Source organism: Melanostigma gelatinosum, assembly GCF_949748355.1.
Source record: "Melanostigma gelatinosum genome assembly, chromosome: 7".
Classification (NCBI taxonomy): domain Eukaryota; kingdom Metazoa; phylum Chordata; class Actinopteri; order Perciformes; family Zoarcidae; genus Melanostigma; species Melanostigma gelatinosum.
In genome coordinates this window covers 14,471,072-14,530,994 of record NC_136640.1, presented here as the reverse complement: position 1 = coordinate 14,530,994, position 59,923 = coordinate 14,471,072, and the positions used below count along the sequence as shown (strand labels likewise).

At 43.6% G+C, this 59,923-nt stretch overlaps 2 protein-coding genes across 3 annotated transcripts; one reads left to right on the top strand and one right to left on the bottom strand.

The window, feature by feature from the left end:
* The first annotated feature begins 1,255 nt into the window (after window positions 1-1,255).
* On the top strand, window positions 1,256-21,016 carry dhx36 (DEAH (Asp-Glu-Ala-His) box polypeptide 36). Its single transcript, XM_079272358.1, has 26 exons — window positions 1,256-1,746; window positions 2,519-2,667; window positions 2,777-2,890; window positions 3,040-3,250; window positions 3,935-3,973; window positions 4,105-4,275; window positions 4,455-4,534; window positions 5,186-5,260; window positions 6,459-6,625; window positions 6,711-6,792; window positions 6,921-7,061; window positions 7,942-8,047; window positions 11,422-11,509; window positions 12,125-12,180; window positions 12,277-12,341; window positions 13,054-13,197; window positions 13,587-13,704; window positions 14,654-14,752; window positions 15,172-15,345; window positions 15,471-15,557; window positions 15,647-15,730; window positions 15,879-15,978; window positions 16,139-16,229; window positions 17,193-17,313; window positions 18,429-18,581; window positions 18,652-21,016. Exons 1-26 carry the CDS (start codon window positions 1,510-1,512, stop codon window positions 18,874-18,876), a joined length of 3,177 nt encoding a protein of 1,058 aa, XP_079128484.1. The 5' UTR covers window positions 1,256-1,509; the 3' UTR covers window positions 18,877-21,016.
* Window positions 21,017-21,024: 8 nt separating this feature from the next.
* Window positions 21,025-45,558, bottom strand: LOC306780136 (rho guanine nucleotide exchange factor 26-like). Of its 2 annotated transcripts, none has more exons than XM_079272360.1 (15): window positions 45,443-45,558; window positions 43,341-44,899; window positions 42,260-42,311; window positions 41,975-42,117; window positions 40,276-40,332; window positions 39,555-39,715; window positions 36,351-36,503; window positions 36,039-36,168; window positions 34,174-34,248; window positions 33,720-33,809; window positions 31,986-32,140; window positions 27,772-27,981; window positions 21,799-21,869; window positions 21,517-21,621; window positions 21,025-21,170 (listed from the first exon to the last, which is right to left on the bottom strand). In XM_079272360.1, the coding sequence occupies exons 2-15, from the start codon at window positions 44,802-44,804 to the stop codon at window positions 21,028-21,030; spliced, it is 3,009 nt and encodes a 1,002-aa protein (XP_079128486.1). In that variant the 5' UTR covers window positions 44,805-44,899; window positions 45,443-45,558; the 3' UTR covers window positions 21,025-21,027. The 2 variants fall into 2 exon arrangements, with proteins under 2 accessions (XP_079128486.1, XP_079128485.1); XM_079272359.1 differs by having other exon boundaries at window positions 45,403-45,548.
* Between the last annotated feature and the right edge of the window lie 14,365 nt (window positions 45,559-59,923).

The following is a 59,923-nucleotide window of genomic DNA, read 5'->3' as shown; positions in this document are numbered from 1 at the left end:
ATTTTTGTTTTAGAAACGTGAGGTTAATGCTTTAGTAGTCTAGCAGTCATGGCAGATCTTTTTCATTTGGCTGTAACCTTTAAGGCTCCGATAACATGTCATTCCCTGATGTTCCGTTGAGCTGTGGTAGCAGGATTAGCCCGTTACAGCAGTTACATTGAGCAGCATATACTCCCATGGTATGGATTTTTAGAGCCTCAGGACCTTGTTCATAAAGTCACATCAAATGCTTTTTTTCCCAATCCTTGATCCTTCAGTGACTCAAAACGTACTTATGTCTGGCTATTGGCCATAGAGATAAGAATGATTAGGTTTCCTTGGTAAACAGGAATGTCAGGGCTTTGGGTCTGGGGATTAAATAGCCAAATATTTCATTTTTTGTTGTATGGTATGTACATAAGTCAAACAGGGACCACAATACAGTGGGATACTAAAATACACCAGAGGAAAATGCCTGATAAAAAATCCATGTTAAACAAAAAGAAAAGAAAATATGGAATAAATTGGGTATACTGGGAACTAATCAAAATAAATGTATTCTCAATCACTTCAAATGCATATTTTAATAAAAAGTATTTGAGAGAAACTCCTTATTGTTCACAAGATACTCAAGATTCTTTCCTGCATAAAGACTAAATAATGTTGTTTTTTGTTTGCAGAAACAAAAGATGTCCAGAAAAAAAGAAAAGCAAAACTGAAGATCGAGCCAAAAAAATGTCACCAAAGGGACACTATCAGCAAAAGAGATATGTGATCAATGACAAACCGCTGATGAATGGAGTCAGTCGTCTACATCAGGATTCGTTTCAACTCTTAAAATGGAGATTCTTTTTTTGGAAGAAAATACAATAACAGACGCTATAGGCTCTTATTTTGATGATGTCACACATAGTCTTTTTAAGGGAGTCGTTCAACAATCACAGCAGGGATCTTGTTATTACCCTGCCATCACGGTTGTAGTTACATGTGTTAGTAAAAGAGCCTAAGATTAAAATAGCCTTCAACATCTGAAGCAAATGAGTTATTGCAATATCTGTTTATGGATTGAGGAGAAGTTAACATAACAGTTGCCTGACGAAATAAAAACATGGTACCACCACATCCACCAACCACAATTCCAACAACCAATCACAGAGCGCTGCCACGAGCATATCATGCAGCTGGAAATGATTTCTGACGTCATTTCTGTGCGACATGCCGATGGAATCGAACAAGCACCAAACGAAAGTGTTGCATGTTCACAGCATCATCTGAATCTTAACAATATGTTATGCTGTAATGTTAGCTCTCAATGAATGAACTATCGGCAGCTACGTATGTTTAACTTCAGTCTCTGACCCACAAGTCCATTCAACACATCCAGCTAACGTTAAGCATTGACGCTTAGCAACGTTAGCATTAGCGAGTAGATTCCAGTGTACATTACAGTACACCGTAACGTTACCTAACTTGAATTACCGGTTAACGGTACAGCGGTTACAGCGTTTTAGCTTTTCCCCTGACGGCGGTATGAGTTCTGGTTATGGTGGTCGAGGAGGGAGAAGAGGCAGAAGAGGAGGTGGAGGGTCCAGAGATGGAAGCAGAGAAAGACGGGACAGAGGAGGTTCGAGTGGGCACAGTTCCGACTTTGACCAGGGCGAAGGTGGACAAAGGGACCGTCCTCCTCCACACCTGAAGGGACGTGAGATCGGTATGTGGTACGCAAGATACGGAGCCGTGAGGAGGAAGCAGGGTGACCGGAGATCGGTATGTATTGTGTTTGGTGGCGTGCTCTTGCACATTGTGTTGAGCAGGGCAGGTTGTCACTCCATTAGAAACAGAGATCAGGACCTTAAGCACAGATCTGAGTCTGAGGCACTCTGAGGGTGACAGTTCCCTCCTAACTGATGTATTAACCCCTGTAGTAGACACTTAATGCAAAGTGTGGGGCATATGCTGATTTAATTGAAAAATGGTTAGAAGCACAAAGTCTATGTGCAGAAATTTGCACCCTAATCGGTGGGCAACATCCTGCAGATAGGTGGTAGTCACCCAGATCCTGACACATCTTATTCTAGCTTGATCAATTCAGTGAATAGAGACACCTTCCCTGACTGTTTTTTTTAAAACTTTGAGTCATAAAACTGCATTACGTTGTTTGATGTTATCAGAGCCGAAGAGACATGTGTTGATTTAATTTACTGGGTTGTGTGAATGGGCGTCTAAAGTCTGAGGGTGATAGAATTGGTTTCAACCCTTAAAGCAAGCCAATCGTATTCATGGTACATGGCAGAGAAGTTACAATAGAAGTTGCATCGTGCTAAAAGTGCAAGTAATCATTCAGCTATCACTGAAATGCAAAAATAATGTAACGATGTGCATCGCTGTTACATATATTTCACATTTCAGAGGGATTCAGTTGGATTTTTCAATAATTCACTCATAACATTGCTTCAAACAGAACGCTGGTGTCACATTTGTGAAGGTTAACTGCAATGTTACGACTGAACATGTTTCCCCTTTTCATGTCCATGTACAGCGGGCGGTGGTCCAGATGGATGCGGCCAGAGAACAGCATATTACCAAGCTGCTCAGCTCTGTCCAAAATGATCACCCTGGTTCGTGGAGAGATGCGAGAGCCTCTACGTCTAACAGCTTGCAGACAGCTGCAAATAGCAGCAGCCATTGGTAAGAACAGCTTGTATAACTATTCTGTTCAAGACTTGCACAGTGTCATTTTGTTATTTTTTTCAGCTGCGAGCGCTGTTAAAAATGTCACTCTAATTTGTGCATGCAGTTACTTCGATGGGGATATGGCTGAGGAGGAAAAACTGAAGATTGAGCTCAAATCTGAGGACGAGGAGGAAGAAGTTACTCCAGGCCAGAAGAAAGCGACTCACAAATCGCAACGGTAACTTTGCAAGCAAATACGATGCATTGCTCCAAAAAATATAGTTCAATATTTGATGGTGTTCCGTGCCACAATCACAGAACAACCAATATTGTCCGGTGATCCACCGTATTGTGGTTATTTACGCACTTTCTTGTTTTTCCGCTCAGTTACTTCTCCCATGCAGTTGTGAAAGATGAGCCTCCAGACACGTGGGATGATGAAGAGGAGAAGGAGAAGGAGGAGAAAGAGACGCTGAGAAGGAAAGACAAGGACCTGGAGTTCTTAATCCAGGAAGTAACCAGAGACAGTTCACTTGATGACCGCTTAAAGAGAGACCTGCAGACCAAGAAATCAGATACAAAGTACAAAGAAATGCTGGTGAGCATACAGATTAGTGTCAAGTTCATGATGTTGAATGTAACGATTTTATCATATGTTTGCAAATATTAAGATGTCCACTGCACCAGACTTTTATTGTTGGTTTGATGCCCAACATCATTTATATTTTTTTAGATAGGATGCACACCATCCAATTAAAAATGTTGCTTGATTATTTCTGTGGGGAAGATTGTTTTACTAAAGAAATGAAGAGTGGAGTAAAAATAACCAAAGCTCAAACACAGCATATGTTTCTTAATAATTAGTAAAAACCTGCCCGTTCATTGTAATTTGATTCTTTGGCTTGTTTTGTACTCTGAGATTTTGTACTCTGAGATTTACTTTATGGATCTGAATAGTTTAGTGTAATACAGAGTAAGGATGGGGAATTAATATCTCACAGGAATATAATATCCCACATGTAAAATATTGGTAAAAAAAAATGAATTTACAGATCCGATTAGTTACATTATCACAACATTGTAATGTCACTGAGTGAATATTGAGGAATTACTGATTTATTGTCAACCTACTGTTTAGAATCTGGTTTGTAAGATTAGAATAAGAGATATTTTGGTATTTAAAAACTGTACTCATCATCAAGTTATAAAGAAAGAACGTCTGCTCTTCATTTTATTGATTTTCTTCAGTCTTAAGAAATGTTTCAAATTTCTTTGCCCTCAGAAATTCAGGGAAAGACTACCATCTTATGGCAAAAAAGAGGTAAGTTTTTGATTCCACGAACTCCTAAGAGCAAACACTCTTCCGCATCATTGTGTATTCTGCTAAATGAAATCTTATCCTCTTCATCTCATGACCTTTCCTCTCATTTGCTTCCACTTTTCTGTGCTCAGGAGCTGGTTGAGCTTATCAACTCGAACCATGTCCTGGTGGTGAGTGGGGAAACAGGGTGTGGAAAGACCACCCAGGTTACCCAGTTCATCCTCGATGACTACATCAATAGAGGTGTGGGCTCAATGTGTCGTGTGGTCTGCACGCAGCCTCGCCGCATCAGTGCCATCTCGGTATGTACTTTTTTCGTTTTCTAGCTCTGTGTTGAATTGCATGTTGCTTTGTGCGGTTGTGTGATATTATGTTTATGGGCTGTATACGTCATTTCCTGCATCTGTCATGTAACTTAGATGGATATTCTTCACTAATGCTGATCGTGTTCTGACATCGTTTTGTGCGTCCTCTCTCTCAGGTAGCAGAGCGTGTAGCATCAGAGAGGGCAGAAAGTGTAGGAAATGGAAATTCTTGTGGTTACCAAATCCGCCTGCAGAGGTAAGGAAGTCATGTTGGCTAAAGTGTTGTTGATGCTTTTATTCGATTAGATTGTTTGTTAGCCACACAACCAAAGCCAGTGGAATTTGTTCGTGGTCCAGTATTTTGTTGTCTTTAGCAAAAATACATAAATGGACAAGATCAATATGTAAACAGACGCATGTAAACACAAAGTCCAATATCGTACAATAAGCCATTAATGTAATTATTGTGACAGGCCTACATGTAACATATTACAAAATAAATTTGTGATAAATCAAAAAACCATGCAGCAAACCTGCTGGCAGTAATGCAGTATTGAAAAACTGTACACATTGCAGAGACCAATTACATTACTTATTAGAAAGCATTTTCTTTATCGACAACATTTTTGAGCAACATCAATCTCAGCTTCATGTGAACTTCTGTGTACAGACTGAGCATCAATATGTCGCTGCTTTGAAATAATCTGTGTGTGTGTGGGGGGGTGTGTGTGGAATCCTGAACTGGAAAACGAAGATGTGTGAAAGACAATATTGTCTTTTACAGTCGCATTCACAAGTGTGGACTGAAGGACCTTCATTCTGGCTTTGTCTTCACATTCTACTCGTCTTAATTAGTGTCCTTTGGGAAATGTTAAGTCTTTTTTTTTTTTCTGCTTCTATTCCTCAGCCGGTTACCACGGAGACAAGGTTCGGTCCTGTACTGTACAACAGGCATTATTCTTCAGTGGCTTCGCACTGACTCGTAAGTCTCCCCCCCCAGCCCTGCTTCCTCATCCTCATCACATCTTCTCTGCTTCTCCTCTTTGTGTCTTTGTTGCAACTGTCCTTCCTCCAGTCTCTTATTCCATCTGCGTCACTCTGTTTTATTCCCATTGGTTTGTGGTTGACTGTCTGTCGTCTGTGGAAGGTGCATTGGTATGGATCCTCATCCTCAAAGGCAGAGAAATGAAGACACACACACACACACACACACACACAGAGAGCTTCTGTTGACTCATCCTTGCATTCTGAGTGTCTTCAGAAAAAAAGCCACAGAGACTAAGTGAGAGTGCCAGCTTCTCTTGTTGTCTTGCTTCATGGTCTTTTCCGAGTTGGCACAGCTCTACCGAGTCATTTTAGGACTACAGTCGTCTGGCAAAATGCTGCAACTCTTTGGCATTAAGCTGTATTTAAGCAGCTTGCTTTCAAGCTGCAGCTATGGACTGCAGCTATGTTTACACTTGTCAGTTTTTTGTCTCCAGCCATCAAGTGATGGAATTTATATTTGAAGTCCCACAGAGCCTTTTGATTCGTCATTAAACTACTGCCATACAGATAAGCACAGCACCCAATTCTAGTTGCAAAGATCACATATCTAAATATGTAGTGTACCATTTTTAGATGGCAAAAGATTAGATGCAGCATTTGAAAAGTGAGTAAAAACTGGCATCTAATTATAGCTACTGAATGTAAAAATAAGAGAAATCATGCAGCACATTATGAAAAAAGAGAAACATTTTGAAAATAAAAAGGATCTTCTTGGCAGAATTATTAAATACAGACATACTAGACATAAACATTGCCGAATGAGGACACTGCATTCCAAATCGCATACTTTTAGTTTTTTTTACTTTTAGTACATACTGCAGCTGCCCTTACTAAGTGTGTTTTGTTGCATGCCGTATGCCTTAAATTGGGACATACTACTTCGTCATAACAATGCACCTTGAACTATGACCCTGTTGCTCATATATCCGCTGATTGTGGGTCAGAATAGCCAGAAAAGCATGCTGGCTTGCATACTGCAAAATGCAACTCATACTATGTATTGGGACATACTAAATCTTATTTCTGGCATACTAAACGGTATCGTCGTATGGGTATTGGAATGCACACAGCGACCCGACCTAAAAACCACCACCGACTAAAACATTTTCCTTTATTCCTTGTGTATGTGTCAGATTGTTGTCCAGCATCAGCCACCTGGTGTTGGACGAGATCCACGAGAGGAACCTGCAATCTGACGTTTTGCTCGTCATTGTGAAGAACATACTCGCCCTTCGAGATGACCTCAAGATCATCCTCATGAGTGCCACGCTCAACGCAGAGAAGTTCTCTCGATATTTTGGTATGATCAGCACCCGTCTTGCAGGTTGGTTGTTTTGGATTGTTCCTCCCTCTCATCTACCCGTTTCCCTGCGTCAAACCTTTAGACAACTGTCCGATGATCCACATCCCTGGTTTGACGTTCCCGGTTGAGGAGTTCCTCCTTGAGGACGTTGTGGAGATGACCAGGTAGAACGACACTGCTCCCAGACGCACTCATGCAAAGACAGTCGCACACAAATGCAAAGATACAAACGGAACCACGCCCCTTTTAGTTTGAACGAGGTCTCATATGAAGTGGTTGGTGTGTCTTCCAGGTATCGTCCCCAGAATAAGGACCGTCGCCCCTCAAGGAAGAGAAACTTTTGGCAGGGGCACCCGTCCAGGCCTGAGAAGGAGGAGAAAGAGGCTGAATACAAGGAGAGTTGGCCCACGTATGCACGCACACTGCAGGGCAGGTGAGTTGGTGAGAACAGCTGGGTGGTTAGATTGTTAGAGAAGCTGCCAGGTTGATAGATGTGTTGTGTAGGTGGCGAAATTAAATAATCAAAATAAAATGAATATCTCCTTTTCTTTGTGAATTTGAACTTTTAAGTTCACCTTAGTGTTTAAAAGCTGAATGAAGAGCAGGGCAAGGGCTTTGGAACACTCGACCCTTTGATCGATTTGTTAGGTAAACACTCAATTTATACATCTGCATTACAGTGTTGTACCTCCCGATGTAACTGAATGCGTCGGTAACATGGGCTATACACACACTGCACCAACTGTGATCTACTGAATCTTCGTGGTGTGGTTTTCTATCCTGCAACTGCTTGAGGGGAGAAGCTCAACTCCTCAATAAAACTCTTCTTGAATTATTACAGCTATTTTGCAGTGCAGTCCTTTTTCTTTGTCACCGTTATTACTGCAGTCAGTTAGACAAATCAAGTTTGTTCAAGATACAAGAGATGCATTTGCACCTTTTTTTAAAGGTACAGTGGAATTATTTGAGCAATGCTCACTGAGTCAGTTGAAAAGGAAAAGAGGTAATAAAAGGCACATAGGTAATACAATGAATTAAAATGGCAGCATTTATAAGTAAACAATAAATACATATATACACCCTTCATCAACATGGTAAATATCAAGTGTAACAAAGTGTGCACACTATATACAGAAGTCCAAAGTGAGAAATATTGCACAGTCCACATGATAGGTTGAGTTTGGTATCTCCAAAGTTAGTATTTTTACTACAAACCCCTATTTGTGCTATTTTGCTGAATTCCAGTGCAATGTTAAGGCAGCGGAGATGGAGGGTTGTCAGTGGATTCATTGTCTGTGTCCCATGTTTTACAGATACTCTGACCCCACCATTGAGACAGTGGAGATGTTGGACGATGACGACAGGATTGACCTGGAGCTGATCGTGGCACTGATTCGCCATATTGTGCTCAATCAGGAGGTGAGTTTGTATGTCTGGTGTCAGGGCAGCCGGATATGAAAGTGGCTAAATTCTAGTGTCTTTAATTGGATTTCTTTAATGGAGTACATTGTACTAAATGGGATTCCAGGGAGATTGCTATGTGGGTCGGAACCGCCTAAAAGCCCTGAGTGCTTGTGTGTGCTCACGGACACTTGACCTGTAGATTTTAAGGATTATTTTTTCTTGGACTTGAAAAGCTCCAAATATTCTGATCGTAGACAAAGCAGTGCTCCACTGGCAACATGGTTTCAGATCAAATAAAAGTGAATACCGTAGTTGACAGGTACAGAAACGCATAGACGCACATCACATTCCAAGGTAGAGCAGATGGAAGGAGCAGGAGGGCTAGCTTCCAGACACGGAGCGACATTAGATCAGAGGAAATCACACCGATTCTGGCAGCAGATCTGTGCTAATGAGTGATCGAACAGATGCTCCTCTCATGCACATCCATTTCCTCATTTTTATTCCATATCAGTGTTCAGTTAAGACTTTGGTTTTGTGCAGTATAATGTCAACTAAGTCAGATCAGACGTTCTTTTTTCTTTGTGTGAATGTTTTAGACTGTAGCTTGTTGTGGTTGATGAGCCGCTTCCTTGACTTTACCTCGCGGCCGGCTCAGTGACTGTTCTCTATCTGACTCGTGGTGAGACGCCACAGGATCCCACTATTAGCAACTCAGTAACGGACACCCACAGAACACAAGAGAGATTGGATTGTCTTCAGTTCACTATGATTTATTTGCATCACAACGTATACAAGTAAAGAGCTGTCCGGAGTCAACTCTCTTCACTATAGCATTGTTCATTACTTTATACCTCCATTCTACCCTAAGTCTTCTCCCCTCTTCGGCGATGTCCTCTTCCTCCTCTGAACTTTCACCTCGGACAAGTCATAACATTGTCTTTTCCCTCGGTTAGAAATCTTGCCCTACTTGTTTATCTACCTCATCCCCCCCTCTATCTTCACCTGGACTCCAAGGCCGCGATACAAGACTCTGTCTCGGTGACGTGAATAACATATGACACTGATGCAGGCCAATATCACAGTATGAATGTGAATATACATGGATACGTTTCAAATGATGGATATGATTGATTTTACACAAATATATTTCTAGACACATACATTTTTCTCCCACAAGCTATATCAGGAGTTGCATATGCAGGCGAAATGAAGGCAGGGCAACACATTTGAAAAACTGTGGCTATTTCAGTAACTGTTCAAATTGTATTTGCAGCATGTTTCTTATGTTTTTCATCTGTGGCTATAGAGTCACGTGGGTCAGTGTCAACATGTGTGATAACAAAGCTGCACAATGAAACTGATTTATCACACGCAACACCATTCAGTGTGGGCTTTTGTCCCTATTAAAAGGGAGAAAACAACTCTGAGGACAACTTAGGAAATGGAGCGCCTGAGTGGAAGGAAAACAATCGATGCTGCTCTCACTTTTCCTGTATTTTTTCCAGATGCAGTGAAGCTAGTTGAACGTATTTTGTTAGTTTGTGGTGTACAGGGAGAGAGAAACAGGAGAAAGAGACAGGCCCAGAATGAGATGTGACGAACGCGGTCAGACAGAATAATTATCCCTTCCCCTATGAAGCCATATCTCTATCAGTCACGGCCACCCTGAGCCAGTCGACCAGCTGATTCGCCGTGGCACTGTCCCGCGCTCGACAGGGAACCGCTTGATTCTCCGTGACGGCGTTCTGAGCCGAGGATGAGCCGAGGATACGGGCCGTCTGCCAGGCTTTCCACTGTGATGATTGGTTAATTATGTTGCAGGAGTCCGTGATTAGACACCTAGGGGGTTGACACAGGCATTAATGAACGCCTGCTGGGTACAACTGTGTGTGTGTGTGTGTGTGTGTGTGTGTGTGTGTGTGTGTGTATGTGTGTGTTAAGTAGTAGCACTACACTACAGAGCTTGCTGTGCCATTACTTGATTTTTTGTTGGAATCAGAGGCGTTTTCTGTACTGCATGTGTGTGAACATGTGTTTCTGTCAGGTTGTAACTAGGCACACCACCTGCAACTCTCTCCTCCTTTATCTTTCACACACACACACACACATGCACGGACGTTAACGCACACAAATCTAGTCCCAAGTGGGTGCCAGTGAGTGAGCACTGGTGATAATAATTAGCTTTAATTAAAAGGCAGAGCTTCTCAGGACCCAGAAGCTATATTCTGTTCTTCATCTCTCCTTCCTCTCAGGAAATGAAAAGTCCTTGTTAAAGACTGGGTTATTTTTGTATCAGCTTAATATCATCCTGACTATCATTTGTGTTTAATTTTAGGTCTTTAATGTAGCAAAGTAGCATTTCCAGAAACGTTTCCCTTTTTGATATTACATAAAAGTTGGATTTTGCTCTGGTTTCCAAAGAGCTTCTGACATTATCATTTGTCTTTAGTTCAAATCTAAAAAACATGAATCGACTCATTGTTTTTTTTTCTTTAAAAGCTGCTGATGATGAGAGTCGTTAATGATTCCAAAGCCAGGTATCAAAGCGCACTACTGTTTGTGTATTGACTGAAATGTGTTTGTAGCAACTGGCATGACAATCCTGGTTCGGTTGTGTTTAGTTATTCTTTGGTCAGATATTTCCCGTCTTGAATCAGGAAACTCTGCTAACATTAGACAGTGTTTGTGGTCACATGACATTAAACACTGATGCATTGAGATATTTGGCATTTTGTTTCAGAGAAAACATTTTATTGTAATCTGTAAATCTCTTTTAGCTGTTCTGCATTATTCTTTGTGTCCTATTTATTTTGCTGCTACAATAATGCGATTGCTGCTCATCAATCATTCAAGGTATCTTCATCCCTTGTATCATTATGTGATGTTGTTTTTAATGTTTGAGGAGCTGACGCCTAATTCACGTGAAGTGGTCATCCATTCCATTGTCAGACAGCTGAATTTTCTCGCGCTGGAATACTTCCGACTTTATTCGCCTCCGTCATCTGTTTATCCTGCTGATGTTTTCTCAGCTTGCATTTGTGTGCCTCTATATTTTCCAGGTGACTAATTGGTTTTCTTTTCTTCTTTTTTCTTTGAGATCCCTGTGCCTGTGGTAATGTGAAGCAGAGGCTGCCCTGTAGCAGAGGCTGCCCTGTAGTGGGAAGATGTTGTTGTCATTATGATGTTGGCAGGCAATGTCGGGGCCTATTGTGTGGAGGCTTGGAGCTCAGGGCGAGTCGGCTCCATCTACCCCGGCTCAGCTCCTCGCTCACTTGGCTCGGTTGTTGCTGAGGCTCCTCCGGCTAACGGCAGTTTGTTTCTCGGTGTATTGTTTTTACTGTGTGGCTTTCAGCTGCTAAGTGTTGTGTCATGTCTTTGTCTGACAGGATGGAGCAATCTTGGTCTTCCTTCCTGGCTGGGACAACATCAGTGGTCTCAATGACCTGCTCACGGCTCAGCAGATGTTCCGATCAGGTACAAGCGTGGAAATACGTTCGAGCATGATTATGTTACGAGTCTGGTCTCTGGTCCGATATAACTTACAGAGGTGTGTCGAGCTGAAACAATGAATCCATTGGAAATGAATTGTTTTTTAGAAAATCGATTAATCAGGAACATATTCTTCTGATTCACTGATAATAGAAATAGTTGTTAGTTGCAGCCCTATTGTGATATGAAAACCTATTGAGAATGGACTTTTCAGTGAAGTAGAAGACATCTTGTATTCTGTTGTTAAAAGTTTTTGAAATGTGTATACATACATACGAGTAGATACTGTATACATTTAAGCAGTTTTAACTGATAAAAAAAAAAAACATTTTTTAAAAGTCATAAAACAATACTGAGGGGGATTTTTAAATATACTGGATTAAATACATTGTGTTTTTCTGTCCATATTTAATAACAATATAAGTTTTGTTACCAAAGATGAACAAATGGTGATGGATTGTTGCATTCTTGATATTAGCCTGGAATTTCAAGGTTATATTTTTAGACATAATTGTTGAGCCTCACACACCAGCAGTATTGTCTTATGTTGTCAAATGGTTCTTTGTTTGAGCTGTTCTTCTGTGTCCTGTTGGGTTTCAGACCGGTTTGTCATCATCCCTTTGCACTCCCTCATGCCGACCGTGAATCAGACGCAGGTTAGCCTTCTCCTGTTTCTCTCTGTGCTCGTCTCTCCAGCTGTCTCATCAATATCACAAAAGTCTCATCTCATATTTCCCCCATCCTCTTCTCAGGTGTTCAAAAGGCCTCCTCCTGGAGTTAGAAAGATTGTGATCGCTACCAATATAGCTGAGACCAGGTATGTGTATGTGTGTGTGTGTGTGTGTGTGTGTGTGTGTGTGTGTGTGTGTGTGTGTGTGTGTGTGTGTGTGTGTGTGTGTGTGTGTGTGTGTGTGTGTGTGTGTGTGTGTGTGTGTGTGTGTGTGTGTGTGTGTGTGAGAGAGTGTGTATTTGTTTGGGTTGTGCAGCTTTTGTACTAGCTTTTGGCTGTTACTTTTGGTACGTGGGAGAAAATGGGAAGATTCTTGTGTGTGCCAGTGTAATGCAGTAGGTCCAAGTTATTAATAGAAACAGCAGATTTGGGGCTAATTAGCATACATATCCTGGAGTGATTGTGGACACTGTCATATTGGGTTGGACGGAGCGCACAAAGTCTCTGTCTGGCAATTTGTTAATGCATTCACCGAGCATTGTGCAAGCTGCCTGCACTCCCCTCACATCAGTCTCCTAAATATAGACTCTAAACCTACCAGAGGGCTATGTTTTAGTTTTCTTTACTTCTGAATGATTGCGTGCGAGTCTTAGCTAATAATTCTTCACAGGCTGCTTTGAAGATTTGGTCTTTATTCCAGCCTCCTTTTTTTTTTTTTTCTGTCTTTTTATTATTATTTTTTTTAAAGATTTTATTTGTACAGGGACAGTTCACATTAATCGACAGCACACATTAATAAAAACATGACTGTAAATGTGACAGTCTCTCCCTCTTCTTCTGTCGCTACTCTTCCTCACAGCATCACCATAGATGACGTTGTTTACGTGATAGACGGAGGCAAGATAAAGGAGACTAACTTCGACACCAGCAACAACATCAGCACCATGACGGCAGAGTGGGTCAGCCTGGCCAATGCCAAGCAGAGGAAAGGACGTGCTGGCAGGTATGTGTGTGGATACAGCGAGGGCATGCTGCATGTCAGTGCCTCTGGGTATGCAGCGCTTATCTGGAGGCATTATTTTCCCTTCCGTTTGTCATCTCAGCTTTCTGTCAGTCTTTCCCATCAGCCCACTCCTTCCTGCCTTCCCATCTGTAAACACTGAGAGAGGCAAGGCGTAGTCACTCTCAGGTTGTTTCCAGTCTGTGACTCGAGATGTCTGTTCTGTTAGCGAGCTCTGACATCAAAGTGGAGCAAGGCCCAATTAGCAGGAGCTGCTTACCGAGGGAAGTTTCATCCTGTTGATTTCAAATGAAGCTCTTGTCACAGGACTGATGTAACACGCAACCTCTTTCTTTTTTCTCTCCCCTCTCTTCTTCTGTGCATATATCCAGAGTGTGTCCAGGGAAGTGCTATCATCTGTACAATGGTCTCAGGGCCAGCCTGCTGGATGCTTATCAACTACCCGAAATCATGAGGACACCACTGGAGGAGCTCTGTCTGCAGATCAAGGTTGTCTATGTGGAGAAACAGACTGACGGCGAGAGAGAGACAAATAGGCGTTGTCTGGGGAGTTGAGATGAGGACGTGAATGAGTTTAGTGAGTGCAGAGAAGGGGAACGAGGACAGCGCTGCTGTTTTTGATCTTGCGTTAAATTCCAGCCTCTTTCCTGCCTAATGAGAACGAGGGATGAACATTCTGGGCTGACTCATTGCCCCTTTTGCTCTCGAGCTCTTTTCGCTCCATCTTTGCCAAAAACATAATCGCTCCTCTTCTGAGCCTCGTTCCCGTACATGAACGGGCGCTTTCTTCTTTGGTTGCTTGCTATTTATTTTTTCCCCTTCTCTTATTTTAACTCCTCATACTCCACACAGACATATTTCAACCCATGCTAATGGAACATTAAGCCAAAGTTCACTCAGAACTAGTGCTCTCACCAGTATTTTTTCATTGGATATGCATTTGAGTGTGTGTGTCTTCCACTACTTCAGTTGGATGTTTTTGAAGCTAGTGGCTGAGAGGAGCACTAATGCATCAGTGCGTCCTCAAAGTGAGAGAACATGAGAACATGCTAACCCTGAGCAGACGTTCCAATGCACAAGCACTCCAACACCAACCTATGAGTCAGACATGGAAGTGTGGTCGCTTCCTTACTCCTCGGTTTCTCACAGGTAGATGTTTGGTGTATTTAAAAAAATCTCTTATTTGATATGAAGGTGAATACATATTTAGAGTATCACCGTTTGTCATCATTATATTAATTATGCCGTAATGATGGAGCTAATGGTAACATGGTTAACTCAATAGTGGCAAACCATGAGAAGACGCGCATAAACATAGCTGTATACTGTACTGCCCACAATTCAGTGCTACAAATGACAAGCAGTTAGACAAAGAGAAGGGAATTTAATACAAAAAGAGTTTTGCTGATAACTGTGTCATGTGATGTGTGCTGCCTAGATTTTGAAGCTTGGGTCAATAGCTGAATTCCTGGAGAAATCCCTGGACCCTCCCACGACAAACGCCATCAGCCTCGCCATCAAGAACCTCGTAGACCTGGTAGGAAAGAGTGAAGATCCTTCCTTTATTTTTAAAGACTAATCAGAAACAACAAGCAGCTGCAACTAACCAATTCATCTGACTGAGTACCAAGGATGCTTGTCCTCTAGTGGAGGAGGCAGGTTGGAAAAGAAATGAGGACTAAATCAGTACTCATTAAAAGGCTTTAAGAAGATAAAGCACGGTAATTGATTCATGCGCACAAGGTTAAAACAAATGGAAGAAAGAGGTATGTGACGGTAGCAAAAGTCAAAGCAGATGCTCCTGAGAGCCTTAATAAGCCTTAATTAATACATCTTTTCTGCCTGCTTTATATTTTGGGATATTATTTCCCTCTCTTGTGGATATGTTTTAAAAACAACCCGTGTCGAGCTGTAGATGACTAAAGATGTGTGCTTTTCTTCTGTGTTGTGTGTTAGAACGCCCTGGACCGCTCAGAGAATCTGACATCGCTGGGTTTCCACCTGGCTCGCCTGCCTGTGGAACCTCACATTGGCAAACTCATTCTGTTTGGAGCTCTGTTGGGCTGCCTCGACCCCGTACTCACCATTGCTGCTTCACTCAGCTTCAAAGACCCTTTCTTCATACCCCTGGTAGGGCACCGAGCTCACAGACATGAAAGCTTGCGTCAGCAGCGAAACACGAGCACACTGCCGCCTTCTTCTTCTTCTTTCATTGCAAAGTAGGTCTTAATGTTAAATGCATGCGTCTGTCTCAGGGTAAAGAGAAGATGGCAGACATGAGGAGAAGGACCCTGTCTAGAAACTCCAAGAGTGACCACCTCACTATTGTCAATGCCTTCCAGGTAAGACAGCCCACATGTGTCACATCGGTCTTTCATCTCCGTCTGCTGTAGACGCTGATTCCGTTTTATTTTATCCTGTGATTGACCAGGGCTGGGAGGAAGCCAAACACAGTGGTGCCAGGTATGAGCGGGAGTACTGCTGGGACAACTTCCTGTCTGCCAATACACTCCAGGTGAGCCAGTCTGGTTAGTGGTGTTGTGCTGAGCTCTATACTGATGTGCTCTTGAAAAGAAAACCACATTACATGTTTATGTTGACTCCTGCCTGTGCAGACAAGGACATGCAGCCTTTTTAGAAGCAATTTGCCTTTTGTCATTCAGATGCTGCACAACATGAAGGGTCAGTTTGCTGAGCATCTAATGCATACAGGCTTTGTCAGCAGCAGGGACCCCAAAGACCCCAAATCCAACGTCAACTCGGGTAACTAAAAATCAACTATTCATCGACTGGTTGCGATTCAACTGTCCGAAAATGCTCGTTCTTATGAGTCTTAAAACCAGACCGTGGAGCAGTAATGAAATCTCATATGCAACATGCTCATTTTTTATTTGATTTCTCGAACTCTCACTTCCTTCATCAGACAATGAGAAGTTGATCAAGGCGGTGATTGTAGCTGGTCTGTACCCGAAGGTGGCAACGATCAAACCATCTCACAGCAAGAAGAGGCCCGGGTGAGTCTGCCAATTCAATGAGAGGAGCAAAGACAGACAATAGAGAAGTGCACAATCATTCTTATTGAACTTTTGATCGAAGAAATGGCGACGATATCTCATCAGACCTCTCAGGTGAGAGTTTTGTAACGGTCCTGTGACAATTGCCTGCGGCTATGCAGAGACCATGTCAGAAAAAGAGGCGCTTTTGCAGCTGAAGATCAATGCAGTCATCATAAAACTGGCCTCAGGCAGCTGTCATCGTCTGTGACCACTTCAGACACACACACTCTCACAGTAGGCCTGTCACTTCTGTTTGTCTGTCTCAGTGACGGCTTTAGACCCAGTTGGACAGTGAAAATTGCCAGGGTCATTTCCTCTGCATAAGTAGTTCTCAGCACTTGTGGTGCTAATCCATTTGGAAAGTCTTCACGTGTCTGCAGTATTTAATGGAGGCCTTGCTCAATGAAGCACTCTCTTGTTTGTTTTGCTGCTAAATCAAAGCGCTGTCTGGTTACAAGCAGCTTTGTTCCCCGCAGTCAAGCGGTTGGGTTTTGTCGCGCTGACACGCAGGAGTTTGAAACGCGGCGTTACTTTCATGTTGGGGAGGATTCGCAGACTGCATCACAACTTGTCTTTGGTACCCGCCGTGCTAAAATGGCAGGAGGTGTTCTTTCTGCCTCGTATCAACAAGCCCTAAAGCAACTGATGGGTCGTTTCTAGAACTACTTATGATCCGTTTTGTGTCAAACCTGTGGAGTTCCTCTTTTAATGACGAGACATCGTGACCATATACTGTAGCGCTCTGTGGCAGTTTCCTACCTACAGCAATGAGAAATGTTTCCCCTTCTGTTACGTTGTCCGTTGTCAAGATAATGATGGTAATAAAACGATAAGAATTTCCTTCATCAATAGTTTTTACCAAATGTACGTCACCCCACCACCCAGACAAACACAGGCACTGTAACGTCTTCTCTTTCTCAGGGTGAAGGTGTACACCCAAGCTGATGGAAAGGTGTGCATCCACCCGAAATCAGTCAATGCTGAAGAGACGGAGTTCAACTACACGTGGCTCATCTACCACCTCAAGATGAGAACGAGCAGTGTGAGTAGGCGAGGGGAATGCAATACGCTGTTTCAACGCGGCTGCATGAATGTTTTCTTTTTACTCTCAAGTGCGTATTGCTCGTGTGTTGTTGATTTTGTATGTGTCCCTCTGAAGGGTGCGAGTGAGTGGAAAGAAGGGCCAGTGGTTTATTCTAGCTTTACTCCGAATGAATATTTGATGATAACGCTGCCTTTCAACTCTCAAAGGCTCTTGTGCTTCAAAGCGTCCAGACACAATGTAAGAGGTGGTGGGGGAAACCGGTCAATGCGGCTCCTGACGGCCATCCTCTCTCCCTTTTATTTTTTGCCCCTTTTTACTCTCCCATTTTCACCTCCCTTCCATCTGTCTGTCTTTGTTCTTTCATGTCCTCTTTCTGCCTGTGCTTTTGTCTCTCACTTTGCTGCCTTGTTCTTTATGAAGAAAAGTATTTTGCTGGATTTCCCCATTAAATTGCCAGCGTTTTTTTCCTGGAAGTAGTTCTGTGCCTATTATAAAAGTACGGTATTCAGAGTCCAAGCTTGTCAGTTGTTTGTTTACTAAGTGACGGAGAAGGAAAAAAAAAAAAGGAAAGTGAGTGATGACGTTAAACTTTATCTCCTCTGACGCACTTGCACCTGGTGGTCTATTACATTACACATTCATGGGGCAAATGCAGTTGTCCCTGCTCGCTCCTTGCTTATTTTTTCTCTTTGTCTCCCACCCACTCCCCATTACATAGAGTATCACTTCTATCTTCTGTCTAAATATTTAAAAATTTATGTGAAACTTATTTCCATCATTTCTTTAAAAAAAACGTTTATTTGGGTATCGATAGTCATGCTACTCTGCATGAGCAGCTGTCTGTTGAGCACAGGAAGGAAAAGAGTGCAACACATGTGTGAAATTCACAGACCGGGCAAGATGACATTTCTCTCAACACTGGAGGCACTGAAACACATTTCAAACTGGCACGGCCTCTCTTCACTAATGGGACATTTTCAGCTCACACCACAGAATAGCTGTCAGGCACGGTGTGTCATAATGATCCCGCTTCCCATCACCGACTGTTAGCGTGTGTTGTTGTCGAGCTCCTGTCGTTTGTGCGTTAGCGACGTCTCTCTGCGTGTCCTCAGATCTTCCTCTACGATTGCACCGAGGTGTCCCCGTTCTCGCTGCTGTTCTTCGGAGGAGACATCACGATCCAGAAAGACGAGGACCAGGAGACCATCGCCGTGGACCAGTGGATTGTCTTCAGATCCCCGGCACGCATAGCGCACCTGGTCAAAGTAAGCACAGGACACTCTCGCAACAAAGCGACTGATGACGATACATTTTACTGACCCGTCTTTTCTGCAGAGTTTAAAGAAAGAGCTGGATTCTCTGCTGGAGGAGAAGATCCGTAACCCTGCTCCCGTGGACTGGCAAAACCGTCAGTCCAAAGACTGCGCTGTCATCACAGCCATCATAGACCTCATCACCACCCAGGAGAAGCCTACAGGCAGCACGAAGGGCTACGACAGAACGTGGGCGTCTGCCCCAAGAGCACCACGCATTCAGTTCAACGACGACGACGACGATTAGGTGTGGCCAGGTTTTAGGCTGATTGTGAGGAGAAGAGCTTCGGAGCTGACTGACTGCACCCTTGACCACAGAGGTTAGTTGGGATATTTATGACAACCAGCTGGCATCCTCGATGCTGCTTCTGAAACCCAGGACGCAATAGTACTGGGAAGTGTTCTGCACTTGAATGACTCAAATTACTGTTTTTGCTTATTCAGTTATTTTGCAAGGACCAATCCATGTTCCAATCCACTCTCAGTAGCCGTTTTGTTAATTTGGTTTGAATAAATCTTGCTCCTTTTTAAGCAATATCACCTAATAGACTGCACAATAAAGAAAGGATCAATGAAACAAACACATGGCTTTGCCTCATCTGCTTTACTGAAATTTAGGAATTTAAAAAAACAAAGTGTGAGCTATTACTCATATTGCAGGCTGTATTATGGGAAACCATAATCTGTTCTATGATGTGAGAGCAGCATTTGTTCTGAGCTTCGAGGGAGCAATCACTAACATCACATGGGTAATATTTGGATGGAATGAACACCTGCATTCTCATAAATATCTGGAGAAAGTGCTGCTGGCCAAAGGATTTATGTACATTTCTGATTAATCTGCACTGAATACCCAGAGAACAATGTTGAAAATGTAAAATACATGTCGATCATTGAGTACATGACAGGCCCCAGGCAATTAAGCTTTTATTTTAGTGGCTGAAACATAACGATTAACTAAACAAGTTTCTACAATATAAATCTGTATCTTGGCAAATGTATGTTACAATTGGAGGCTGCTTTACATATTTACATGTAGACATGATTTACAATAGTTACAAGTACAGGCAGTGATTTGAAATAAAGATCAATTCATGCTTATGTGTGGTTTCCCTGAGTGCAAATGCAAAGCTCCGTCCGGATACCCATGTCCTGCCCGCTACGTCATACCTCGCCGGTTGTCATAAAGGCTGGGGCCGGAGCAGTGGGGCTTGATGGATGGCGCTCTGGCCCCTCTCTGACCAAGCCATTCATTTCCATTGGCTGGGCATTGCAACACTAAAAAAAAAAGATGACGCACGCTGGACAATCCCATTAAAAGCAGGGGCGCTCTTCGATTCCGGTCAAACCAAATGAATTCAGCTCGCCTCTGTGACATCAGATATAAATCCTGAGGGGGGAGGTATTTATATTTACACCGCTGGCTGGCATCTAGGGTGCGTGATATTTCAGGCTGTCCAAATCATTGAGTGGATGGAGAGAAAAATGGGATCTGTGACACAAATGTAGAGTCTGATTCACGGCGGTGACATTAACTGGTGACAAACAGCAAGGTAGAGGACAGATACTTAACCCGTGTGATGTCATGAGATTATACCTCAAACTGTAATATTCAATTAATGACTTCTGTTTCATGGGCTTCAGACAAGTAGCATTTGTGTTTGTTTCTTCTGCAGCTCAACCTACACCCTTCTGTATCTTCTTGTAAACATCATGGTAATAGTCTCACTTGCTATCTGATGCTACTGAAGTAGCATCTGTTCTACACTAACCCACGCACTGGAAAGAAGCTGCCAATCCCACAGTCATGCCTCATTATCCCTTTCACAACCAACATCTTCATAGTTACGTTGTTACCGGCAAAGCTCCTAGTTACACGGCCTGATGATCCTCATTACCAGAGCACACATCAGGCTGCCGTCATCGCCACACTATTTGGTCTACTTTACCTCCTATGGCGATACTGTAGTTCCAATTGTTACATAGCACATCACTAACGCTAAAAAAAAACAACGTACATTTACACATTTCACACCGAAAGTTGTAAGTTGCGTGGTGTTGAAAGAAGTGACTCTGGCAGTGAAGTCTTACCAACCGGGTAATTATTGAATGTGACAGATCCCACCCACACAGGGACCAATCAGCAGTTAAGGACATCTCTTCTTCTGTGTTCTCTTCTAAACTCCGACAGTATGCCTGATATTTAGTGGACACTGAGCTGAAGTCTTAAGAACTACATCTTCATCTGGTCCACTTGGTCCCTGATGTAGTTACTGAACCCATTTGTTTGGGTTCGCTTCTTAAAAAAAAGGAAGTTCACTGGTGAGTCAAAGGATCACTACCAGCTGAGAAAAACAAAAAAAGCCCTCTGTGGTTTTAAGCACCGGGCTCATCCGGCTCACACGTTGGTCTCTAACCCCTGCAGGCGGTCCATCCTCTGCATGTTGCGCTCGATGGTGGCCTGGCACGTGATTGGTTCGGCACACTCGGCGAGGAACCAGCCCCTTTCTCCGTCGCGCAGTCGCTCGCCTTCATACCAGCCTAAGAGGAGAGAAATGGCACGGATACATAAAAAGTGAAGCATGTGTTGCGTTTCCACGTGATCTGCTCTTGATGCTCAATGCCGTCTGTTCTTTAACAGGAGAGACAGTTGCTATGGTCACTAAAAGGGAGAGGACCTTTGGCCTCTGTTTGTTTAGGTTTAAGCCACATCCTCAAACATGTGTAAGGTCCATTATATAAGACAGATGGGTATTGAGAAAGAGCATGATAAAAGGACAGTTGAAACGGGAAGGTGAATGAGGGGAATACAGAAGAGGTTGAGTGAAGCTATAGAAAGAGCTAGAGAACAAGACAGAGCGATAAAGGCGAGAGAGAACTAACGTACCGTCCTCTACAGTCTGCGAGACCAGCACCACATCAGCCACCTGCAGAGACAACTCATCTGGCTGCTTGGCTGTGTAAGTTCTGATCACCTCCACCTGCATGACATCTACAACACCCACATCTATAAATCACTGGCCTTATTTGAATATATCTGAATGAACAAGCCAATTGTTTTAGAATATGAGAAAAGTCAGTTCATCACATGACCACAGGGTGGCGCAATAGGCCAAAATGAGAGGCAGCCTTTTTCAGATCGGGTATTTGAGTGTTTGTGGCAACTTACTGGTTCTGTCCTGGCTCTTGTTGTTGTTGACATTCTGTCCCAGGGCGCTGATCCATCGAGCACGCTCATTCCTAAAAGCACACATTTCAGCACATGAAGTTCTGGCTTTATTTTACTTCACAACTCCTAAAACCCGACAGTGCTGTGAGAGTTACACACCTCTTTAATTGTGGTTGAGGTGAGGTTAATTCTTTTGAGCTTCTAATACAGATGTTGCACATGCTACGTCACAGCGGTTTTGAGAACATACTCCGCTATAAAAAGGACCGTCACATGCCGACAGGCTATTGAGGCAAATGGATTACTTAGTCGCTCAGCAAGTTTTGCCTCCTCCCTCCCTCCCTCCCTCCTGTCCCCCATCACTGAGAGAACAGAGGTGTGTTTTTCACTCGCAGAGAACTGAGGAGAACAAGCACAAGGCCGATTCCCAGGAGCGTACAGAGCTGCTTTTGCTTTCCCTCCCTCTTGTGCGTTTCATGGGAAAGAAACAGTGGGTGGAGTCGCACAGGTCAAGTTCCACGAAACTCTCCCATTTCACCTGTTCTCATAGACTACAGAAGGGGGGGGGGGGCAGGATTTAGAAAGAGTGAGAGAGATAATGGGGCTTCAGGAAATGAACCAGAGGGGGTTATGTAGGCCCCCTCTGACTCAGCACACTTGAATCATGGAGATAGGTACAACATGCCCAGAGAATCACAGACTGAGAGCGGGACGCTCTTCCCAAAGGCACTAATGGACCTTGAACGGGCAAGCCCCATGAGTCAGACCTCATTATTGTGTTCCCATTGTACACATGCCGTTTTAATCCTTTACCGGACGCACAAGCTGTAACAAGCGGGGTCACGTCAGCCTTCCACAACTAATTGGATTGTATGAAATCATTATAAAACCTTTAAATAAAATGATTAACTTAGAGCCATCAACGTGCATCCACAATACAATATTATGACTGAAAAAAGTGTGACTTTTGGAGTCCAAGGATACAATTTCTTTACAATCTCAAATCAACACCTATCATGACAATCATCTCTCTTTAATACCCTCTACTGTGTTTAGTCATTTTAAATATTTCATGGTGTGTAGGCCATTTTTAAATGATTTATTTTGTGAGCCATTGCACTCAGTGATGAAGCAACACTTGTTTATCGTCAAGACAACTGTCTCTATGAGCCAGTTAACTTCATGCTAACTTTAGCAATGCAGCAATGACAATGCTAACATGCTGATATTTGGCAGGTATAATGTGTGCCATGGTATCTTGACAGTCTTAGCTTAGCATGCTAACATTTGCTACTTAGCATTAAACACCAAGTACAGCTGAGTCGGTTGGGAACGTCATTAACTTACTACGTATTTGGTCATTAATCAAAGTATCTGCTGTCACTCTGACAGTAACATGACCTCATGGCAAACCTTCCAATAGTTGCCGCTAGAGGAAAAATGTCCGCTAACTTCGCCGCACTGAATGCACAAAGTCCTTCTAACAATCCGAGCCGCTCCGTGGGAAAGGCATCTGTTAGTCGCTGCACAGCTGGACACACATGCCGACAGATTGATGTGCACATACATAACATCATGCCTAAACATCTGAAATACTTTTTCGGAACTATGAATGCACATGTATTCAATACATCGAGCACAGGCAACCACATGTGTTTGAGAAGCACTTCACGGTTATCTGTGGAATGTGAGGCACATACCAAAGGGTAAGGGGAAAAAACAAAAAAACAGATGTTGAAATGTCAGAGTGTTCATGTGTGTTTACATGCAGTCATGTGAATACTGCATATGCACAAACAGCAGGTGCGGTAAAGCTCCCTCTGCCTTTAACCATTCATCCCAACGTGCAAGGAAATGCCAAGAATCATAAATCTGTTGTCAAAGATTCTCGCTTAACCTCTGAAAAGAAGAGAGGCCTTGCTGCTGCACTATACAACCTCTTTCCCACAAGCAGATAAAGAGCGGCGACAGCCTCTCTCCATCGTCTGCCAACTTAAAATCACCACCAGACCACTGTTTTTTTACACCCCCCCCTCTTGCCCTTTTCGGCACACTCCTATCAAATAGTTTACTCTACCTAGTCCCTCGCTTCTTTCCACTTAACCACAGGTCACCTTCTCCTCCGACCAAAAACATGACATCTCTCTGACCGGAGCTCACCAGCCAGGGAAACTCCCAGGCAGACAATTCCCATCAGCAAGTTCCTCGTCATCACATAAGCAAAAGCAGACAGAGTAAGATAATCAAAAACAACAACTTAAACGAAAGCAGACTGAATCTAAAGTAATGCCAACGTGTGCAACAGAAGTACAGACTCCCCTCTCCGGTTGGGGCGGTTACGTAACCGGTGCTGCTTTGTGTTATCGCTGCATATCTGACAAACAGAACTGTTTGGCTGCAGACTTCTGTAGCTGCTCTGTTCCACCAATAGAGAAGCGCAATTCACTGACTCTGGACAGGACACAACATCGGGGTCATGGGGAAGACGCACGGACATGCACGCACCAAACAAAAGGGTACAGAGAAAGGGAGGACACAGACAGAAAGCAAGAGAATCACAGACGCTACACAGGCATCCTTGTACCATCTCCGATCCAGCTGTCTGAATTCCTGATGTATCGTGTGCACTGCCCTTGTCAAAGATAGTCTTTTGTCTATTGTATGCAGCTTCTTACCTCACACAGTGATACACAGACGCAGGTATTGCATGAGCTTAACTGAACTGAAAGTGGAAACGCACACACTGAACAACATGAGATGAAGTCCATTTATACGGTTTCATTTCCACCAAAAAAAAACACAGACCCGCCTTCGGTCAGAATGTGTGGAATTTCACATTGTAACCCGACTTGAGTTGTACTGAAATTCAGTGGTGAAGTAAAACATAGAGGGATGTGTATGCAATACAGCCACTATTTCTTCCCAAGCAAAACAATGCATTGATACCTGCTTTAACTCATTAACAGAGGAGCCATATGCACAAAGCAGTCCTGCAATTGTATCACCTTTGTATTGTGACGACAAGAACAAATCAGGCTGTCCAGTCCTGTACTTTTTTCTAATTTTGATCATTTAATTGGTTGTAGACTCTTCGAACAACACAAACAACTTAAATTTGACACCTATAGCTCTGAAGTTATTCTTAATTTTTGACAGATGATTATATAATAAAAAAATAAGCAATTTGAGGTCGTCATCCGGGGCTCATGGAACTTGTGATCGGCATGTTTAACCACTTGACATTTTATACACTTAAGGAGTATTGAAAATAATAATTTAATTGTGAAAATGTGAATTAGTTGCAGCCCTAGTCTCTTATAACAATGGTATAGCCTCCGTATTGTCCTCTCTACCTCATTCAACTCTGATAGAAGCCCAAAATAGGCTGGCTAATGTAACACCACGTCCATGTGTCATGCTGGGTTAGATCACTAAATTGGGATGAATGGCCGAAAGAGGAGGAAGTTATTCTGGTCCCCAAAAACAAAGCGCAGACACTGGCTGTCTAAAAGATGAGACGCGGGACTGTGAAGAAGAGGGGAGGGTGAGGAAACAGGTGGGGGTGGGGGGGGAGGGGTAGTCGTGGGAAACAGCCCACCTAACAATGGGCCGCTGCTGGGCAACAGCTTAAACAATGCCTAGCAACTACCGTATCAATGGCTAGTTGCCAGGGTCTCCTCTCCTCGGCGTATTCAGTACTACAGTGAGCGGAGCGCTGCTCTCACATACATCATTACATCGTCGTAGAGGGGCCCCAAACTCAAGATATCAAGGGTGGGAGTCGAGGGGCTTTCCACAACGACACACACACACACACACACAGACAGACAGAGGACAATGGGCAGTTCGATGTGGAGACCCCCTCATGTATCCATCGGCAGCACATATAAGTCATGTGTCACAAAGATTCCCTTCTGCACAGGCCCATGACAGTCACACTTAACACTATTACTGCTGTGGCTTTGTCAGGTTTCACTGCATGGGGGTTAACATCAGTGGACCAAACTGCTATTCAACAACAAAACTGATTTTAAATTCCAATTGCAAATGGGAACAATGTCACGCTCCATCCTTGGGCAGCGCTGTGCCACCACTGACCCAAATCAACCACAGAAGACACCTTAAAAACACTCAAATCCATGGGATTTAGGAACATAAAGACATGCAAACAAGACAACTACATCCCAGGATGAGAGGCAGTAAGATCAGCAGTCCCTACGCCAGAGGCCTCTCCCTTCTCCTGCTGGCACGGGAGCTTTTAAGCACTCCCTTCCCAGGCCAGGTGCACCTCGTTGAGCAATGCAGCACACACCTGGGTAGAGCCACTGGAGAGGGTGAAGGGACGACAGCACAGGGGACACACAGCTCTATAAACAAACAGAAGTGTGCAGTGGAGATGAACACTAGTTTAGTGGTTTCCAACCTGGGAGTCACAGGATGAACGGAAGGGGTTACAAGATAAATACCTGGGCTGAAAATCATTTAAAAAAGTACTTCTGCTACATTAAATTCGATTTTCCGACTTTTCTTTCATCTTTGCTTTTTTTTCTTTTCTTATTTCCGGCCTCTTAACAAAACAGTGACACGCCGTTTCGCCCTTTTGCCTGTGACAAACGGATCACAGGCGAAGAAAAGGTTGGGCACCGCTGCAGTCGGCCATGCTGAAGGGTGTTAACAAAACGGTGCATTTTGATGTAAATTTGAAGTTTGAAAGCTGCATTGACTTTCAGATGTTTCTCTTCATCGACATGCTTCTGATTGCTGCACCATGTACTGAGCTGCTGGTAGATGCTGGAGGATGTTTAATTACCGGTACCATTGATTGAACCCTTTCTATTACCTTCAACAATATACATTTCAAAACCGTAGTAAAATAGTCATCGTCATTGAAACTTTTACAGACTATAAATTACACAATATGTACCTGTGGAACATTCAGCTGATGCAAAAGAAAGAGTTAAGAGACGTTGACAGGCGGTGTTTTGTACAGTGAAACTGAAAACCACTCCTCTGTAATGAGAATACAGAAAGAGGTTCTCGAACTACACAGGAATGAGGCGGAACCGGCCCTGTGCATATGAAAACACTCTTTAACAAAGCCTTCAACCACACAAAATAATTACAGTGAAAACTCTGTGTGTGTGTGTGTGTGTGTGAGCTTGCCTTGCGCATTTATGTACGTGTGTGCACATGACCTGCAATTTCTATCGCTAACCAGAACAAATAAACCCTGAATGAAGCCCAATATATGACAGGTCCTCTTTGTTTGTGCGGGTTATATAATCTAAAAAAACCTCGCGTTTCACTCTGTTTGCTGTGCAAAGAGAGACAACACAGCTACAGACATGCATATCAACGAAGCTCAAACCAGCAGACTGTGTTTCCACGTCAGAGTAATCACATCTACGCTGCTCATGCAAAACATGTCAGCTGCAACCAGCAGTCTTTATACAAAGAGAGATGCTTTCCCTGGAATAGATGGTTGGGGCTAGAAGATGCTCAGTCAACAAAACAATTACCCGGTACAGCCGGACCGCGTTACAGGACGACGGCAGACAGTACGACTAATAAACGTCCCTTTCCCTCGATCACATAAACAACAAGCAGTCAGGCTCAGGCTGTGGCTTGAAAATAGATGTAACGAAATACCCCTGTGACTTTTCATGGTCCAAAAAAGAGACTCAGAAATAAGAGCTCAGGAGACAGGATAATGGCATTTTCCTTACTTCAAAGTTTAAAAGCATATTAGAGCACAGAGGAAAGATAAGGGAGTTGGAGTCGTGTTTCAGGGAGAAGAGAAGGACCGGAGCTCTGCTCTCTGCACAGGAAACCAAACTATCAAACCTTAAGTGGACTTTGACCTACTCACGCATGTACAAAGATGCAGCGGCGATTGTATCAGTGACTGAAACACAAGTGATACAAAAACAGCACAACAAAGAGGGACAACGGTAACAAAATAAAAGCACTCACAGCAGCTCCGTCCCCAGGACCATGGGCACCTTTTCGCCGGAGTGGTTGCTTCGGAAACGCAGACGGAAAAAATGGTTGGCGCCAGCTTGCCGTGAGCTCAGCATGCTGGCGGTGCTTCTGACCGGTGACAGGTTGAGATCCTCGGGCTGGCAGGAACCCACCCAGATCTGGTCCCTCAGCGCGTAGTCGATCACAGTGTAACTCTCCTCGCTGAAAGAGACACAAAGCTTTAAATACGATCGTACTTACTGCATTTAATTCAGTGGCAGTCACCGGATTCAGTCAAGTAAGATTTATTTAAGACATACGTTTCGGTGACGGAGGAATTGACAAATTCCTGGAACTGTATCCCACCAGCCAATGTAGTTAGATACAGATGCAAATGATTTTAGGAGGTTAGTAATCAAACAGATGTGGCCTTTCTGAATTTTTTGGAATGACTTATTTGTGCTTTAGCAGTCTGCTGAAAGCCCCAATCCACAATTGCCATAAAAGCCCCCTTCACACTACACCATCCACCCCCTCCCTCCCCTCTTGCACATCACATTTAAGCTCATTGTTTTCAGCAGAGATTTAGTTTCATGGTACCTCAGCCATTCAACCCCTGAGAGGTTGCAGACTGTGTCGTAAATCAAATTCACCTGGATTAATAAATCAGCTGCCACATTAGGTCTCTAGATTCCGTGCCGGTGAAAAGACCAATCATTCATCCGTCTCCATGGCCTTACACTAAATCAGCCGCCCTCTGGTTTCTTTGGTACATGCCAACATTTCCCAGGAGTACCTTTACCATGACCCCGTGTCTAGCAGTATGGAGCGAGTGAGAAACATCTGGAGCTGATTGTGAAACATGGTACCTCTCATACGCCACTGAAACCTGGAGAAAAAGGTGTGGGCTGAAGTCCAGCCCACATGCGTTTCATCAACATGAGACTGAAACAGCAGCTGAGCTGAGAAGCCACCGGACACCGCTAGCGTCATGGAAGCCAGCATGTCCATTAGTGTGCTGAACACACAAACACAAGAATGGACAACGGTAGCGGTTGAACTGTATTTCTTGAACAGTTGATCTGTCCGTGTCTCTCTCACACACACACACACACACACACAGTTGGGGAATCCAGTCACGGTCGGGAGGCTCTCAACAAGGTTTGACTGTTGTCCATCAGCCCCTATTGTCCACCAATCAATAAAAGCCTGTTGCCCACAACCAATTAGACTTCTTGGAAAAGGGGAAAGAGAGTTCAGGGAGAGACAGATCAGATAAAAACAGGAGTGGATGGGAAAGCGAGCACGATGCATTTACACTGAAGCTGCTTCCAACTGTCGCCACAAACTGCACCCTGCATCAGGCTCACCACACCGACCCGGAGCTCAACAGAAGAAGTTGACATTTCGGGAAATACCATTATTTGCTACGCCTAGCAGTTAGATAAGCAGATTCATACCACTCTGATTTTGTCTTTTAAATATGAATTATTTTTTCAAGCTCATGCTCTTATTTTAATCAGCTTTACTAAGCTATGTATTTATTACAGTATATTTAGATGAAAAGCTTAACATGACAGCAACAATTGTTATATTAATCTAACCGGACCACGAGGCCACAGAATCCCTGTTTTATTTAAAAATTCAGTAAAATAAAATAAAAATAAATTTTAAGTAGTTTCTCAAGCATAAAACCCCTTAAACTGTGCACTTAAAAAAGGGACCAGCCCTGGAAATGTCCCTTAAAATAAAAGTATAAATAAATGCATCTCCATGTTTGTCGTCATCATTTATTTTCACCTGAAACATTTAAGACATTTATGTGAACCAAAATCCTAATGGTCTAAAACTAAAACTAAAAATACACCCAAATACTGTTCAGGTAACATGAGAACAGAGGGTCGTTAGGGTCGTCACCTCTTTGGCTCCTGACAGCCCTACAGTCAAAATGCCTGGAATGCCATTAACATGACGCTAGGGAATGGGATGGGTGGGGAATCTGCACGTTTGAGGGGTTAGGTGGGTTTACAGTTTAAATATGTCGAAATGTGGGAGAGAGTGTTAGAAACTGATACAACACGTGAAATAATCGATCCAGTGTTTGGCCTCCTCATAAGCTACTGACACAGAAACAAACTTGCTGGAATGAAAATCCCTCTGCCGCTAGAGATAGCGTAGGCATCTACCACACTCGCCATCACAACTGTGCCAGTTACCGTCTTCCTAGTGTACAACCAGTTCTTCAACACAACCCGAGTTCACACAAATCCTCAGAGATGTTGAGATACAACTCCAAGTCAAGCATGCAGGCACACACACACACTGTTAGAGCATAATGTTCTGGTGCAAAGTACAGTAGGAGTGTTGAGACTATGGCAGAGTCAAACAAACAGAGGGAAGAAAAAAACAGAAAGTGTTTATAGGCTTGCTTGCACGCATACACACACACACACACAGAAAGGATTGACAAAAAAACAAAACACAAGGTCATGACTACCAAAAGGGAAAGGACAGAGAGAGAAAAACAAAGAAAGAGAGATGAAGACTTCAACAACAATGAAGGTTTAGATGATGCCCAGCATCACACAGGAAGAAGGGGGGAAGTGAAGATGAGAGAGGAGCCAGCTGGTGTGGACTCGGTGTTATGCAAGTGTTCATGTGAGCCAGAGAGCAGCAGATCAAAACTTTCCCCGCTGCGTGACAATAGCCCAGTCCGACATGGGCTTGGTCTCCAAGAGCCAATTTCATTTTGGATCCAGTTCAAAGTTGACAAAACAATGTCTGATTTACAGCAATATAAAAACAGAGAATTGCAGCAAATCCCCACATTGGAGAGCTAGAGCTAGATTAGATTAGAACTAGTTTTGAAAGATTTTATATTTGATGAGCGGACACAATACAATATTCATTTTCAGTGAAATGCTATTGAACCTCAACCAATGACAACACACAAACCATAAGGATTCCCAGCCAAATGAAACAGGCGAACACGCTCCCTTTCTTCTGAATATATTTGATGTTTAGTCCCATAAAACTGAAGACATTCTCAGGTCATAGGGATGTTTTTGTCTTTACTGTGTAAGTGCCGTGGCTTTGACCTTTTGCCCACTTCCTTCTAGTGTTCATGGTACTCCTTAAAATGTAGGCTGAAAAAAAAAAAAAAAATGACAAGAAGCAGCCGAGAGGATTCAAGCAAACAACATTATTGCATTTGGCAACAACCTTGGGTTCGCTGATTGTAAGCTATCTCCCCCAACACACTCCAAGTCATGACGACAAGGGGAAAAAAAGCTATTACACCGTTATGTCTATAACCGCGCTGTGCCTGGCTAGCCTCGCGGTACCCCTGCCGTGTTTTTGTTTTGATTTCTGCAGATGGAGTGCAGTAGAGTAGCGTGCCACAGCAGGGCTCCAGCACTCACCTGCAGCACAAACCAATATTATAACAGCGTCTCCTCATACACACAGTGTTCCGGAGCACTCCCTTTCCCAAATCCCTCTTCCAAACACAGGCCCGACACCACACACTGCTGGAGTATGCGGCCCCTGGATCAGATTCCCAGAAAAATATCACATGGAATGTTTCCTTCCTTTAATGATTCTTAGGAAATCGTAGTTTTTGCGAGTGGCGGGAAAATCGGTTCCAGACACAGAGGGAGATGGCCGGGAAGGGATTTTGTTTTTTTTCCCCTGGCAAAAATAGACACTTGTGTGCGCAGACCCACACTGCACGCACACAAATGAAAAACACATAATTTCAAGGCTGTCCTCTTCGTGGCTCGTTTCATTGTGTTGCCTAAAACTAGAGGAAACAGAGGAGACTCACTAACAAGGCTGCCAATAAGCAGGTCTACAAGCTCCAGATGATACGTGTTGAGACCTTAACATTCAGAAAAACAGGCTCAAGAGTCATGATGCCAAGTCGCAGCAGGTTACTGCACCTGTTCCGCTTAATAAACAACACAAACATAAAGCAGGGGGGGCAGCGTGGAAGATCAGTCTAATTGTACAGTGTATCTAAGGGTGTTGATCCCAATATCACAAAACAAGTTAAAACACGAGGATGGAGAGGACAATAGTACATGCGCTGCTCACAGGGTCTTGGCCTCTCACACAGTGAAAACCAACGGCTTGTGGTTACAATTTCACCGGTAACATGTCAGAACAGGTAAGTTATGAGAAATGCCTGCATGCTTATGCCACATTCACACCAGAACCTGACTCACCTCTTCTTCCTAGTGACAATGAAGACGTCGTTGAAGAGGAAGAAATAGACCTGTTGCCGTGACGTCCGCTTGAGGAAGATGCCGTTGTCCTCCACAAATGCTGTCAATTCTCCCCTCTTTACCATCCACCTGGAGGAGGAGACCAGCGGGAAGGGCTGGGGGGGGGGGGGGGGGGGGGTGAATAATGATACATCTGACCGTATAAAAGGAATTCAAAATATCTGAAATGTTGGTGCCGTCAGGAATTCCTGAATCTGTGTTTGCATGAGTGAACAGCTGGCTATGCAGACTGAGAATATGTTAGCCAGACATCTGTGAATCCCAAATGTGCAAACAGCTATTTTCCCACACTGCTTAGACACATTATGTGTATAGATACTCGCCAAGCGAGTGACCGTGGTGTGTTGCATGTCAGTGCATGACTGTATGAGCCCATGTTCTATTTCATCCTTACCGACCGCCATGGGCAGTTTCTTAACACTGACTATCTTCTGTCTCATGCACAAAGAGGTGGAGTCTTTATATCACCAAAGTCACTCGGATGACCCCAGGCGCTTGTACGTTCTGGTGTCATCCACAAGATAATTCCTTTTTCATCATCTCACTTACGCAGGCTAACTACTGTGGTAGCAAAGGGAAGGCTGATGCATCCAATCCACCCATGATCGAGTTGGTTCTAGTGGAGGATATTGTCAGAGTGGCAGCTTCAGCCAATCTCTTTACTGGGTACGATGAATTTTCACTTACTACAAAACATAACTACAGCAAGTTGTAGCGCCACATCAGCCTCTGTTTTGTTTACATCTTCTTCCCCATGAGATCACGTGAGGTGGTGCATTGATTCAGACTGAACCCTGGCAGCCATGCGGCAAAATTTGGACTTGAATATGCCGGCTATTGAGCCTACTGTTGCTTCCCTCATAGTTTCCCCTGAAGAGGCTCTGAGGCTGGATGCCAGGTGCCCTCAATCCCAATGTCAGGTCACAGATGAGCTGCTTTCCAAGGCTTGTGATACAGCGCTGTGCAATGGCCGTATCGGCAACTCCGTCTCAGATTCTCTGCAGCAGGATACTTTCGATGCGTCCTCCAACAAACTCGGCAATGCTTCATTGCAGGCGTTTGCTCTAATGTCAAGGGAACTTGGGCATCTGATGTATACTCTGGTTCAGGCTTGCTGCCAGGTTTCGCTGGTGCAGTCACCCTTGTCTGAGGCATGTAGGAGGACCTCTGTACTGTCCCAGTGGAACCAAGGGAGCTGTTCTGTTTAGCTGCTCTACAGGCGCTTAAGTGGACCGTCCAAGCTGATCAGACCAGGCAGCAGCTCTCAGGTCCTCTCATGTACATGTCCCTGCCCTGAGGCCTACGGGTCCCGGATCTGCCGTTCAAGGCCACTCCCAGACACCTCAATCCAGTGGCCACCATGGGTCTCAGCGGCCCATTAAGAGGCTGGTCCACTACCATCACAACCCTGCTCGCTTGCCCCCCAGGGGAACCTCGGAGCCTAATAGTCGCCCACCAAAGCCTTCAAAGACTTTGGGGTGTCACTCTCATGCACAAGATGTGTAGACGGCTCTTGTCACCTCTTATTACCGAGCTAAGATAGCCGGTTGCTTCATATTTAAAAGGACCCATATGAGAGTGGTATTTATCTTCTTATTTAACTCTCGGCAAGATACAGAATAAGCACATTGTCAATAAAGTACAACTTTTGGGCATAACAATTTGTGTCCATACCTTGATCTTGAACTCCAGCTGAGAGTTGATGGTATACATCATCTCTGTTCTTTCCATTGTGCGAGCTCCCTCATTACACTTTCTTACCACCTGCGCACGCACACACACACACACACACACACACACACACACACACACACACACAGTGTCTATTAATCACAATGTACCGTTTCCTTCTACTTCTCACATTGAATCCATTAATTGAATGCTGCATGATATGATGATAGTTAAATCATTCCTTGATTGAAATGCTTATATCTCTAAGTAGAACTTAGAGAACTTCAAGCCTAACCCTCGTCTCCTTTGTCTAAGGAAAGTCTCCTGAGGCAGAGCACCACTATAGCAACATATATGAAATAATATGTATAAATGCGCAGATACAAATTCACAAAAATACAAAAACATAAAATCCAGATTGCATAACATTTGTGGTTGACCCTTTAAACCCACGCACCTTGCTGACTGCTTGCAAAGCTTTCTTACACTCTTCGTATTGTGTGGAGTCTTTAGGTGTCTTCTGACAAATTGTCTGCAACACAGATAGTCAGGGCTCAAATCAGTTATGCTGCATTGTAATGGAATAAAGCAGCTGGCAACGGTGGCGCATGCAGATGTGGCGGCCGGTAGCTCCCACAGTCTACATTTATGACAAAAATACGCTCATCAACATCAGAAAAGAAAGTGCGAGGATTGGAATAAGTGCAGCCTCTCTTGAGACGATCATCGGCCACAGAATCTTCCGACCACTCAGCCAGCCCGGCCGAACAAAATGCCATCGGAAGCGGTGTGATCGACCGAGGGAACGGGGGACGAGAGCTGGGAAAAGGACTAAACAGCTTGGACCTACGGTTATTCCCAGCCTGCTCCTAGCTAAAGCCCAGTCGCTGGAAAACAAGACAGATGGAATAAGAATCAGGCTGACCCAGCAACCGGAGACTGTTATGTGCACACATCTTTACAGAAATCTGGCTTCATGATAACATCCCGGATCAAGCTGTTGCACTAGATGAGCAGACCGAATACCAAGCCAACAGACTCCGATAGGAAGAGGGGAGGTGGACTGCGTCTTTTGATGATTGGTGATTAATGGACAGTGTTCCCCGAATTTTGAATGCTAAGCCCACTCCTGTTCACGTTGTACACCCACAACTGCTACCCCAAACATGAAGAGAACTCTGCTGTGAAGTTTGCAGATGACACTACCATCATCGGCTGGATTACAAACAACGAAGAGACTCCATATAGAGAGGACATCAACAGCCTTGCAGAGTGGTGTTCAGAGAACAACCTACTGCTCAACGCTAGTAAAACCAAGAGGCTGATTGTTGATTTCAGAAAAAAAAGGAGACAAAGATGCACAAAGCTCATAAAAGGCTGTATTTCTTAAGGAAACTTAAGAAAGCAAAATTCAGTTGCCAAGGTCTTGTCAACTTTTACAAAGGAGCAATAGAAAGCATCCTGACTGCAGGAGGAGGGCTCTGCAGTGGGTGATTAAAAGCGCCCAGAACATCATTGGCACCCATCTACTGAGCATCGGTGAGAAGAGGGGCCTGCGAAGAGCTAAGGGGATATTAAAAGACAAAAAACACCCCAGCCACAACCTATTCACCCTGCTGCCGTCTGGAAAGAGATACAGAAGAATCAGCTGCCGAACCACCAGACTTCAAAACAGCTTCTTTCCTCTTGCTGTGAGACTCCTTAATTCATCCTCCACACTACATATATAATAGAGTTTTTTGTTGTTTGTTTTCTTTCCTATGTAGCATATTGGGACTTCAATGTAAATTTCGTTGTGCAACCCTGACGTACAATGACAAATAAAATCACTTGTAACCGTGTAATATTCCTGCACACAGAACAATAATTTGCAGCCATGCAAACCATCATCAAAACCCTGAAAAAATACTGACGCACAAAGAGAGCTGTGGGAAACAATGAATTAAAACCAAACTTTCTCAGGATCCAAAAGCCTCTGAGTGTACAAGCATAAACCCCATAGTCCCTATGGAGACACCGAGGGAGGACGGGAGAGAAACGTGGAAGCAAGGGAGAGGCAGAGAGAGAGGGACAGAATAATGTGGTGCCAAAGAAAGCATGAAACTGAAGAAGAGGAAGAAAAAAAAGCATTAAACAAAAGAGGAGAAGAGTAAATGAGTTAAGATTATCAAGGAATTATGTAGGGTCACACAAACATCTTTGAGGTCAGAACACACCCCATGTAGAATTGGTCAGGGTAGTATGAATAAATAAACTGTTGCGCAAGAGTCAAAGTCTTGTTATTCCAAAGCTCATGCTACTTCACGTCTTCAATGCACTCACATCCATGAGTAGGGGGAGGCGAGTGATCCTCTGCATGGGCAGGATAAGGAAGGAGATCATGGGGAGGTTCCTGCAGTCTGGGTGGCTCTCTATCCTGGTCAACACCTCCTTAAGAACTGGATTCTTGGACCTGCAAGAGAGGACGGAGGGAGTTTGGGTGTTCAGAAAGAGGAGTAACTGATACAGAGAGAGAGAAAGAGGAAAAACAAGCGCAAACCCTCCTGGTTCACAGTGTCAGAACAGTCATGTTGGATCAAATCCATGAGAGCGATGATAAGAACATCACTTGTGTAAGTCTGCTCGGTCACTCACACCAGCCTCTGCAGGGTTCTTTGCTGGTAGACCTCGTTGGAGCAATATGTGACAAAGGGATCAAAGTTGGACTGAGCGTGCTTGTCAACGATGTCGCTGATGTCGTCGATCACAATGTTCTGTTGGTGTCTCTCCTCCAATTCCTTAAAGAACCTGAGTACAGGATGAACAAAGGTTAGTTTGTCAGGGATTCATAGCGTACATGGCAACAGCTTGAGTCACACAAGCATCAAATCAAGAGTCATCCCACACGGGGGGAAATATTAGGACACAATGACAGATATAAAGTCAGGAAGGCAGGAAGCAGAGGCAACACTTTTCGTCTCAACCCGCTGTGAGATCACAAAAGAGGAACTCCCCGCCTCTTAAAATAGACATAGCCTACCATTAACCATAACAGAGGTTTTTCCTCTTCCTGAGCGCCACCAGATGGCCCGTTTAACGGCACGCCACATGACCAACTTCAAGAGAATGAGTGTTTTTGCATGCACGATCCAAGGTGACAAACAGGAAGGTGTCGCACAGACACAGGACGCTGGCCTTGACCAGTTGGACAGAGTTTGAGCTCATCTGCAAAATCACCTCTAGTGCCGCCTCCCCCATCCCTACCTACACTGTGCTATGACTATCTATTAGGGGTGTAACGGTTCACAAAAGTCACGGTTCGGTACAGTAGAAAACTATAAATGCCAGAGAAATGTACTTGATTTTAAAATATATTTATTCATTACAACTAACATCATGAAGTTATTCTTTGACTTTGAACAATGATGGAACTATACCTGAGTGACCCATCTTCTGGGGTGTCTTCTTAGCAATACATCAGCATAAAAAACAAAAACTGCTCCTTAATGTTATGTAGTATTGTTACTTACATCTTGCTTGCCTCTTGTATTGTTACTTACATCTTGCAAAAGAGATTTTGTATCTCAATGAGACTACCTGGTTAAATAAAGGTTTAAAAAAAACTTTTTTATTTTTTATTCAAACGTGTTCGGTTCGTCATGCGTACCGAACCGTGAGCCTCGTACCGAACGGTTCAATACGAATACGCGTATTGTTACACCCCTACTATCTATGGGAAACAACCATGCAGCTTGTGTCCATGCCTGACATACTCTTTGAACTATGACCTTTCTAACTAAGGAATGAGCCTACAGGATAACAGAGAACAAACGCATGTTGCTCCGTCTGCTGGCCCATAACCTAAAAGGTGCATTCACGGCTTCAGCGGGTCAAAGCTGCTCAAGTTCAGGCCGGCTCCTTCCTGGGGCAAAACCCACTCTGCCCCAAAACAGCATGTCGTCATGAGGGAAGAGGTCGAAGGAGAGGAGTTAAATCAGGGTGAGAAGAAAAGGAAAGACTTTTACCAGATACTGGCGAACATACTGAAAAATACAAATTCATCAACCTCCCAGTCGGCTTGCCTCTGCGTTACAGCACGCTGCTGCAATTATAAAGTATGTTATGGCCATGAATGAGGTGTGAAATACAATCAGTAAAACACCTGTATGTAAAATACTCAACATACTACACAGGAGCCTGCCGTTGGAGTAATATTTCTGCTATTTTCTTTTGAGAGGCTAAATTCAAAGCAAGTCTATCTGTTCCAAGCAGAACATGTTGTTTAACGAGTGCTACTGGCAGACTTATATCTTAAGAGCTGCTGTCCCTCCGTCTCCATGCCCCCCCCTCTACTCCCTGGGGCCACGCAGGTCTCCTTACTTAGGTGGGGAGGGTAAAGTATCGCATTAATGTGGGTGGCCTGTGTATAGGAATGAGAAAGGGGAGTGAGATGGGCTGCAGCACGTCTGAACACAGGGAGGAATTGTTGAGGAATTTACAGATACCACCATTCATGCAAAGTGGGAATGAGGTAGAAATAAATGTACAAAATAAGGTCCATGTTCATCCACATCTGCTTAATAAACTGCAGAAAGTGTATTATTTGAAGCCGTTTTGCCTTCATGGTATATTGTATGCCATGAGGAAATCTCTCTCTCTGAGGCGGAGGGCTGCTGTCCTCCTGACATGGAATCCTTTAACAAATGTCATGAACAGTTGCAGAGGGAGTGAATGTTCTCTGGGTAAACTTACGACCTAGGCACCAGAAAGACTAAGGCGAGCTCAACCTCATTCCACGCTCAGATTTATTCACCCACAATATTGACACTAGGTTTTTGAGAATAACCCCGAGAATTTGAAACAACTTGTTGGCAGAGTAGGTGCAGTAAATGTGTGGCTATGGCAATGTGAAGACTGTAAACCTTGGACTAATTGGGGAATCTTTAGTCCTTAAAGCAGGCTTGTTGAATGATACGAGACCGCTGACTGACACATTCACACATTAAACATTATATTATAGTTGCACTTCAGGCCCTTATCATACTGTATAGTAATCTTCTAAAAAACATAATGAGGAATGATACCACAGTTAAAAGCACAGTCACATATGAGCCTAACAAAGAACATGTGGGCTCAGAAACGCTTCCGTCAATCATTTGTAGAAATATCCCGTACAGCACAGTAATTGCTGAGGCAGCACAGTCTCAACTTTCACGGCCTCGCATGCGTGAGTGTTTCAGTTTATGGGACCATTGGAAGTTCATGGTTACGTTGGCCATGAATGTCAAATCATGATGGACGGGTAAACTCAGAGGGCTCATAGCAGCACATTTTGGCGATTGCAATTCTTTTTTTATACGCTCGCCTAAAAATACTGGCAAAAACGGGCACATGCAGCCTACTTGTGAGCTCGCTCAAACAGCAAGGAATTCACTCAATTTGCCCCACAACATGTAACACACACACACACACACACACACACACACACACACAGAACCCTACAATCCCTTAGACACAACTGAAAACAACTCTGATTGAAGCCATTTAAAAAAAACTAAAAAACATACAGTAAACAGTGGTAACACCCCTCATGGAATGAGTGCGGTCTACCAAGTGCTGTTAAATAAGAAAATCATCGAACTCATTCACAAAACCACAAACACTGATCGACGTTTGGGAACAAGAGCAGCATAAAACAACCAGCATAAAACAACCAACACCGATCATAAGTCCTCGACACCAGAAACAGTTCTAGAAACATACACCGAGTGAAGCAAACATGACAACACACAGCGAGAACACATCGGATGATCAGTCTGTCTGCAAAAGCTAGAGTTTACAACACAACCGCGCCCTTACTTTTTGCTAGCCTCACAGACGTCGGTGATGTTGGAGAAGAGGTGGTGGTGTTCGGTCTTGGTCATGGCCTCGCTGAGCTCCGCGGAGTTCTTGAACATGCGGATCAGGATCTCCAGACTGTGGAGGTAAGAGTGCTCCGACGAGATCACCTCAAAAATGGCCTATTGAGGAGCAGGAGAGAGCGACAGGAAGGAAACAAAAAAAAAAGACTCATGTTCGTGATTTTATTTCCACAACAGTCGGATACATCCATTCGTGACTTTGCTTGCTTCAGTTACCTCACTGGGTCCTGACTCACTCACTGCTTTGTGAGATGGTCTCAGTCACGAACATGCTCGACATACCTGTGCGCTACAATGATGCAGGTATGCGCATGAACAATACCATACCGATGTGATCACCGATCGGTCACTGAATTTAATGTTTATACTCATTCGTCTTGTCATTCTTAATATGACAGGTATACAGGTAAATATTTGGTGGAACATCCGTCGTCCTCCCATTTACAAAGCATGTGCTTTAATGATATGATAGTCCATGATGCGTGTGTTTTAATGTGCTCTTTTAATGGGTTTTTAATTGGTCTGGAGTTTACAGAGACCAAATGGACAGCTATACTCCCCCAGGTGCTTAGCAACTCTTAACTAAGCATGCAAGTAGCCCAAAATTGTATTTTTCTCACTCTGAACCAAAGCGTCAAAGTGTAAAACATGATTCCTACCTCTTGTCTTTTGCGTTCCTCCTGATTCATCCGGTCAGAAAGACCACTTCTCTTCACCTAAACAGAGGGGGGGAAAAAATCATGAAAAGATTTCAAATACAAAGTCACACTTGTTTGACGACTCTGGGTTTTTTTTTTTCAGGTCAGCTGCCCTTTGCATTTGTAGCAGGGGTGTGCGCAATGTGTGTGCGTGTGCGCTTGTTTGTGTGCCTCCTCACACACAAAGACAAGAGCACTTTGCATCCTGCACTGAATAGAGAGGCAATGAAGTTGTTGTAGGAATTGGGAACAGAAAGGACTTCACTGAATAAAGAGATCTGGTCCAGAAATATTTTAATAAGATTGAAACAAAGCAATCTTTTGGAATTAACTGGGTGTGCAGTGCTATTAAAATACTCAGCCTGTGGCTGAAGGTAAGGTAGAGTAAAAAGCATGCCTCTGTATCCTATTCCACCAAATACAACCACTGTGACCTGGGGCACGTTGACATTATTATACCAGATCACACGTATAGGCAGATATACAAAGAGCCATCTTTCCACGAGCTTCTCATACGGTTCTGAACAAACAACCCCACAGCAGACCAAACATCTTTTGTGGTTCTTTCTTTGGACTCCTTTCACGCATACATCAGATTCCCTTCTATCAAACCTTCAACACCATATCAACACATGTGACATTTCATCCAACCCTAAACGACGAGAGGTGCCAGGTTGACCGGAAAAGCAGGGAGGAGTCGAGTGAGATGAGACTTGTCGGAAAGGCATGACTCGCACGATGACAACTTGTACAGCTGGTTCTCGGCTTGACTGGAGCTAAACTTATTTCCTGACACGACAGGACAGTAAAAGTGTCATGGCAGCATTTTATTCAGAATGTAAATCTGTTACATTGTGTATTGTCTGGCCAAACAAACACACAGCAACAGCTGTAAAGCAGTGTGGTCTGGTCAGCTATGTGACGTTGAACCACTTCACCCCACCCCTGTGTCTTACTCGTATACACAAGAACAAAAATGACGCAACATTTTCTGAATGTTTTTGACTTCAAATCCAATCTCCCATTCATTGGAGTCCGAGTGTATGTCATTCTCTGCTCAGCAATTTCAGAACTAATCCTAATTGCCTCCTTCTACGCCCTCGCCTGTTTTCACTCCCACACTTTCCCTCCTCAACAAGTAAACAAACAGATGGGAATGCCAAAGTAGAAAACTAAATTAGCTTGTCCTTCTCCTCTGCATTCCTCTATCCTTCCATTCCGATCCCAAACTATATTGCATGATGTAGAGCCACCGCACTGCTGTCGAGGCAACATTTTAAGCATATTTGCAGTCTGACGAATGTGTAGCGTTTGCAGACACACTGGCATTAGGCCCACCAGTGCTTGCAAGACTTCCTGTGGGTCTGGCGGACTGTCTGCCTCCCTGCCAGCCTCAAGTCCTCAAAGAAATGCTCCTGCACTCCCTGATAAACAGAGCGAGGGGCAGAGGAAGGCAGAAGCAGGGGGAGGATGGTTATGGACTGTGGCCAAACTGGATACGATGGCATTCTTCAGAGCACTAGAATTCCAAGACTCCACAGCCAAAGCACTTGTGTACGTTTGTCTACGTACTGAATGTAGAGAACGAGTGAGAACCATATGAGAAGAATGGAAGCCACCACAAGGGTGCATGTGTCTGTGCGTGTGTGTTATGTCTGACCACACTGAGTTGGCTCCAGGAGGTGCGTATAGGTCTGTACTGCACCACGATGCCGTTATCGGGTTTGGGTTCTCTGGACTCGGCATCCTCATCCGAGTCATTATGCAAGGCCTTCTCCTGGTAGTTCTGGTACAGCTCCTCCTCTGAAACAGACATTTTTTTGGGGACAGAAAAGATCCATCATGTTGACGTTTTTAAAAAAAAGGACCATGTGTTTCGGTTGAGAGAGACAGAAAGGCAAAAAACAAAACAAAATTAAAGTAGTACAATGAAGGGTTTTCTCACCCTCACTGTCAAATGTCCGCTGAGGGGTTAGAACTTTCTTCTTGTCTGCACTCTGTAAGGAAAAAAGCAACACAATTGTCATGACGAGGACAAACTCTGAGGGCACACACACACACAACTTGAAATGAAATCGGCCTGTGTATCTCTGTCACCTGTCCGTGACCTGCTGACCTCCTTCACTGACCCCTGTCTAATTACAGAGCCGTTGTGTGCATAAGTGTGTATGTGTGGGCATGGTGTCACATTACGTCATGTCTCCCAACAACAACCACATTAATTGTTTCCTTGTAAGGCCTTGTCTGCTGCCGAGTTTGTCCCACAATACTCAGTCTGTGTTGTCATTTTACAATTTAGACTTTACCCCACAATACTGAAGTCGTATCAATGCCATCTGTGTGCACAAAACCATCAGATGGATTATGATTAACGGAGTCAAGAAATCTTAATCTGTTTTAACAAGAAGAACAAAAAACACAATGAACTATCTACAGGGCTGCATGTGTGCATTGATAGAACAGCAACAGGCCTTTGCTTTGCAGATGAATGCAAACATTGATTTCTTTGTGCATTCTTGTCTCTAAAACTTGTTGTATCGAGCTGGTCAGGTATGCTAGAAACATTCAATATGGGCAACAGAAAATCAAACATGTACAAAATAGCAAGCCAGACCTTAAAAGACATACACTATGTTTGCAATATTTCAAGCACCTGGACGCTCCGTTTTTATAGCGGTTGACGCCCACAAAGGTCCCGAACACAGCAAAACGAAAAGAGAAAATACAGCCAGAGGGCAGGGTCATTGTAGCCTCACACTTCCAGTGGTAATAAGTGATGATTGAGAAAGTTTATTTTAGTAGGAGTCTATACATTGTTTTTAGGAACATCCTACTCAATGTGCCTTTACCACATTAAGGTAAATGTCTTTACGTTTTTAATTGTCTCATGAAAATTCCATTACATGAATAGCTTTTCATGGTGTCCTCCAAGTGCTCCTATAAGGTGGTTTTTTTTGTATATTGTGGGAGATTTCAAACCCTTTTTTCTTCAAGAGCAACAGTGTTTGTTTCTTGAATGCACCCACCTTGTTTTTCCCCGTGCTGGTAGGCTTTGCAGTCCCAGGGCTAGCAGGCTTTGTAATCCTGGAGATGGCTGATTTGGGTGTCCCAGGGCTGGCAAGTTTGGGTGTCCCGGGGCTGGAGGGCTTTGCAGTTCCAGGGCTAGAGAGGCTTGCAGTGCCAGGACTTACTGGGCTGACTGGTGAAGCCGTATTATCCTCATCTAGCCATCTGATGACAGGCTGGGACAACCGATGGGCCTTGGGATCTACCGAAGGGACCTCTAAGTCTACTCCACTCTCCACAACTGCCCTCCGATAGGAAGTACTCCTCAGGCCTCTTTTTAGTGTCCCCGTGCTCTCAGTCTCCCCATCTGTCCCGTCAGCGCGACCCCCTCCTGTAGAAAAGTAGGTTCCTGTTTCTACCATGCTGAGGGCTTTCAATGCCCGCTTGGAATGATCCAACCCCAGCAGCCCTGTTAAACCTTGGCCTTGCTGCTCAGGGGGAGGCACCTTGCTCTGCCGAATATCGGACGCCAAACCCTTGGGAATGAGCTGCTGGGTGCCCATCTTCAGGGCAGCGGGGCTGTGGGTGCTGAGGACGATGGAGGGGGAGGGAGAGATAGATGGGGAAAGTGAGGAAGAAGCTGAGGTTGAGGAGATGGAAGAAGAGAAAGACGCATGCCTGGTGTTCTGTGAGGAGGCAGGCGACAATGAGGACGTTCTAAGGAGCACTTGTCCTCCGTCTGCTGGCGACGGGGAGCGTGGAGTCGGGGGGTCTGAGGAGGTAAGGGAAGAGAGGGAGGGGATGCTGGACGTGGAGCTGTGGGAGGGGGTGGGGGTACGCCGGGCTGGAGGAGAAGGGCTAGATGCGGACGAAAGGGAGGAGAGTTCTTGGGAGTTGTAGTTGTTGTTGTTAGGAGTGAGTGGAGACAGGACAGGAGAGGAGTTAAGAACAGCTTCAGATGAGGGTGAACTCGTCTCTTTCTGGTCTTTCTGTGAGCGCAAGCTGAACGGGCTGGACATGCGTTTCGGGGGGTCCTGGAGATGCTTTTCCTGCCATGCTGTCACCCCATTGCTGGTTTTCTGCCCGTCTCCATTGCACACTCTATTGTCCAGTGAGGCGGATTTGCCATTGTCAGACCTAAATTTTGACAGTGAGAAGAGTCTGTTGGAGAGGTGCCCGATGCTAATGCTTCGGACAACTCTGGATTTCCTGGAGGGTTTGTGCAGAACGTGCTTTAACACCACAGTGTTCTTGCCCCAACTCGGGGGAGTGACCACCAGCCTCTCAGCAGGTTGGCTCAAGGTGAAGGAACACTTCTTGTCCTCCACAGGGAAGTCCGTCGTCGTGACCCCATTTATGTGGTAACTGAGGGGTCGCGGTTTTGGTTTGCTTGAGTCCTGGGGGGGTTTATAATTGTCTGTGCGGCATCTCCACAATGGGGTGATGTTTGTATTGGACAGATCCACATCGTTGCCGTTATCCATGGTGCTAGATCGACCTGTGACCTCTTCACTGTCTGTGTCCAAACCAAGAGGTCCCAGCGCAAACACTGCAGTCCTGTAGAAAACGGATCTCACCCCTAAGAGTAAACAAAAAGGAGAGGAGCCAAGAGCTCAGTGTCCAATTTCGCCAAGTTTACTCATTAACAGAGATGCAGTGCTGATACTGGAGGCCAAACTTCAACACCAGTAAAAAAAAAGAGTTTTTGGAGTGGCGCAAAACAGAAGCCAGGCCAGTGAAGACAGCTTGTAATCCTTTTGTATATGTTCACTGTGGTGGAATGGCCTTATTACAAGCACAAAGCACACAGGATATTGTTAGCTGTGAGCAATCACTGTAATATTCCAAAATGGAAACAACAGTGAGTTTAGAGAGTGTTGATTTTGTGGTTTATCACTTAAAACACCAAACACTCGGAACTTGCATTTCTGATGTGTGTATAAACATCGCTACATAAGCATGCATGCTACCGGTATCTGCACAGCAGAGACAGAGAGAGACTTAACTGTAGAATAAACTGCTTTCCCGGTTATCGTTACATTGACTGTCCAACGTGCTGCACTCCACCAGTGCTCAACTTACCTCTAATCAGTGGATCTGCTGCAGAATGCGGTCATTGTACCTGCGCTGTCGTAAAACAACGGTCAGGGGGCTTAATCCAGCATGGTGTCGAGTCCAAGTCAAGTTTGTGAAACCAAAGTTGGAGCCGCCAAGTCACTGGGAAGTATTATGTGGTCGACTGGAAACTCGTGTGCGCGGCGGTGAGCGCGTCTGAAGCGCTGCTCTCAGTGGCACAGTTTCGAGGAGGAGGAGGAGGAGGAGGAAGGGAGGGAGGGAGGAAGGGAGGGAGGGGAGCTGAACAGAAGTGGGACAGGAGCAGAACTCCCATAATTCACAGAAACTCACCTCCGGTACTACTTGAAGGCGCGGTTATAGTTTGTTTAGACGTGACGCCTCCACTTATTTTAATAAAGCTTCACAATGAGATGACGTGATTATCTTCTTCCCAAGTTGCTACATTTATTGTAGTTTAATTCAATTCCCATACCCCCATATCAAACAAAAAAAGTGATCGTACAATGTTATGCTTTATTTCATTATCTTCCTGTAGCCCCGAGTTAATATTGATCATTTAATATATTTTCTATGATATTTTTTAACATTACTTTCATTTATTTACGTTTCATATTTAATTTGTGTGGCATGACTTCTTTATTTAAGCTTGACAACTATCGTGTTAATATGATCATATATCAGATAGTTCCCCCAGGAAGTCTATAGCTACACTGTCCTGGTCATTTTAGAAAACAATAATGTTAAAACATAGCTTTTACACACCTGCACAGAGGCATTCATTGGGATAGTAAAGTGACCCGTTGCTGTTGTGCGCCATCGTGTGTTTTGTGGCGTCATTGCAACAGGCCTGCAGTCATAAATAGTGATAATAAAAAAAACAATCACATGTATTTTTGTCGATTTCACAAAAATGTTCCAAAGTAGCCAACTGAGTGCACTGGTAGTCAACAAGAGTGAGGGCAGAGGCAGCAAGTTATAGCATTCCCACTATTTGGACACGAATGAAAAACCACCCTACAGCACTTTATTCCCAAAACATTCCAATACAGATGTAGTAATAATAACCCCACCCTGCATGTTCATGTAAGCTCCTCTCAAAGGCTAGTATCCATAAAATATCCCCTTTTTGATTTGCAGTGACAATGGCAGATGTTTCAAAAAAGCAAATGATGATGATCTGGAAGGATTTATAGTTTTTCATTCCTGCTACAATAAAAAACTAATCTTGTTGTTCAACTTGAGGCTGTGGTTAATTCATGCATCACTGAAAAATTGAGATTGCGAAATCTTGTGTGACAAAACTATTTTCTCATTAAATCCACACACGTAATAGTCCTCTTTCATTTTTATAAAACATAAAGACACAGATCAAAGAAATTCAGAAGTAGATGTTAACTTTTAAAAAGTGTTAAACTGGTACCTACTGTAAATAATTGATCAGGCTGGCGTATTGTAGGCTGTGTTGTATGGATGGTGCCCCACCGCGTGGCTCTTGTGCACCAGTATTTCATCTGTTCGACCGCTAGGAGGCGCCACTGTCCTGTTTACCACAATAAGGGGTCGAATATCATTCTACAAAGCAGTTTACATGTTTCATTTAAAGTGCAAATGATTTATAGATGGGCACAATGTTTGCTCTCTGATTGCATTGCGGTGACAGGCCATGACATTTATTCTCAATTTCCACAAAGATTTGGCAACCAATAGTGTTAGGCAAACAGACAGTGTGTCAAAGAGATAAGATGTGCAGAGGCATGTCAAAGCACAGGATTAGACAACTGGCACCTACATTAGAAGTGTACAGACACAATAACAGAGAGCAAGAAAGAGATCACACACATCTTTACGCAGCTTGTTCTTGCAGTCAGATAACAGCACTTTTTTATTTTTCCAAGATCTGGAGGAGAGGGAAACGTTAATTAAGAGTCAACCCCAGGTCAAGAACATACTGTTTAATGTGTATCATCAGTGCTTCATTCTGTTCATAAAAAATAAAACAACGTATAAACATAATTATTACAGCATGACCTTCTTCCTTCTTGATGTTAATCACTTCTGTATGCAACATTGCCAAATTAGTCTCCCATTAATCCACAGCAATATAAATGTCATCATCAGAAACATTACCCTCGCCGGTTTTATCAGGAACAATTAAAATTCTCTTTCATCATAATTATCGTCATTAATTACCAAAATGTATTTTCACAGCATTCGCCACACAGACCCCATGTGGTGTGATGGGCCTCATTGTGTTCTATAGAGGAAGTGCAGCAGCCTCTCCTGCTGTATTGTTTGAAAGAGCTATATGAGTTTCCTCATGTTGTTTTGGTTCCTCTGCCATCGGACATGACACTCATTCATCGTCCTGAAAGCAGGTCCCCTGAGCCAGCGAACATCCGCCCTGATGTAAAGTTCTTGAGTGAGACGGTGAATTTCCACACTGTTCTGACCAGCACTCTTTGTCAGGGGACACAAACATAAACTTGCTCTTTGTGGTTCAGTGAAGTGGTACAATGGGGGAACAGGGCAGAGAATCTAAGGAACAACCATTGGTATCTTCTCCAATGGACCATTTGAAGAAGCTACAGAGCAGGCATGCTTAGTACAGACTGAGATTACACCTTCAGCGTCTTTATTCGTCCACGCATCAAAGACTGATAAGGCGAGAGCATTAGCTTTGTCTGTCTGTGTGGGCTTTTGCTTGCCTGAACAAAGTCTGCTTCAAGACGATTTAGAGCAGCAATTCAACTGAATTGAACTACGGAGAAAGTAGTGAAAGGGACAGGACAAGCTGGCAGGAAAAGCAAAAGTGATATGATCAACAGAACATAAAGGATCCTCAAAAAGCCATTCATGAAGTGGAAGACTGGAGGAGTTGTTTGCGTCAACGAGAAATACAAAAATAACATTTTGATTGGACTGGAAACTGTAAATGTCTTGTTGAATCAGGTAACTAGTGTTGTTTGTGGAGGATGGTGGTGAGACGTATTGACATAAGGGCTTTAACCGCATCATTTTCACAGTCATGGATTACATTTGTATTTAAAGCAAACGTTTGTTGGAGGGATGAGCTGCAAGGAAAGCGGAAGTTAAATCTCAGTGATCAGGGCGGATGAATCAGTTTTTCTGGTGGAGTTATGTTGATGAGGAAAAGAGTGTGAGTAGAAAGAAAAAAGAAATCTACCATTGTGATCCCGCCCACTTTTACTCATACAAAGGCATCGAGTATGTAAGCGGTCCAGTTTATCTCCACATGAGTCATCTCCGCTCTACTCCATGTATGAATCAGCTACTCTACTGACCCTCTATCACTAGTCCAGCCTTCCCTGTCGGTTTCCTCTCTCAGGCAGCTCTGCTCCAATGATAACGCTCATGAAGTTCATTCAGTTCATCCTACAGAGAATACTGAGAAAATATGTGAATTATTATGTGTTTCTTAAATATTGCACACATTCAAATTGAAAGGGAACAGATTCTGGTCTAGATCCTGTTCGAAAGAAAAGGTGAAAGCAAAAAAGCATTACTCACACGCAAAATGCTTTACAGGTAAAATAGGTTATAGCCTAAATGTAGTGTATACTACAGGAAGTGACACCTTTCCTTTGTATTGAAGCTGCTTACCTGCAGGGTTTAGCTTAAAGTGCTCTCTGCTTCAGTGTGCAACATGTAAATGGTGTCAGAGCGCACTGGAAAGACATTAAGAGTGTTACGTTTTGAAATTGTATTTTAGATAAATGATCTATCGAACCGTACTTTAGGTTAAGATACACTACTTGTTTTCAAAGAAAATAAACCTGCTTCATGACTTTCCTTGTACACAGTCCTCTGATGTATCTGTGTTTATCTGTGTTATCTGTGTGTTATGCATTTGTCTCAGCTTTTCACTTGTTTAGGGCTGTTTAGGAGGCATTTCACCCAAATTGCAAAAACAAACAAACTAAAACAATATAATCTCTGGTTTTCTGGGAGGTTTTCAACATAATTGTTTCTAGTATTACTGTTTCTGCCGCAGTAAGAGACTGGATGGAATTACATCCTCGCAGGATTTGAAAAAAAACCCAATTAAAGGCAAAACCAGAAACACACGAAACACATCGTCAAACCTTCTTATAGAGGCCATTTCTTTGGGCAAACAAAATGTCCCAGTGAAAAGTGTCCACAACAAGGACCACTGAGTAACAGGGACACTGTCTCTGAAAAGACAGGCTGCTGTTAAAGTTGTAAGTGTCATTTTTTGATGCTGTGAGCACCACAAATGAAATCCCATTCATGGTTCTGGAGGACTAAATCTCAGAGTTGGATGTCTAAAAAACGATCTGCATGGTTATACATTCTTCAAGACGTATCCCTCCTGCAGAATAAATAACAAGGACTACAATCAAACCATGAATGCAAATACACCAGTAAAGCTCTTGCTAGAGGCAGACATGTGACACCAAGATGTTGGAAAGATGTTGAAGTCTGAGCTGTGTACATGAACAGCTTGCATGACTGTGGTGTGTGTTTTCCTGCTGGGTGTGCGAAGCAGTGTAGCATATAATTCAGTCACAAACAATGTGAATAGCATCATTGTGTGTCATCTTGGGAGTCAGGAATGCAGGGGTCAGATGTTTCCGCGTCGAGATGACGGTGTGGCACAAAAGAAGAAATCAGTGGAAGAGGAAGCAGGAGAGAGAAATAAATAAAAATACAAATAAATGTATTCTAGGAGGAGAAATTCTTTGCTTTATGTCGTTGAATACATTCTCATGTTGCGCCTCGGTTGAGTGGCGCTCCCCCCTCTCTCTCTCCTCTGTTCAATGTGAGTCACCTGCTGGAGTCTCGGCCAGATATTAACATTAAAGCCATGAAACAGAGGGATAGTGTGAGCACAACATTCCTGAGCTTTTCTCGTCTTCTGGCATTTTTTTATTTTTTTTTTTAAAGCCCTCCACATTGACCTTTTCTCAGAACACCTATATCTTTCTCTCTTTCCTCTCGCCTCTGTTTTCCTCTGACTCACAGCCCGTTGTACTTCTCCTGTACTCAGCAGTGTTGTTTGCTCGCTGTCCTTGCCTCCCCTCACCCTTCACTGCCACCCACACGTCTCCCCATCCATCCTCTCTGAGAACAATGCAGAGGAGAGCAAATGGCTGTAATTACCACAGCTAAGTAACAAGGGCTCAGAAAAAAAGGGAGTAACAAACAAGGAGAAGAAGGAGAAGAAGCATGTCTAATACATGTACGGATCACATTATGAATGCATAAGCCATATGTTACCAAACTAGGACAGCAGCTCGTTATTGTTTGTGAGTTCACCTCAGTGTCCAGTGATAACAACTCTGTGCCCCTTCATGCATATGCCCACCCACAGTGTATAGGATTACTGCAGCGGGCCCATCTATGTGCACACGTGCATAAGGAATCATCACAGGGTGGCATCTGCCACACATACGCGTATTTGAACCCAGGCTAATCGCCATGGTTACGGGCCTATCGGCTCGTGCCGATTGGCCAGCGTCATTGCGACGGCCTCGAGATTGACTCCCCCCCCGTGGGTTCTCATTGGCTGTTTGCCCCGGGATGATGACGTCATCGTGTGTGCCATGTTGCAGTCGATGTGGCATTGGGACATGCACTACTGGGCAATGGATGGAGGAAAGAATAATCAGATCAAAGCTGGAGGTGATGGCTGTGTTTTTAGCTGCCTGACGGTAGATGTGCATTGCTCTCACAGACCTGTTACAGTGGCTTTATGTTCGGATCAGATCTTCTTGATAGAATAGCAGGGTGGTTAAGAAGTACAGCATAACACAACTGAAATATAGAGTAGAGGGAATATTTAGAGAGGACGAAAGAAAGGAAGATAAAGAGAGAGAGTCATGAGAGAAATCCGTGCAGATGCTTTAATTTACACTTTATGATGTTTCATATATTGTCAATATTCAGATTTGAGTGAGCCATTTCCCCCAGGCCCAAACATTCCTGTCACAGCATATTGTTGGATGAAATCACAAGTAGATATTTCAACCCATCTGGTCTTTAATTAATGACTATTTAAATGAAGACAATACGACGTTGTGCACTAGGTACACACAATCATCTAGGCTGTGGCTTCACTGGTCTTAGTGCAATCAACTGCTTCCAGAGTCAATAAACTGCCCTCCTTGATCAGCTCGGTTCCTGAGATCAATAAAACACACAAAGCATTTGTTTGAAAGCTACTTTTTAGAGGAATATAAATGAAGTATTGACCATGTGGTATCTTGTGAATGACAATCTGAAGGAGATACTGCTACAGGCCCCTGTGGGGCTTATGTCGCCATGAATCTGGCAATTTGAAGTACAGTGTAGAGTAAGTGTGATAATGGGACTCTATGGAATCTTAAGAGAATATTTCAATAACACAACAGGTATGCATAAAGGTCAGTGCACACAAAAACAGTAAAAAATGATATATGCAAAAATAACATAAAATCAAATGCAGGAGAAGGACATATTCATGAGCAATGAAAAGTTATCATTTTGAATGTTCTTATCTTATAAAAGCACAGATGTTATGCTATTTGTATACTTATTTTGTGGAGTAAAGAGCTTAAGTCTAAAATGAAGTAATATGAGTAATAATCTATCACCTATCAATCCAACTCTCTGTTGATGAAGAGGAAGAGGTCAATAAATTCACACTGCGTTATACCCATCTATGCACATTATGTACACACACTCCACATACACACACCGGGAGGCCCAACAAATCCAACTCCAACAGGAAGAGGTGATGGCATCACTTCCTCCCCGGCACCTATGGAGTGGAGTCTGCAGTTGAGAGTTGCCGTTGACAGTGGGAAAGAAATTGTGAATGTGTGTCTTGCCTCTGGAGTTTCTTTACACCGCTGGACTGCCTGAGGGTTATATAGACCTGATTAACGGATGGCCCCTGATACTTCTCCCTCGGTAATTTCCCCCTGCAGCTAATGATTCATCATTGAAATTTAGGGAAATAGCTGTAACAACTGAGACCCATTCGCAATATGTTGGCTGTAATTACGGATAATTGCTTACCTTTGGGATTTCCGACAAGACACAAGTCCCGAGGTTCTCACCTTTCTGTCTTTCCACTCACAAACACACATGTAACAACAGACTTGCCATTCACCCGGCAGCTTCAGTCGAAGTCGTCCGGTGGCACAACGTCTCATATAGGAACAGAAGCAAAGCAAAAAGCACAGATTGTGATATGGAAGCGAGGAGGAAGAGGAAGAGGAAGAGGAAGAGGAAGAGGAAGAAGAAGAAGAAGAAGAAGAAGCAGCTCCTGTGGTGCGAATCACATCAGAACTTTTTATTTGTGAAAGAGGAAGTGTGAAAAGAGACAGAGGATGTTGGGATATCCTTAAGTGATTGTGTGTGTGTTTGGACACAATGTCGCCAAACGCGAAACCAATTGACAGGTAAATCAGGGAAGACAGTCATGACACTTATTTCCTCCAAACTGCATGATAAGCGATATCTTTGTAGTGGAGACAAACAAAGAAACAGCGACACATTGCACACAAGCAAACACGCACACACACACTCACACGCACACAATGGGCCACATCTCTGTCCCTCTGCAATTAAAGTCTTAGTCATACTGCACCAAAGGCTATTTCAGTCTTCTTCCAGCCCAGTTTCCTCAGGCATCTTCATAGCATGTTTTTTTTTCTTCCCCCTCTTCCATATTTATTTTTTCCCTCCATCTGTCTCTTTTGCTTGGTGACAAGGTTGTGAGTCAAAGTCTATTGATGCTGATCATTATAGACTCAATGCTAAAAGGTCAATCTGAACTTACAAAACTGGATGTACGGGTAGTTGAATAAGCTGGGGATTTGTGTGTGTATTTTGAGGGACAGGAAAACAAAAATGTGGCTGAATGACAGTTCAGTTCAACATGCCACGTCTGCTGCCGCTGACAAATTTGGCAGCATCCCTTTCTCTCTCATCTCGCAGGCTTAATTCCTGTCTGTGTTTTTCAACCGCTTTTAATTTCTTTCTATACACTGACACGATTGTCAATTTGGTCCGGCCATTTTTTTTTCTGTGAGTGTCGGCGTTGCAAATTGCAACGTTGCAAAAGTGCACACACGTTTTGTCACATGAACCTTGTGACAAAAACACCAGCAGCTGGGGGAGAGACATGACACTCACCACCGTGTCAATGCTTCCCAGCACTCGTGACACATTATGAAAGACATTTTTCTCTGTCCTTCTCCAAATGTGATTTTCTGGAAATACCCTGCGGGATGTATCGACACGGCTTATACACTCTGGGACTGAGGCAGCAATATCAAGTCACTGTCACATAATCAAAGTCTGCAGGGTTGAAGATATATCTACAATAAATGATTTAAGATGGCTTGCCTCCACAAAAACAATGATATCATCAGGGCCTACTGACTGACATCACTGACACATTTACGCCCTCCACTGCAGTGTGACTAAAACGATAGTGGGAAGTCTCTGAGGGTGAATGGTTGAGATTTGAAGTCACCATGGGGAGGAACAGGTAGAGGTTTTATTTTTTTCCAAAGAAGCAATCTTGGCCATGAGCGAACAAAGACACTGCAGCATGAGCTCACCAGGGAAAGAAGTGAGCTCATGTCTTCACCGTTAAAGCGCTACGCCTTGATTCAGATTTTGGTTTTTCAACTTCTTGGTCAGAAATAGAGCTTAGCCCCAAATCACTCCCTTGTTCACTCGTTCATTATTATCATCAGTGAGCAGTGAATTGAAGTGTTGGACACTTATGTGAACTATGCCCTTCAAGGACTCGCTAGACTGTTGAACATACAGGTTTAGATATTTATTTTTTCATTGCTATCGCTCTGTACCTGATTGTGAGCCAGTTTGGGTTTCAAATGTATTTTTTCTAAAGTAATAAAATAGACATTTTAAAGGCAGCTTTAAAATCTTTCTCACAAAAATTGAAATGGTGGAATGGCAATATAGTGAAGTACAGAAAACAAGAGCTGGTTTTGGACCCACAGTTATAGTGTTTTTGCATTGCATCAGCATGTATTATTGCCTTCATATGAGCACAGTGGCAGTGATTAGCCAGCCAGTGGAGCACACACACTCGGACTCACATGCACGAAAAGCATGCACAGCTGGCTACGTAAACAAAGCACAGAGAAGCTCATTACAATACACACAGTCAGAGCGACCTCATTCACTGCTCAGATGGACATTACTCCACTATATATTTACATAGCAAATAGTTGTTCGCTGCTTAATGTTCTGAATTTTGAATGAAGCACCTTTAATCTATCACTGACAAATAACCCAATTTGATGTAAGTGCTATACTAAATGATTTAAGTATCTTAATTGAAAACAAAGGTTAAAAGTGATGCAGCAGAGGAAAAAAATATCCTGATCTTCAGTCACTAGCATGCGTTAAAATCCCCCAAAACTGCCATAATGCAAATCTATAGCAACACTGATAAGACCAGTTGTGCATGGGAAGTACCCGCAGATTTCAAACTCCATCATTCCAGATTGCCCCACAAGGCTAGTTGATGAAAATTTGGCAAGCCTAATCTCAGAAAACCTCTCTACATCACTGGGGTTTATTTTCTCAAACTCTTTTTCTCAAAGTTCCTCCAGCCCAGGAAGTTTATCATTCAACTGTTTTCATTGTCCTCCCCATGACGAGTAAACTGATCTCCATGCGTAAACACCGTGGAGTGCTCCTTCAAGACTTTTCTTGAAATCGATGTGACAGAGGCCAAGAGATCCACACCTTTAGTCCTGAATCATTTTCTATATCAGTCTTTCAAAGTCTTCACGCCCAGTTTACAAATTTTCTGGCCGCAACAAAGCTCCTTCAGAGCCACAGAGGGCATTATACAACAGTTTTCATCGTCTCTCGTACTCTCAGCTGGTAAATTGACATTGACATTTAAAATAGGTGGAGTTACCCGTTGATAAAACTATAGTTTTATATTTGACAGCAACAAAATCAAAGTCTATTTATATACAAACATCACAGATTATCACACTCATTATCATCTTTGTTCCAGTCCTCATCTTGTTTTATGTCAGTCATGTAATGAGTTGTGCCATAATGCAGATGCCTGCTCTTCATCTCAGAACAATGTAAAAGCTCTGCTGACTGACACTTTACACGCCCACACAGCAGCAGAGAGACAGAGGCAGGGAAGCAGAAAACAAATATTTAGATAGAAAGCGATGGATAGATGGATGGGTGGGTGGGTTAGGTATGTAGGTAGGTAGGAGGTAGGTATGCAGATAGATAGATAGATGCACAGATGGATGGATAGATACATGTTTTTTAGCTGTCACGTTGCTCCGAGCAACAGTCTTTATTTTTGCACCTTTCTTTCACTCTTACAAGATCAATGCGAGACAAAATAAAAAGCCTCAGGGTCCAGAGGACTTTAATCTATTTTTCCTGCACCTACACACTGTGAGTCATCTATCCACACTCAGCTTACCTCTCCTTTATCGCCCTCTCTCTCTGAGGATGGCACATTGGAAGAGAGGCTCCTCTCCCAGACCAGGTGTTTGAATGTGACCCCCCCCCCCCCCCACACACACACACACAGTCTAATGGAGCACTTCACTGTAACACCCTTTCACATCACAACCCAAAGTAAAAAACAGTATTTAAAACAGGCCGCGGGGTTCATTCTGCCTGCCGTTGAACCTGGAATGCAGGTTGTATTGGATTCAATACACAAAGTGCTTTGCGCTCTTTCATACCTCTTAGGTTTGTGCATGTGGTGAGAAGAAGAATGAACTCGGATACGTGGATAAACACCTGACCCTGTGAGTATTCTCACAGCTTTCCCTCAGTCCTTGAAATGATTTCATTCACTATGTGCAACACAAGTGGTTCTCTGAGAAACCCATGTCGATACACTCTCGAGCGGTTGTTCCCAAACACTGGGTTGGGATCCACAGGTGGGTCGCAGGAGATTCATTTTGCAGAATTTCATACATAACATTTCATTAAACATTTATATATGCAGTACACCATTGAGCGACATGGCGGAGGCTGAATGTTGCGATAATTGTAGTCTCCTCATGACATGAAAGGCTAGTGTAGATTCTGTTTGTTTAACTGATACGAGGAAATTAAAAGAATCAAAAAGCAAACCTGTTTTGTGATGTGACAAGTGAAATATTATATTTCCAATGTCCAAAAACACATGAGCCTATTCATACGTTTATCACACACACTCGATGTGAAGTTCTTGTTTTCACACTTGGTACATGAGCGCGTGAAATGTGTGTGAATCCCATGTGCCTATATCATGAATAATTCACAAAGCAGCACTTGGACCCAGTGACTTGGATAGAAAACAGAGCGAGGTCAGTGTGTTTGTGGGTCGACGACAGGGCCTCCATTCACAAGAACACAATCGTGCCAGCGCGTACAGTCGCCCCACTGTCCCGTCTGGTGGCCAAATGGCAGAATGCAGACTGACCTGCAGTATGGCTCCTCTCTCTCTCTAATCTTTTTTTTCGGGCGGACACATTCATTCACGAAGAGCACAAGAGCCCACTCAGCCCACGAGTAAGAAGAGGCATTCATCGAGGGGAAATCAGTGTATTTGGGAAACCATTTGGCCAGCGTTTGACAGGAGGGGAGAGGGCAAACGTTCACACAAGCACAACACACACACACACACACACACAGACACAAGCAGGCATGTCGATTTGGAGCCGCACCATCCCACCCTGTTTCAGTTTCCTGTCAACGGCTACAATAGTATCTGCCTGCAAGCTGTGCAACCCAACCCTATCTTATCAACTGCAGGCTCAGACACAGCCACAATACTCTGCAGTGTGTGTGTGTGTGTGTGTGTGTGTGAGAGAGAGAATGTGTGTGAGTGTAAGTAAGTGAGTTGGTCTGTGTTCCCCAGGAGGCGTGAGGAATGAATTCACTTCACAGGAATGCACAGCTGAGTCTGGGTGTTTTTACATCAAAACACAGACTGTATGTTTTTGCTGAACGGTTGCTACTTTCTCCTCATTTTTCTATTAACGCTTTTGTTTTGGGGTCCCACAGACCCCACGGCCGCAAAATATTAATAATAATAATAATAACTGCTAAATCAATGTTTTTTTTCCTTCAAATATCTTCTTTTTTTATCTGACCTTAATACAATTAAATATAAAGAAAAGTATTAAAGTTACCACAAACTAATGAAATGAGCATAAGTAAATATTTCATGTTATATAAGTTATTAGGGACTTGCATTAAAATAAAACTAAATAAAAGTACTTTCCTTTGATTTGCCCTTCACAAACAAATAAATGTGAACTGTGTTTGGGGTCAGTAAACTAAGTAAACTGTCTGTAAATGTGAGAGTTTGGCCGATGGGAGTTAGTGGGTTGAAAATGGTTCAACTTTAGAGTCAACTTTGTCTCATCGGATCATACAAGGCAAAAATCAAAATTTATAAGCAATTTTCATGAAATCAGGAAAACATCAAGGTGTATCAAGGTGTTAACAACAAATCTATGAAGGCTTGCAGTTGTGTCTTTTATGAGCTACACAAGAATAGCCGATAGCTTAGTTTGTTGTTTGTATTTTTCTACATACAGGCAGCTTTCATCCTATATTTCTGTCAGAACAGTGATTCTTATCTGCTTATTGTCCTCTCCTTGTGCGTGTACATCTATGTCCCTGCAGCTGTTACATTCTTAACAGAACATCTTGTCCTGGCTTGAATACTTGCTCCTCACCGCCTACAGTTCTCTGAAAATAGACAAATAACCCGTGGGGGCCCTGAGAGACACATTCAGAGCTCTGCACCTTGAAAAGTGGTAAATTGCTGTTTGCCAACCAGGGAACTCACTTTCCCTAAATGTTTCGTGCATGCCTATTAACAGCTATTACACCAAATACTGAAACCTGAAGAAGTGATGATCAGACAGAGGCTGAACACTCGACATGCTTGAAGCTAAATGTCAAAACCAAAAACAGCGTTTAATGTTTTAAGGTCTCCAGACTTGAATTCTGTGCAAAAGCCTGGAGTCAGAATTGTGCATCACATCACATACTCCGCATGCAAGACCCGACCTGAAACTAAACAAACAAAACTGCGACTAATTACTCATTACACTGGTATATGTACTATTTGGATGATGGAAGCGAGAGGAAGTTCTGCGCAAAGGTTGCCTTTGGACCCAACATTCAAACAAAGAATCTACACTATAATCAAATTTGCTGGAAAATGAGCAGATAGCGAATCCCTTTGTCCGGCACCAGCAGCTTTTAGGAGTGAAATAGGATGTGAGACAAAAATGTGACACCCATTCTCTCACAAATGCAAGTACAAACCAGTACAAATCCTGCCGCTACACAGAACCTGTCATCTACTGACTCATCTACTAATGCTCATGCTCTCAAAAGATCTCTCACAATGCACTCCTAAATCTATAAACACTGCCTGGTAAAAGAAATGTCCAATTCAGTATGTACAGTACAGGCATCACATTCCTGTTCTTTGCATGTAATGGCCAGTTATCATTTTTGGTGATCTAAAAATGCAAGCCTCATGTGAAGTGGCAGTCACATATTACAGTCTAACTCGACAAACCGAACATAACACGATATACCATATCGTAGGCAGGTCTGTGCTGGTACATGCTACCCACAAATCACTGTGCAATTACTGTACACAGAGGGAGCTGGATGGAGATACAACAGACAAGTGCAGACAGCACCAATTAAATGCTGGTTTAAGTGTGTTGTTGTCATGGTGACTAAGCAAGTAGGCTATACCTCTGAAATTCTGTTTCATATTGAATGGTGTTGCTTTTGTGGCTGTCTCTTCATCTTTCACCTTCCTCCGCATGCGTGTCTGCCTCTCACTTCACCCCCGCCTGTATCCGTCTGACTGGTTGAAAAACATCAAAAATAGTCAAAAGACGGTCTCAGTTAACTGGCTTCACACACTGCCTCGTCTGCCTCGTCTCCCTCTCCGCCCCTCTCTTTGTACGTCTCTTTCCATTTCTCCTCCAGCTGTGCCCTCATCCATGTTACCACGTTCGACAGTTAGCAGCCATTGTGGCACAGGATGCAGTGGGGGTGGAGGATTTGTGCCACGGGGGTTTTACAGCCTGTCTCCCCCCACATTCCCAAAGAAAAGCACCCGTGTTGTTGATCGTTTACCTCAGTGTTCTGAGACCGCGAGGTAAATGGTTTTATGTGATGTGCCTAATTGGAGAGAGAGAGAGAGAGAGAGAGCCTGACTAGAGCAGAAGCGTGGGCGCTTTACAGTACTTTCATTTCAGTGACCTTCCCTTTTCATGCAGTCTGGCTCAGCTGCAACTCTACGCAGGTATAAAACACAGACGGACGGACAGACGCGCAGACAAGCAAACATAGAAAAGGTTCGGGGATAATAGCAATAGTTCTGCAAGTTTGGATTTCTTACAAACCACATTTGCTTGCTATTATCAAAACAAAGATTTAAACAGTTGCAGGAATCCTATTCTAGTTATTTATGACAACCAATAAGCAGACAGCTTGCTTG

Excerpts from the sequence above, each read along its gene's own strand:
- dhx36 (XM_079272358.1), top strand. The coding sequence starts at position 1,510 with ATGAGTTCTGGTTATGGTGGTCGAGGAGGGAGAAGAGGCAGAAGAGGA. Across the intron at positions 1,747-2,518 it reads AGCAGGGTGACCGGAGATCG|CGGGCGGTGGTCCAGATGGA; the intron begins GTATGTATTGTG and ends GTCCATGTACAG. Across the intron at positions 18,582-18,651 it reads GCATAGCGCACCTGGTCAAA|AGTTTAAAGAAAGAGCTGGA; the intron begins GTAAGCACAGGA and ends TCTTTTCTGCAG.
- LOC306780136 (XM_079272360.1), bottom strand. The coding sequence starts at position 44,804 with ATGGATAACGGCAACGATGTGGATCTGTCCAATACAAACATCACCCCA. Across the intron at positions 36,504-39,554 it reads GTCTGTGAGGCTAGCAAAAA|GTTCTTTAAGGAATTGGAGG; the intron begins GTAAGGGCGCGG and ends TCCTGTACTCAG. Across the intron at positions 33,810-34,173 it reads CTTTGCAAGCAGTCAGCAAG|GTGGTAAGAAAGTGTAATGA; the intron begins GTGCGTGGGTTT and ends GTGCGTGCGCAG.